This window comes from Magnolia sinica, chromosome 9 (genome assembly GCF_029962835.1).
Source record: "Magnolia sinica isolate HGM2019 chromosome 9, MsV1, whole genome shotgun sequence".
Classification (NCBI taxonomy): domain Eukaryota; kingdom Viridiplantae; phylum Streptophyta; class Magnoliopsida; order Magnoliales; family Magnoliaceae; genus Magnolia; species Magnolia sinica.
The window spans coordinates 2,904,493-2,976,581 of NC_080581.1; the positions used below are offsets into that span (position 1 = coordinate 2,904,493).

General features: G+C 39.3%; 2 protein-coding genes across 7 annotated transcripts in view; both read left to right on the forward strand.

The window, feature by feature from the left end:
- Positions 1–21,840: 21,840 nt before the first annotated feature.
- LOC131256666 (GATA transcription factor 24-like) lies at positions 21,841–52,787 on the forward strand. Of its 2 annotated transcripts, none has more exons than XM_058257632.1 (7): positions 21,841–22,570; positions 40,697–40,774; positions 40,886–40,998; positions 45,658–45,804; positions 50,816–50,921; positions 52,146–52,217; positions 52,364–52,787. In XM_058257632.1, exons 1-7 carry the CDS (start codon positions 22,193–22,195, stop codon positions 52,430–52,432), a joined length of 963 nt encoding a protein of 320 aa, XP_058113615.1. In that variant the 5' UTR covers positions 21,841–22,192; the 3' UTR covers positions 52,433–52,787. The 2 variants fall into 2 exon arrangements, with proteins under 2 accessions (XP_058113615.1, XP_058113616.1); XM_058257633.1 differs by having other exon boundaries at positions 40,904–40,998.
- Positions 52,788–54,753: 1,966 nt separating this feature from the next.
- Positions 54,754–72,089, forward strand: part of LOC131256667 (mannosyl-oligosaccharide 1,2-alpha-mannosidase MNS1-like) — a 21,385-nt gene continuing 4,049 nt past the window's right edge. For 2 of the 5 annotated variants that reach the window (XM_058257634.1, XM_058257637.1), the window contains exons 1-10: positions 54,754–55,031; positions 62,640–62,826; positions 62,912–63,062; positions 63,584–63,649; positions 63,821–63,992; positions 65,881–65,970; positions 67,002–67,126; positions 71,297–71,362; positions 71,780–71,888; positions 71,982–72,080. In XM_058257634.1, the coding sequence (XP_058113617.1) occupies positions 54,879–55,031; positions 62,640–62,826; positions 62,912–63,062; positions 63,584–63,649; positions 63,821–63,992; positions 65,881–65,970; positions 67,002–67,126; positions 71,297–71,362; positions 71,780–71,888; positions 71,982–72,080 (1,218 nt within the window). In that variant the 5' untranslated portion in view covers positions 54,754–54,878. Of the gene's footprint in view, positions 55,032–56,817; positions 56,866–62,367; positions 62,527–62,639; positions 62,827–62,911; positions 63,063–63,583; positions 63,650–63,820; positions 63,993–65,880; positions 65,971–67,001; positions 67,127–71,296; positions 71,363–71,779; positions 71,889–71,981; positions 72,081–72,089 lie in introns of those variants that run through there. The other 3 variants (XM_058257638.1, XM_058257635.1, XM_058257636.1) reach the window with 3 other exon arrangements.

Sequence of the window (72,089 nt, forward strand, 5' to 3'; positions counted from 1 at the left end):
ATGCATGGGGTGGGGGAAAGAGAGCGTGTGTACATGTCTATCTATGCATGTATATATGTATGTATTTACGTATTAAGGAATACCAATTGATAAAAGGGAAAAACCTCTAAATTCACTTGGTAGGAACTCCTTTCCTCTTCTTTTGTTTTTATGTATGAATTTAGGAGCTCTTGTCATTATCTTTGCTAAAATGAGATCAACTGGGAATGAACCTATGTTCACATATATAGGATTTCACACCTTTGTGCCTGGCTGGCACATGTGGTGGCATTTAGATGGGCTAGGTTATACATGTGTATGCTCAACACACCTCTAAACTCTATATGTGAGCCTCCTTTTTAGATTTTTGTGTTTCTTATTGATGTTGCATAACTTCTGCAGGCATGCAATGCTCATGGGATTTATTGTACTCCATTATATGATACCCTTGGTATGCATATCACAACTTCTCACTGGATTCACTTGTGCATGGACTGATTTTTAGTAATCATAAATGAAGTTCAATTGGTGCAGGATGTTGCATCATAAATGCTCGACGTGTTTATGTTTTTTTTTTTTAAATTATTATTTTAAATTTCTCTCCATAAATATTTTGACATATGTTTATTTGCTTGAAGTGTCATCCATTATCATTTTTAATTTTGTAAACTTTGCAGATTATATTGCACTATATGCTGATTTTTTATTTTTTATTTTTTACCTTTTTTTCTTTTTCTTTATTTGGTCTCTTTTCCAGGTGTTGAAAGCATTTCCTAATGCAACCAAATTCTTGAAAAGCAAGAAACATTTTTCATTTTTTATATTCTTGGTGCAGGCTTTGTATTATATATATTGAAATCTGCATTTGTTGATGCAGCAATTGTGAGCTTCGGAAGTAACTTCTCTATGAATTTGTTATTGCAACGATTGTTCCCATACTTCTTCTATATGAAGGTTGGTAATTTCAATAAGTAACTTCTCTATGAATTTGTTTTGTTCCTGTCCTAATGATGATTGTTGTGAAATTTACTGTTTAGTGAAGAACTCTATCAGCATGGTGACACTAAATGGTTAGAAAATGCAGGAAGTGAGAGGGTGGATAAATCAGAAAGTAACAGGAGATAGGCTAAAATAAGCACAGCATATCAATCAGTCCCTTTCCTGTTTGGGAGATGTGATTGTAGCCTTGGCTCAGAAAAATACCTACGTACCTTACAGAAACAGCAAACTTACGCAACTCCCGCAAGATTCCTTAGGTTGAAATCTATTGCCTTTATTCTATGTAAATGGTGTGAGGTTTAGATTGGAAGGGCCTTAATGTTTTCCATAAATTGTTCTATTAAAAGGAACAATTGCAAAAATTGAAGGATAATCAATGATGAAGTTTGGACAGTTTGCTGCCTCACAAATTGTAATGGTGGTAATCTAGGAGAGCAATTGATTTATAGGGTTTGATTTGTGCCCAATTGATAGGAAAGGACTATAGGGTTTGATTTGTGCCCAGTGGAATTCTACTAGCCACCCAATGGAATTCTTGATCACTACAGGGTTTGATTTGTGCCCAATTGATTTACATTACAATGAATTCATTTATTTGGAAGTAAAGATGCAATATCCAATGAAGTAAAGTCAATCCTGGCTTAAAGCCTGTTGAAACTTGGTGGCTTATATACTTCATTAATGATATAGTTTTAATCCAAAACTCATGGTCAATATGAAACACTCTTGTAGAAAGAGGAAGAAAGAAAAATTCTTACATGTAGATCTTATCATAATTCTTTGTAGTTCGGTGGTGCAATCTATCGCTAAGATAAAGGAATCGCAATTGTTGCTTATCTGCTCACTGAAGGAAGATTGAGTTTGTCATGTCTTCGAGGTTTTCTTTATTGGAGCTCTCCTAAACTTTTAAGAACTTCTGTTCTCAGTAATGTTAACAACCTTATGAAGTTTTGCTGTTGTGAAAAAAAAGCACTTATGTTATATACTTCATTAATGATATGGTTTCTAGTAACTACAGTATATCTTTTAAATTCCATTGGCTCCCATATCTCTTGATCATGTTGATAGTACCACATTTATATCAGAGTTTCTCATAGTCTCAACTTAAAAACAAAAGTTATTTCTATTGTAGAATGTTTGTATTGAACTTTTGCAGTGCAGGCATGTTGTTAATACAACTGACATTACCACCAAATATTGTAGAAGAACTTGTGTTTCATTGCTTTCATGTTCTATATTTTGAATGATATTCAATGGTTTTTTCTTTTCATTCAAGGAACATAAGTGTTGGAACTATGATGATCTCTATTTGCATATAGATTAACATTCAATTTCTTCAACTAAAAGTGAATTCCAAAGTTAATATGTATGGATAGTTTGAGGACAGCTCAAGGTGAGAGTATATGCAAGGCTATGGTTGTGTGTGGACATGCTATCATCTAGAAATGCAATAATCATTTCAGTGAAGCTGAAATGACCAATTTGAAACTATCATAGTATTTGTATTGTGTGATCATTACTCCAAGTTCAACTAGAAAGGAATGTAATTGCAATTTGTATTCCATTATGAATAACACTAACCGTCGATACAGTTCAATCATTGCCACCTAATTGAACTGAACAATTGCAATCCAACTCAGGTGTGTTTCAAATTGCAGCGTAAAAGATGCATTTAGATCAATGGATTATTTCTAGCCTGGTGAACCTGTGATTAGCTCTGTTTTGAGCTTGTAGATTATCTTTGCATTAAGTCGATGAAACTCAATCAGGCCTTGAAAGATTTGAATTTTATTTTGTATTGTGACTTGAATAAAAGATATGATGTCATTGAGAAAACCAAAAAGCTACAACTCAGTTTTTCATTTTTTCTTTTTGCAGTGGCTATAAGTACATGCCTTATCAACTTTTGGCTTGCCACGTCACGATGGAGGTAAGTTTCTTGGCTGTTAACTAGTAGCTCTTTGTTGGAAAGTATTCTTCTTCATCATGGTTATCAAACAATTCCTGTTACAACAAAAGTGGCTGATGTGCCAGTCCATGTTGGCATTGAGTTGTAGTTTGACCACCAAGTGTGTCAGGTTTTTGGGTATCACTCTGTGATTAGAGTTCATAGAGAACCCATAGACATGTTATGGAGTCACAAATCATATGCCTGTTTCCAGTGACTAGTAGAAATGATGTCACATGATTTTCAGTTCAATTGGCAGGTGTATTACAGTGCAGAAACACTCAGTGTGCCAGTGGAGATGATAGAAGGGAAGTGTGAAGCTAGAAAGAAGCATGATCTTCCATCTGTGGATGACCCTACAATCTTTGAGCATATCTTCTTCAGTGAATACATGTATGATCCTTCCAAATGTTGGGTGGTGTAGATAAAAGAGAAAGATGGCGATGATGTTAAGATGCAAGGACAAGGAAACAAGTGTACATGGCTATGGAACTTGACTAGAAAGTAGGTGGTAAGGAAGTTGTCGAAATAGGAAGAAGACGATGATTTTTTTTTATATTTGTTTATTATGTTAAACATATATGTATTTATGCGTGAATGAGTGTGATGTGGATAAGATTGTTTGTGTTTGGATGAATGTACTTTTATGTTTGGATGGATTTTCTTGTTTGGGTTTAGATGGATGTGAATGTGAATAGGATGAAATATATTATATAACAGGCGTATATCAGGATGAATATGATGAAATATATTGTTAACATGTGTATATCAGAAATTTTGTGCGGAATTTTGAGCTAGAATAATTTTTTAAAAAGAGACTTTTAGCGACGAAAATTTTCGTAGCTAAAAGGTTTGTAATTTATTTTTTAGCTGCGAAAATTTTCGCTGCTAAAAGTCTTGTACAAATTTTTAGCGACGAAAATTTTCGTCCCTAAAAGTAGAACAATATTTTTAGTAGCGAAAGTTTTCGCTGCTAAAAGTCTTGTACAGTTTTTTTAGCGACGAAAACTTTTGTCGATAAAAATGGAACGATTTTTTAGGAGCGAAAATTTTCGCTGCTAAAAGTCTTGTACAGTTTTTTTACCGACAAAAATTTTCGTCGTAAAAAAGCTTTTCGTCGTAAAAAAGCTTGCATTTAGCGACGATTCGAATTTTTCGCTGATAAAACGCTTCGACATCGGTCTTTTAGCGATGAAAACTTTCGTTGCTAAAACTTTTTAGCTACAAAAATTTGACTTTTAGCTACGAAATTTTCGCTGCTAAAAGTCTTGTACAATTTTTTAGCAACAAACGTTTTCGTCGCTAAAAGTAGAACAATATTTTTAGTAGCAAAAATTTTCGCTGCTAAAAGTCTTGTACAGTTTTTGTAGCGACGAAAACTTTCGTTGATAAAAGTGGAAAGATTTTTTAGGAGCAAAAATTTTCGCTGCTAAAGGTCTTGTACAGTTTTTTCATGACGAAAATTTTCGTCGCTAAAAATGGAACGATTTTTTTAGTAGCAAAAATTTTCGCTGCTAAAAGTCTTGTACAGTTTTTTAGCGATGATAATTTTCGTCACCAAAAGTTTTGTAATTCATTTTTAGCAGCGAAAATGTTCGCTGCTAAAAGTCTTGTACAGTTTTTTTAGCGACGAAAATTTTCGTCGCCAAAAAGCTTGCATTTAGCGACGGTTTGAATTCTTCGTTGATAAAATGCTTTGACATCGGTCTTTTAGCGACGAAAAATTTCGTTGCTAAAAGATTTTAGCTACGAAAATTTGGCTTTTAGCTACGAAAATTTTCGTCGCTAAAAGTGAGATTTCTTCTGTTGTCAGTACGTGGGGCACACGTGTACATTTGGTGTGGACGTGATGAATGGCCTGGATCTGTCACGCACGTTCCAATCGTGGATCTTTGCAGTTGGGGGAATTGAATGGCTACGATTCAACGAACCTTCCATCTTGTGCGCAATTGGGGGAATGGTGATTCGACTGTCCATAACGGCCCGTGTGCTAAATGGTTCGCAACGAAAGACCCAAGTTGATAAGATAATCCTAGCCATCCAATCATCATTGGGCCTAGAAAGGTTAAACTAAAGAGTTGGGCCCATCTGATCAGGCCCATTCAAAACGTGTCATTTACTCGGCCCATTCTCGAGCTGTTGCCAGCCCCAGCTAACAGTACTGACGGTTAGGATTGTCTGTTGGTGTGATTTTTATTGTGAGCTATACATGATAGAGGTCACTAAATGGATGGTCCTGATTCACCGTCCGCCTTGCCACGTCATTCCCATTTTACCTATCAAGGAATCATGTGATCCTTGGCATGAGGACATGCTGCCTTCATGCCTGATGTTTATGCAAGTGGGTCCCACACGTCGTGATTCGCAATGCAGTTTTAGTGGGCCCCCGACATGGACGGATGTGCACGAATTGACTATTTTGGAAGATCCTAACCCTTCCTGTTGGTGGGCTGGTTGGGGGAAAAGAAACATAGGCACATGTCCGAATATGAACGGCTAGGATCTTCCCATCTGATAGATAATTGGAGGATGATCCATCTAAGGTGGGGATCATCAATCCACCGTCCCAATCTGGCTACACACCTCTCTGCATGCACCTCCACACCACACGTTCCAATCTAGCACACATCCAGGACATCTGAACCGTCTATCATGTGGGACCCATTAGACATCCGAGCCGTCTATCATGTGGGACCCACTATGTACCTCGAGCGAAAAATCAAGTCCATTGTAAGAGCTTGCAACTTTTTGACTGGGCGCTCCACCGTTGCTATAAATTGGGGCCTACCGGACGGTCCAAAAGCCTGAATTTTTGCCACGTGTGGATGGCTGCACACGTAGCAGGTGGCTGTGCATAAAGGTAGCAACTGGCTGGTGGCCCGTCGAACCTGGCTTTGGCTTGAGATAGGATGTACTAGCTTGGCCCGTGGGCTGAGCTGGGCTGGAACTCACATGCAAGGCCTGCAACGGTCAGGTTAGACTCAAGTCATTTTAGCCCAGCCCAGCCCAACTCAACCCCAGCATAGCACATACTCTATAAATATGTTATTCTAATCCTAAGTCAAGTAGCTATCTATTTTAAATGGTAGTCCTTTGAAATGTTTATTTTTGTGTGCATGTTTGGCCCACTTGATCAATAAATAGATTACGAAAATTCAAGTTACAAATAAAATTTTTATCAATTTTCAAGTCAAGTCAAGCCAGGTCCAGGCCTCGTAAAAAAAAAAAACATCAAGTGGGCTTTAGCCTGCTATCTAGGCCTATGATGGGCGTTGGCTTGGCTGGGGCTTTGGGTCTTAACTATAGGGTTGGGCCCAGGCTTAGCCTGACCTTGCAGAGACCCCACCCACTGCTGCTCTTAGTTGTGCAGGGGGTTGGTGTGCCTTTCAAACCTTAAGTAGACAAAGAATATTTTAAGCCCGACCCATCACGACTTAATTAAAAGTTTATTGGGCTTGTGATAGCCTAACATACATTTATTGGTACCATCGAGTATTATGGCTTCAACCAGGCCCTGCTCAAATCGAGTCGAGTAATGAGTAACCCTAACTTGAGCCCATCTTGACTAGTACTTGGGTTGTAGGGGTAACATTGGCCCACTTGGCTTGTGGATGTATGCCCCACTCTAGCCTGTTATTTAAGCATATTATTTGGATGAGAAATGATCACATGCATGCTAATTTAACAGGAGTACCACAATTAAGCGAAGGGGATTCGACGTTAATGTGGCATGTGTCCTAATACATTTAATGCGAGCAAAATACTTTCATGGTATGTACAATAAAAACAAAATTGTGCAATAGGGTTTGGGCCTAACCTGACCTTGCCCAGACCTCACCCATTGTTGCCCTTAGCTGTGCAGGGTGCTGGTGTGCCTTTCAAACCTTCAGTAGACTGATATTATTTTAAGCCTCAACCCACCATGGATTAATTAAAAGTTTATTGGGCCTATGATAGCCTGACATCCAATCCTAAATGCATGCATTGGTACCATCAAGTATCATGGCTGCAATCGGACCCTGCTCAAATCTGGTCGAGTAATAAGTAACCCTGACTTGAGCCCATCTTGATTAGTACTTGGGCCATAGGGGTAACATTGGCCTACTTTGGCCTACAGATGTAGGCCTACTATAACCCATTATCTAAGCATATTCTTTGGGTGAGAAATGATCACATACATGCTAATTTAACACAAGTACCACGATTAAGTGGAGGGGATTCAATAATACTGTGGCATGTGTCATGATACATTTAATGCGAGCGAAATACTTCCATAGTGTGTATAACAAAAACAAAATTGTGCAATAGGGTTCAGGCCTAACCTGACCTTGCCCAGACCTCACCCATTGCTGCCCTTAGCTGTACAGGGTGTTGGTGTGCCTTTCAAACCTTAAGTGGACAGATAATATTTTATTCCTCAACCCATCACGGATTAATTAAAAGTTTATTGGGCCTGTGATGGACTGACAATCAATTCTAATATTGGTACCATCAAGTATCATGGTTTCGACCGGGCCCTGCTTAAATCGGGTTGGGTAATGAGTAACCTTGACTTGAGTCCAACTTGATTAGTACTTGGGCCATAGGGGTAACATTGGCCCACTTTGGCCTACAGATGTAGGCCCACTATATCCCATTATATAAGCATATTCTTTGGGTAAGAAATGATCACATGCATGCTAATTTAACGTGAGTACCACGATTAAGCGGAGGAGATTCAACGGTAACGTGGCATGTGTCCTAATACATTTAATGCGAGCAAAATACTTCCATGGTGTGTGCAACAAAAAAACAAAATTATGCAATAGAGTCCAAGCCTAACCTAACCTTGCCCAGACTCCACCCATTGCTGCCCTTAGCTGTGCAGGGTGCTGGTGTGCCTTTCAAATCTTAAGTAGACAGAAAGTATTTTAAGCCCAAGCCCATCGCGGATTAATTAAAAGTTTATTAGGCTTGTGATCGCCTGACATCCAATTCTACATGCATGAATTGGTACCATCAAGTACAATGGCTTCAATCGGGCCTTGCTTAAATCGGGCCGAGTAATGAGTAAGCCTTACTTGAGCCCATCTTAATTACTACTTGGGCTATATGGGTAACATTGGTCCACTTGGCCTGAGGATGTAGGCCCACTATAGCCCGTTATCTAAGCATATTCTTTAGGTGAGAAATGATCACTTGCATGCTAACTTAACACGAGTACCACGATTAAGTAGAGGGGATTCAATAGAAATGTGGCATGTGTCCTAATACATTTAATGCGAGCGAAATACTTTCATGGAATATGCAACATAAATAAAATTGTGCAATAGGGTCCGGGCCTAACTTGACCTTGCCTAGACTCCACTCATTGCCACCCTTAGTTGTACAGGGTGCTGGTGTGCCTTTCAAACCTTAAATAGACAGAGAATATTTTAAGCCTGAGCCCATCACAACTTAATTAAAAGTTTATTGGGGCTGTGATAGCTTGACGTCCAATTCTACATACATGTATTGGTACCATTTGGTATCATGGCTTCAACCGGGCCCTGCTCAAATTAGGCCGAGTAATGAGTAACCCTGACTTGAACCCATGTTGAATAGTACTTGGACTATATGAGTAACATTGGCCCACTTTGGCATGCAGATGTAGGCCCACTCTAGCCCATTATCTAAGCATATTATTTGGGTGAGAAATGATCACATGTATGCTAACTTAACACAAATATCACGATTAAGTGGAGGGTATTCAATAGTAATGTTGTACATGCCCTAATTAGGGGTGTAGCTCAACTCGGCCTCAACTTGACTCAGCTCGGCCACCAGTTGACCTCAGCTTGAACTCAGCTCGGCTCAGTCCTCGAGCCTGATTGGCCAGCTCAGCTCGGTTCGGTCAGCAGCTCGGACCAGTTCGAGCTGTCGAGCCAACATCGAGCTGAGTTTGCCTGTGCAGCATTTCCACAAACACCTAGACTACACCTTCAAAATCCCACTGTATGGGAAATAACGGTAATGGTTTTCAAGGTATTTTATCAAACACCTTCTAAGCAACATAAAAACCAAGAAAAATGAGTATTTATTTCACGTACATACCTTCCTTCCCACCAGCCACACTTCGTTAAGTCATTTCATCATACATTTGGTGAGCAACATCAATATTAAAGTAACCGAGTCACCGAACTAGTTCGATCTGAGTTCGATTCGAGCTAGATTCGATCCGAGTAAAGTCGAGCTGGGGCCAGCTTGAACTCGACTCAAACTCATTTTCGAGCTTAAAAAATCAGCTTGACTCGTCTCAAATCAGCTTCGAACTAAGTCGAATCAAGCCTTTTTCGAGTTGAGTCGAGCAAGCTAACCGAGCTAACTTAGTTCGTGTACACCCCTAGTCATAATATATTTAATGCAAGTGAACCACTTCCATGGTGTGTGCAACAAAAGCAATTTTGTGCAACTGGGCTCGCTATGATGTCTTTATAAAAAGCATTCATCCATCAGTCTATCCATTTCATGTTAGGTCATAGGTTGAAAATTTAGGCCCATCAAATACTCAAGTGGGCAAGTGAGGGATTAGTTTGAAAAGTGATGCCCACCATTGAGACATTACTAGCCCGCCATGATGTTTATATGGAATCGAATTCATTCATAAGGTCAGTCCTCTCAGTGGCCCGCAATGATGTTTATATGGAATCAAATTCATTCACAAGGTAAGGCCCACTAGGTTGATGGGAAATTCGAAATTAGATCATGATCCACAACTTTGTTTCACCATGTGGTTTTACCCGCTTAGGATTTTTAAGCTCATGTCCTAAAATGATATGTTGAATTGTATGGATTTTATATAGATATCGTGATGAGCAGGTACACTTTCTTTTATTACAAGCCTCATTGGAAAGGATTTTGGGTTGCATTAGATGTTAAATAATGTGTGTTCGTATCATTGCTCTACTTAACATATAGTTTTTTCATCTCCGTCTATTAGTCACTTTAATGAAAACCTAACCAATGCAAAGGGTGGACTGCACTATGAACAGGAGTAAAAATAGGAACAATCTACTCATCAGGTGACCACACGAAGGTTGAGTTAGACCCTTGATTATAGATTGACTTCAACAACGACGCTTTTCTGATTATAAACCCTTATTTTATACTATATTTCTAGTGGCACTAGCCATTTTATTGGCTCAAAATCCTGCAATTAATAATCAATAGAAAATAAAAATTTACAAATTCATATAACCATTTTGATCGATCAAGTTTAACGAGATAAAACAAAATTGATATAAAAAATAAATAATTGTGCGTTGCAAATGGAGCACTATAATTTTTATACATGCATAAGTGGAATCAAACTTACTCAATTGATTCTGATTAGAGCAAAGGTCAGGATAAGTGGCTTGATTAGGATGAATTGTTTATGATTCACTCATTCATTTAGTACAATGTCATCCCCATGAGAGAATTATAGTCTTATAGGTCTCACACTGGATTTACACGATTGAATGTTGTACATTAATTTTTATTTATTATGAGAGAGCATAGTAATTCATTACACATCATTAACACCAGTCAAGTATTATTATTTACTAGATACTGTTGGTTCCCGTGCCTTGATGACTTGTTTTTTAAAGGTTACGCATGGTAAGTAGTGTTTTAAATAGTGGTAGCATGTCACATGGCGTTCAACACTCTACATTGTATAGTGTAGGCTACAAGATACTTACAATTTTCAATTTAAAAATATAAAAGTATGATAAATTATAAGAAGGAAATAAAAATATAAAAACGTCTATAAAAAATTTTCCAATTACAAATATGTTTAAACAAGTTATTAATTGTCATTTATCCAAAGCCAATCCATATATATAAATTAAATAAAATCATTATCACATTAACAGCTTGCTAAGAGGCACTAAAAAAATCATCATTGCAGAGTGGTGGCCCATATGATGGACTACATATGTTAAATTTATAGCACACATACACCACAGTGGGCCACGCCATATAAAACAATGTACAGCTACCCAAACACTTTCAAAGAAGCACATGTTGCATATATATGCCATGCACACACCACATCATGCCACCTAAAGAAGAAAAAAAAATTACATAGCAACTCCCATCCCACAACATTACATACTAACATGTTATCCATACACCACAACAAACCCTAAAGAAAAGAAGATGACGAAACAAAAGGATAGTAGCCTCCTCTTATAACATTGCACTATAAGCACCATCTTGAAATGGGAAAAAATCCAAATGAAATAATTAATCTTTATTTAAAATGAAAATGAAATTATCAATAAATATTAAGGGGCAAGAACATGCTTTTATCACATTTGAGAAGAGATTCAATTAATTAAAAAAGTGAAGTTTTTAAATTTCACGGTAGCACAAATGTGACAAGTGTATATTTTTTTCTCATTTATTTGAGTTCTAGTGACATTAAAAATACAATAAATGAACATTATTTTATAATCCATTCATCAGCCAAAATCTCTCATTGAATAGTTTTATATATCGAGAGAATCGAAGAAAATTTTGGGATGGAAGAGCGCTTAAATTGCAACTTATAATTTTAAAAGAGGAATTTTTAAAAGGCCTCTATAAGAAGCTTTTGTTTTAAAATTAAGACCGCGTGTAATCTATTTCCAAAGTTAATTTATTTTGCAACTATTTTATTTATACTTCTTTTTTATATTTATTTTATCTTCTACATTTTACAAATTATAGTTTTTTGCGTATCATTCATATAAACCATTTGAAAATCCTAATATGGGACCAACAAAGGCAAAACAAAATAACGAAGTTCAAATTTATGGAAAAAAAGCCATGGCGGGAAACCTTGAAATAAAAATAATTCAAAACTTTTTTTAAATTACAAACAATCAACTAAAATTAAGAGTCATACACATGGAGCATTGGTAAGTCAAATTAGACCATAAACCACACAAAAGATTGTTCCTATATTAAATGTATTAAAAAAATCACACTTATTTGATTATTACAATATTGAAATAATGAAAAAAATAATAATAAATCTAAAATGATACTATTTCATAATCCAAGTGTAGCCAAATGAGAGGTTGTCATTCAAACAGCATGGATGTACTAATGTAACTAAGTTACAGTAGTTTAACAATATAGGCGGTTTAAACTAGAGTTCATGTATGCCACGTGTTCAACTTTCACTTACCAAGCATTAACTAATTCCCTTTTAAAAGGCAGCCGTTTAAGTGCAGAATTACATAAGATAGTTCGGCACTTCCCACGAGACTTACCCCATGATACATACATACATACATGCGTATACATATATTACCCCGTGATACACACACACACACACACACACACACACACCCGTTTGCAAGGAACTCATGCAATCTTCTCTTAAAACTTATCATACACCATGTGACTCCAAATTCCAAACGAGCCCACATAAAGCAGCACCTCATGAAACTCCTTAGGCTTAATTTTTACTTTGATCCAAAACTTTGGTGGGCTATAAAAATGAAAACAATTTCCTCCATTGATTTGCACTTCTCTTTTCTATATAGCTCACTAGAATTTTAGATCATGGTGATAATTTACCCCTTAGGGTATGATGAGATTCTGCATCATATGGACAGTTCGGATTAAACACCCATGACACATGTGTAAATGTGCACATGTGCATAAGTAAGCATGACTATATATATTGCTTATTCATTCTATCCATTTGCCAATAACAACCATTTTAAACCATGAGCCCAAAAATAAAGAAGATCCAAATTTCAAGTGAGCAATAAGATTGGAATAACAATGACTGAAAACTTCGGCATTAAAAACTTCATAATGCTTATCATAATGTTTATTTACCATATATGATATTGATAAAGTCATGTAAATCTAGACTAATGGAAAAAACAAATATCATGTTTATCCAAACCCATGTGACCCATTAATGGTTACTCATCACTCCTTCCTATGGTATAGTCTACCTGAGAATTGATGTCACGCCCCAAACTCGGAAACCGGGCTCACAAAATTTTCGATCGCCAAATCCGGCGTCGACAGCTTCCGTAGTGCCCCATTTTTGGATTCCGACACTCATATGCCAGATTCCGATCCTGGGATCCTATAAGGAGGATTTTCAGTATGATTTTTTTTTTAATGGAGCATAACCAAGTCACAAAACAACATCACCACATATCCACTATATCAAAAACTTTAAGTACAGTGCAAAAAGAGAAATACAAGGTGATCAAAAACTCTAAAATAATCCAATGTACGCTCCTTCCTCAGCGCTGCTGCGATCCAATGTCACCTGCACACAACAGTCGTGTATAAGCTTACAAAAGCTTAGAGGGTGGTGTAAGTGTATGTGCAAGGCAAGCGCTGAGTGTACAATATCAAAGTAATGCAGAAATATGTGGTAAGTCCATGAATGCTATCAGTTGTACCAAAGCTATATGATACAAGGCATGAATGCTATCAACCATATCAAGGTCATGCGATGGAAGGCCTATGTAGTCAAATGTCATATGCGAGATGCAAAGCAAGCATGCATGTACTCATCAAGTATACATATCCTTACAGTTCTTCTTTGAGATATCACCGAAGTTTAGTACACTCTACATTGACTGCCGCCTCCCTAGCCGCACAACCCAGCGAGCGGAATAGACCTTACTATCCGCCTGACTAGTAGTCTGCTAATACCTACTCGGCTCGTCGATAGCGGACTCATTTATGAGCTGGTCAAACTCAACCTAGCTTATAGCCCCCTCACTCGGACAGATAAGGTCATACCCCCTTCCAACTGACCACGACACAGTGGGAGACGCGGCCTACTGGTATTTGACACTCGGGCACTCGTGTATCCACTCGGTTTAGACGTTGGAGCAGATCTTGGTACCAAAAAGGTTTTGAGATTTTTACCCAGGGACATCCTAAGTACCCACAGTATTAGAACCAAGTATTTTCGGTATCCGATACGACCATTCACGATGTACCTGTGGAGCCACGGCCCTGATATCGTTAGGGCGTACAATGATTAAGTTACACATATGCGAGATGCATGAGTCACACCGTCAAATCATGTAGCAATCCCGCGCATACCGCGCGCTCATGTGGGGCCCTCCGTCTCATAAGGAGTCCCGTAATGTCTCAGCCCAATAGCTTATTCTATGATCAAACATTCCACGTATCAAGCATACATATGATGCATATGAGTATAAATCATGAAATTGTACTAAACATGTTATAAAGTAATGAACTATCTTTACAACGCAGATGGGCCTAGACGGCCTACACACAACAAGTACGGGCCTATTAATGGGCCCTAGGGAGAGTTATAATGCAGACATTTAACCAACATTATTCTTATAATGTGGACGTCAAACCATCATTGTTCCCAAGGCAGGGCCCGCCATAAACATCATTATATATATACCATGGTGAAATCACACATTACAATGGACCTACATACACCTCATTGGGCCTTAACCCATGGGCCTCAGATACATCAAATGGGCCGCATCAATGGGCCTTATGTACATTGCAATGGGAATTTTAATGGTGGGAATCATTATCACCACTTATCTTTGGGTATGGCCCATTTGATATACATATGGCCCATGTGATGTGGCCCATTTGTCATAAGGTCACAGTGACCTGAAGGGGCTTTAATGGTGGACGGTCAAACCCACTAATTTCTATAGTGTGGTCCACTTAATCCTAGATCTGTCTTAATTTTGGTCTCAAGCCCTAAAATAAGCTTTCAAAATGGTTGGACAGATTAGATGCAACACATGCATCATGGTGGGTCCCACCGTCCACACCACTGGACGGTGGTGTGAATAAAACACATACATCATTGGGGGTCCCACCGTCCACACCTGTAAGCCCCGTATCCTAGACCGTACCGTTCCATAGACTTCCGCGGTCAAATTTCGGTAACCTTCGACCCTTAATCGGTATTTGCGCGCGACCTTGATTCACATGCCGTCAACCCGAGTCGACTCAACGCATGACCTTTACCATAGCGACTGCGTCGTCGCCGCGACTCGCGTGCCGAAGAGATACCCTAGTCGAGAGATGTGGGCCAGCGTTCTGTGCGAAAAAAACGCCACGCTTGCGAATTCCGAGAGAATCTCTACAACATGTCACCTCAATCCATCCAATCATGTCAAGTACACATCACCTTTTACCCTTTCCCAAGCAAGCCCCAAAAGTCAAAAAGTTCCTACACAAGCCCATACCTTTCTTGCACCATTAGCCACAAAAGTAAAAAAAGGGGCTCTTACACCCATCACTCACCACATCAACACATCCATCACCCATCCCTCTCCCTTTTCAAGTCTCTCTCTCTCATTCATTTTCAAACTCATTCCCAAGTAAGAGAGCACCATCCGTCCAAGCCTCTTCCATTCCTCCCAAGCTTCAAGTGTGGCTCATTTCCTACCCTTTCATCTCCCATCTCAACCATTCAAACCTCATCTCCTCCGTTGGAATCAAAGCTAAGGAGCTAAGGAAGCCAATGGAGCAAAAAGATCGAGCGGTGGGTGCTTTGATAGGGTAGTTTTAATGTTTTTAAGATGGGCCAAGTGAGGCCAACCGATCAATGGTTTGGATCTCACTTTGGACCCTAAGATGTGGCCGATGGCCCACTTGGATCATCATGATCATTCCATGATGGGGCCATTCTCCATGGACCCCATCATGATGTTTATTTTCCTTGCATATTTAGGGTCATCTAGACCGTCTAATTTAGTGGAGAAGGGATCTCCACCATTGGATTTTGATTTAATGGGCCTATGTGTAATGAGACCCACTTGATGTATGATTTAGTGCAAGGGAGGGCCCATAGTGCCGGGGTCCCTCCATCACACGTGTCCCACTCTCTATCTCTCTCTCTCCCTTTCTATTTTCATTTTTTTTTGTGATCATAACATGGTTGTATGGCCCACTTGAATGGACCTCACCATGAAGCATGTATTTGATCCAAGCCATTTGTAGGTGGGGGCCCATTTTTCATATATGTTGTGACCACACCATCCATCATTTGGTGGCCCACCTGAATAGGGCCCACCTTAAAGTGCTATGCAACACTATCCAGCGTCCAGGGACGCTGGATGTGTAAGGGAAACAAAAATATTAGCTTGATTCACAAGCTTTTTGGGTGGACCACTTGTTCAAGCCCCACCTTGATGTACGTGTTCAATCCAAGCTGTCCAACCATTTCCTCAGACTATTTTAGGCGTTGAGCCGAGAAATGAGGTTGATCCGAGTATCTAGTGGGTCATAGTATTAAAAACGGTGATTTTCACCTTTCAAATGTGCTTAAAATTTCTTAGGCGGCAAGACATGTCCAATATTGGGCTCGATGGACTTGTCATAGTCTGAAGAGACCAATGGCTAGGATGAATTTGCATGATGTGGGCCGCACACCTGAAAAACCACAAGAAAATGCATTTAAAAAAATATATATATACATGTATGCAGCAGCTGTTGCTGTTGTCAGAATGGTAGCAGGCACTGCCTGCGCATGTCCGGGCTGACGGGCGGGCGGACAGGATCCACGGCTCTAGCCGTGGGCCCCACCTTGATGTTTATTTGTCATCCAATCCATTCATATGGTGGGCCCTCGGGCCAGTGGACCACCCTCCAAAATTCGGGTCCATCCAAGACTCAGGTGGTCCACATTATAGGAAACGGTGTGAATTGAACTCTACCATTGAAACCCCTTTTGGGTCCACAGAAGTTTAGGATCAATATGAAATTTGTTTTTCCACTTCAATCCAGATCTGCGTGACCTTCTCAACAGGTTGGATGGAAAGCAAACGTATGGTGGGCCCCACATGGAGCCCACAGTGATATATGTGTTTCCTTCCCACCGTCCAGCGGACGGTGGAGCCCCCTGTAATATACGTGTGTGTGCGCGTGTGCGTGTGTGTGGGCATGTGTGTGTGTGTATATATATATAATATTATATTATATATAATATTGTATATACTATATATAAGTTATATATTATATTATATATAATATACAGGGTGGTGAGCCTTCATGTGGGTCCCACCATTCAAAGTAGTGGTCAATGACGCCCACCGTTCAAAATTCCAAGGGGCCATAGTAGTTTCCCATCAAGTTGATATTAAACATATTTCATGGTGGGCCTTAGGAATTTTAAGGGTAGAAATCATCGCCACCACTTTTGTTGGGTGTGGCCCATTGGTTGTGCATGGGGCCTAATTGGTGCGGCTCATTTGATACACATAAGGCCCATAAAATTAGGCTCATTTGATGCATTCTAAGGCCCACGGGTTATGGCCCATTGCAATGCACACAAGGCCCATTGGTGCGGCCCATTAATGTGGCCCACTTGATGAATATGAGGCCCATATGATATGGCCTATTTGATGTATTGAAGGCCCAATGGGATATACCTACGGTCTATTACAATGTACAATCCCAACATGATTTATGTAATGATATTTACGACGGACTATACCTTGGGAGCAATGGCGGTTTGACGTCCCCATTGCAAGTATAGTGTTGGTTAAATGTCCGCATTATGACTTCTCCTAGGGCTCATACGTGTAATGTGTAGGCCGTCTAGGCCCATCTTCGTTATGAACATCATCCATCCCATATAATACATTTAGTTCCATGATTCATGATCATATGCATCATACGTATGCTTGATATGAGAAATGACTGATCATAGCATATGCCTTCGGGCAGATTGTTTAGGGGTTCTCGTACAGGGGGTGTTGCCTTACATGAGCGCACGATACGCGCAGGATTGCTGTATGACTGGATAGTGTGATTCATGCATTTGCATTGTGTGATATGGTTACTGTACGCCCTAGCGACATCAGGGTCATGGCCTTCACAGACGTATCGTGGTTGGCAAGATTGGATACCGGAAATACAGTTCTACATGGGGTGCTATAGATATCCCTGGGTGAAAGTCTCTAAACCCTTATGGTACCAAGAGGTTACTCCAACGTCTAAACCGAGTGGGTGCATGAGCGCCGAGTGCCGATTATCAGACGGTTGTGCTTTCCACTGTGTTGTGGTCGGTTGGGAGGGAGTGCGGCCTTACCCGCCCGAGAGAAGGGGGCAATGATAGGCTGAGTCTGACCAGCTCGAGGAATGGGTCCGCTATTGATGAGCCGAGCCCGATATTGGCACGCGGATAGTGAGGTCTTTTCCACTCACCTTATTGCGCGCGATGAGGCGGCAATCTGGCTTGGAGTGTACTAGACCCCGGTGATATTCCAGATTTTGAGCCGTATTGACATGTGGACTTAGATGAGGATTTGTATGCTTGAGTTGCATTTTGCATTGCATGGCCTTGGTATGGCTGACATCATTCATGCTTTGCACCGCATGGCCTTGGTATGACTAATGGTATTCTTGGCTTCCATCAGCATGTTCCGCATTACTCTGATACTGCATAACTACATTACCACCTTGAGCACACACTTTCACCACCCTCTGAGCTTTCTATAAGCTTATGCACGACCGTTGCGTGCAGGTAACGTTGGATCGTAGCAGCGCTGAGGCTTGAGCTCGTGGCAGATTATTTTAGAGTTTCGTTCATCATCATTGTATTTCCCTTTATGCTCATTGTTCTTGTAAAGTTTTTGATCATAGTGGAAATGTGATGGAGTTTTTGGTTGTTGTTTGTGGGTTATGCCTTTGGTTATGCTTATTACGAATCAAATTGATGTTGAAAAAAAAAATCCTCCTTGTAGCATCCCAGGATCGGAACCTAGCGAATGGGCGCTGGGAGCTGAGAATGGGGTTCTACGGAGGCTGTCGGCGCCGGATTCGGCGATCGAAAATTTTGTAAGCCCGGTTTCCGAGTTTGGGGCGTGACAACACCACTGGACGGTGGTGTGAATAAAACACATATCATTGTGGGTCCCATGTGGGGCCCACCATAACATTTATTTTCCATCCAATCTGTTGATAAGGTCACACAGACCTAGATGAAAAGGAAAAACAAATTTTATATTAATCCAAATCTCAAGTGACACCCAAAAAGGGTTTCAATGGCAGATGCCCAATCCCACTGTTTTCTATGACGTGGGCCACCTGAGCTTCGTATGTGGCTGATTTTTGTGGGGCCCACTGTCCCAAAGGGGACCCAATAAATGCACGGTGGGGATTTGGCCATACATCATGTTGGGGCCCACAGCTTGGACCGTGGGTCCCTACCTATCCGTCTGCCAAAATGCAACAGCGTGACGCTGCATCAGGCGCTGCCTGGTTTTCTTTTTTTTTTTTTGAAATTTATTTTTTTTGAGGTTTTTCATGTGGGGCCCGCATCAGGCAGATCCACTCCAGCCGTTGGATTCCAGGGCTCAAGACAGACCCATCAAGCCCAATATTCAGTATATTTTTGCGTACAGAAACAACAAGGTGGTTTTCAACGATAGAAAACCACTGTTTTCTATGCTATGGCCTGCCAGAAAATCAGATTGATTTCATTTTTCGGCTCAACGCCTAAAATGGGCTGAAGAATGAAATGAACAACGTGGATTGAATACATACATCAAGGTAGGGCCTGCATGAGCGGCCCACTCAAAAAGCATAAAATTAAGTACGTTTTTTTTTCCTTGCAGTCTGTTTAACTCCATGGAGCACGTCCAGCGTCCCTAGACGCTGGACGGACGGTGTTTATATACCATTCATCAAGGTGGGTCCCACGTGGACATGACCCCCTTGATCTAGATCAATCTGGTATTTGTGTTTTCCCATTGCCAAAAGGTATGGCCTACATGGTTTGGACGGCCATATGGTCTGTTTGATGGACGGTTAGATATCACTTACACTCACCATGTGGGCCACAAAATAAAGGAAGGGGAGAGAGAGAGAGAGAGAGAGAGAGAGAGAGAGAGAGAGAGAGAGAGAGAGAGAGAGAGAGAGAGAGAGATGATGATGGAGGGACCCCAGCACTATGGGCCCTCCCTTGCATGATTTACAACATACATCAAGTCCCATTTCATATGGGCCCACCGATCGAAATCAACGGTGAAGATCATTTCCCCACCAAAATGCAAGGTCTAGATGACCCTATTTATGAAACGAAAGTAAACATCATGATGGGGTCCATAGAGAATGACCCCATCATCGGCCACACCTTGGGTCCAAAGTGAGATCTATACCATCAATCGGTAGGTCTCACTTGATCTATCATAAAAATATGAGAATTTAGGCCTATGAAGTACCTACTGTTTGATCTTCTTAGTCCGATGGAATGTCGGTCTCCCTGTGCTTCACTTTGATGGAAGGTGATGAGAGTTGAATGGCTAGGATGCATGATTTTTGGGGTGGGAAGTGGACCATACAAAACTCTTTTTCTCCTTAGAAATGCATGGACGTGTGGTTTTTTTTTTTTGTTGCTTGGAAATGTGTCGAGAAAAGAGAGAGAGAGGGTTGTAAAGAGAGAGAGTGATGGGTGATAAATGTGAAGTGAGTGATGGGTGAGGTGAGAGACTTGTTGACTTTTGAGGTTTGCTTGACTTGTGAAGAAAAAAAGCATAAGTTACTCTTGTACTTGACATGAGGTGATTGATTAATTGATTTTAGTGATTGATTGATGAGACATGATGTAGAGATTCTATTAGGATTGCAAACGCGCAGCGTTTTCTTCGAAATAAACGTTAGCGCACATCTTCCTGCCAGGATATCAGATCGGTATGTAAGACGCGACGTTAGAACCGCGGCGACGGTGCGGTCGCAATGGTACAAGTCTCAGATTAAGCCGACTCAAATCTAAAGAATACGACTCAAGGTCGTGTACAAATATCGATTATAAGTCGTAGGTTGTCAGAATTCGACTGAAAAAATCGCAGGAGTCGACGGAACAGTACGGACTAAGATACAAGTCTTACAAATGAATGTACTTCGTTTTCTGACTCATGACTTAAAATGATTGGAAAACAAGATGGACGGCATGGATATAGAATACATGCATCAAGGTAGGCCCCACCGTGAGGTCCACAGGCCCCCGGTGGCAAGTAATCCGCTCCCCTTTTCAAAATCCAAAAGGCTAAGGTTACTTTCGTAATTATACTCTAGAGCAGTGTCAGTGTCTTTCTTTCCTATATCAGACTGCATGGAGAAACGTGGCATACAACAGTGTGCGTTTGTAACGCACCACTTAGCTGTGGCAACCAAGCAACCGTACACGTGGCAGATATGTACCCAATCAAGACTGATCGATGGTACGCCGCATTTATCACACGCCTGAATTTTTCGGCTGATATTGGACTACTGAACATCTCCTCTTTTAGCCGTCCGTGCGATAGGCGACTATTCGACGGTTGACATGCTCCGTTGTGTTTCTGGGGATATGTCCTATCCACAACGTAGATCAAAGTTTTAACGGTTCAGATCTGAGTTTACATGCTACATGCAGGGGATGGTTACCCACAGGGCCCACTGACAATGAGTTGTTACAAACGCACATCCAATTTTCGCTGACACCAGAAAACGTACTATAAGTCTCAAGTTCGAAAGTCCGTACCAACCCTTACAACACTCTCCTTGACACGCATCACACGTGCCAAATTTCCACGCGAGATGAAGGCACGTGCGTAAGGTGGGGCCCACCGTGCAGCTGAACTATCGCTCAAATCGGGCCCGTCCACTAGTGACACGAGCTTCAACGGTATGAAAGCAAGGATGGCCTAAGAAAACCTTCCCACGGTCCACATTCAACAAACGTGTGGGCCACATTATCAAGCGTTCGGCATACATTTTGGACAGGCCAGATGGACGGTGGTACCTACCCTTTCCGCGCCTCGGGCTTCCCACGGGCGTACCAGGTTGGCACGTGTGCGGCGCGAGAAGATGCGTGTGAGGAGCGTGCGAGTGGGCGTAGCTAATCCGTTCCTCATTTCTCTCGCCTCCTATAAAAGCCCGAAAAGGAACTCTCGCTCGCGGACTCTCTTCTCCTCACACCCTCCTTCAAACCCCCAAAACCCCTACCTTTCAAAACCCTAGAAAAAAAATCCCGACCGTCCGTTCCCCAGAAATCCCTCTCCATCCAATCTCACCGTAGATCTAGGGCCCCCATCACATCCCGGGCCATGATCTCTCTTCCATAGACCTAGGGTTTTGTTTCTCTTTATCCCTTCGGCAATTGCAATGTCTTCAGATTCCAATTGGTGCTATCCGATTTGAAATCTTTAAGGGCCCGCGTTTTTTTACCAATTTCTTTAGTTATTCGTCTTCATTATCGATCTCATCCGTCCGATCTACCGTCCGGCTTTCGATTCAGAGCGAGAGATGGGGGAAAACAATAGCAACGTTGATGTGAAGGTTCAAGAGGGCCATGGCAACGCTGGGAGCGGCGATCACGTCCACATGTTGGCGGCTGCAGCCGCCATGAGCCTCCCTGGCCAGATCGATGATCAGGCAGGCAGTGGAAGTAATCCACAGCCAATCCAGGTCGTGGGCTTGCAGCCGGTCCAAGTGCATTACATGCAGGAACATGGCGACGGTGATCATGATGGCGGCGATGGCAGCGAGGGCATGGAAACGGAAGCCCCCCCTGAGCAGCAGCAGCAACACCAGCATGGAGCCATGATATCGAGGACTGCTAGCCAGCTGACACTCTCATTTCAGGGCGAGGTCTACGTGTTCGACTCTGTTTCTGCTGAGAAGGTATCTTTCTTGCAAATATGCTTTCCTGAATGCATAGCACTCAAGTACTTTTACAGAAATTTTGTCATTTGGGTTCAATACTTAGAAGATTTCAAAGGCCTAAATTTGGAAGCGAACCATGAACTTATTCTTTGTTTTACTTGGTTGGTTAGGATCATTAGCCTTTTTATGTGTAGAGAGGATTCAGGGTTACGAGTATGGTTAATGGGAGGTCTTGTCTCTTGATGCGATTTTGATAGCAAACCATATTTGGGAAATCTAATTTTAGGGCTAGTTTCTTGATATCTGTAGAGAATGGGTTAGCAGCATATAAGGAGTTAAGAGGCATACTTCTCTGCGTTCTCCTTACGTGCTCCTTTTCCATAATGTTCCATGGAAACTCAATGTTTCCATTGTTTTCCATAATGTGGAAAATGTGGAAGGCGTTACTTATCCTGCGTCAAAATTTCGATGCATGCATCCTTATAGGATGTCGGTCATGTTAGTTGACATAATTAGAGCTTTATGACATAGTCTAGCTTGTGAATAAGTCATCATGGATATCTTCGTCAAACCTTGTCTATCCTAGTCACTGAATTATCTATAGTCCACACTAGTATTGGTGCATTGTGTATACATACCAGTAGGAAACAGTATTAATCCCCCGTACATACAACAAGTCAACAATACATAGTGCATGCTTAACAGTACGATGTCATTTATGTAAAGTGCATGCTTATTAGTACGATGCCATTTATGTAACGACAGGTCATTAGATTGCTCTGTCTTTGTTGTCTCCACTTGTTGAGACAATGATGTCTGAGAAGGGAAACTTGTGGTACATCCTTGTAGCTGACATGCTGTTATTGAAGAAGATGCCATATCCTTTATGCTTCACTAATCATGGTGATATTGGGGCGTGGAAGCTGTAGTGAGGTAAGTTGGGGTCTTAAAAGATATGTGGAAGTAAAGCTTCTTTCATCACACGTGATGGGCGTAGTTGATGAAGGTTTTCATATCAATTTATGAAGCTTTCTTTTCTTTTTTTTGAGAAGAAAATGAAAATAGTATAAAGCAAAAACTTTAAGCTGATGGGACAGAATTGCTAACACACAGGGCCGAGTGGTCAGTTGCAATGTTTGAACAGATAGATTGCAGAGAAAGAAAAAAAAGAGCCTTAGAACTCAGATCGGAAAGCTGCAAGCTGACATGACTGATTTGATTGCTGGCTCGCATCCCGTTCGGAGTTCGAGGCCCAGCCTCTTTGCCATCCTTTCAGCTACAAAGTTGTGGGTGGCCCCTGTGTCAATCAAGGCCACCGCTAACCTCTTAGCAATAGAATTAACCTCTCCCCACATTAGTAAATGATGTGTCTAGCTAGACTACTATGTCCAGCTCCTTGTGTGAGAGATGCTCTTATGGGCTTTTATAGTTCGATTTATTGAAAAGAAATTTTCTGGAGACCTAAGTTGTTGGATCTTGGAGGGCCATCCTTTCCGGAAAGTTTTGGATTCAGAAGTCATTCGGCTTAAGAGGGACTTTCCTAAGGAGGAGATTTAGAAGGTGGTGTGGAGTTTGTATAGAGATAAGGCCCCTGGGCTGGATGGCTTTTCCTTTGCTTTTTCCCAAGAATGGCTGGAGGTTACCAAAGAAATCTCATGTGCTTTACAAGGGAATTTATGATTGGGCTATCTTGAGTAATTGCCTTAATATCACTTTAATATCCTTGATACACAAAATTGAGGATGCTTCCAACATCAAGGATCATAGACCCATAAGTTTGGTTGGGGGAGTTTACAAGATCCTTGCCAAGACCAAGTTATTCCATAACAATAATGGTGGTTTGTTATTGTTATGATATGGGCCGTGACAGTTTTGTATAATTTCCTATAAGAACACATCTTTTATAAGGTAGAAGCTTTGTATAATTTCAATGAACGTGTATACATAGACGACGTTCGTATTGTGATTCAATTTGCGATAATCAATTGCCATTCTCATTTTTCCTCTGATTTGCTTAGCATGGTTATTTACGAAGAAAGCTGGGCTATTGTGAGGGCTTTGTGAATCTCTAATTAGATTCATACCTTTGAGTTCTACTCAGACACGTATAAGATTCCAAACAAAGATAATCTTATCTAACTCATAGAAGACAGAACATGGTTTAGCAAATTTAATTGCAAATCAGGATTCTGGCAGGTCAAAATGGAAGAAAAATCCGTTCCTTGGACTGCATTCAGTGTGCCACAAGGCAAATACGAGTGGTTAGTAATGTCGTTCCGTTTAAAGAATGCCCCACAAGTATTCCAGAGAAGAATGGACAATATATTCCGAAAGCACCTGGAATGTTGTTTAGTCTGCATGGACGATGTTCCTGTAACATCTAAATCAGAGTAAGAATATTTAGATCACGTATCTAAAGTTCTAGAAGAATTCGCTATTCACGGAATAGTGATATTAGAGAGCAAGATGAACTTGCACAAAAAGAAACCGAGTTCCTTGGTCTAACCATTAACGATGGTAAAATCAAGCCTTAAGAGCATATTGTTAAGAAAATCTTAGAATTCCCAGCTAAGATTGCCTCCCGAAAACAACTACAAAGCTATCTAGGGATACTTAACTGCGCCGAGGATTACCTTAAAGGAATAGCCACATGGAAAAGTGGCTTAAGCGCCAAGCTTAGAAAGACAGAGCTATCAAAATGAGTAAGCAGAGCACTAGAGGAAGAGGAAGAAGAAGAAGACTTCTATCTCGAGAAGAAATAGAAAACCAGATAGACTTCGAGCTTACAACAGAAGAAGAAGTCACCAGAGCTCAGAACTTCTTGAATCTTCAAGCCAAGAGAGCCGGAGAAGCAGCAAAGCTTAAGAAGCAGATGAATCTTAACTTTGCAGAACAGTTCTTCAGAACAAAAGGCGATGAAATTGTTTTTATGATTTAGCTTTGTATAAAAGATGAAGCTTTGTATAATTTGAATGAACACATCTTTTATAAGGTAGAACAAATCTTTCATAACAGTAATGAAAATGTTACAAGATAGAAGAACCCAACTCTCTATTTGACGGCTTTTTGCTAAAAATGAAGGAAGCAAACTGTATATATAGATTTTATCAATGTGAAGAAAGTAAATTATGGAGTAGTCATATGATGCCATGCATTTATGGAAACTACAAGTTACTCCAGTAGCTATCTAGTCGTTGGCTCCACTGATGATATGAGAGGCGTGTCTTGCATCACATGCCAGTAGAAGTTTTGGTCATTGCAGCACCATATAGTAGTACCAAAACAAGGTAAACCACTTCTTTGACATCTGATCCACTCAGTCTGAATTGTTGGAAGATACTTTAAAGGAACTCTGGAGGGTCGTCATCTTGGCTATAATTGTCTTTGAACTTCTGAAATAAGCCTGTCAATTGGGATGACATGTATATAAATATCATAATAGCATGTGGCTCTTTATACTGCATTCACGATATTTGTGATTATAATTACATTTATTTGTTGCAACAATATGTTTGTGATATCGTGTGCATGATATCTGTGTTGTAATGACAGTTATCTATAATAATAATTTGTTTATTATAGTGCATTCACAATAGTTATCATTGAGGTTACAGTTATTCAGATTTTGGTAATTCATGTAATGTTCAGTCTACATATGTAACAAAGTACAATTTTGATTTGTTGATCGATTGAGAAATTTAGAGGGCTCAGTTTTCAGTTGGTCCAGCTGACAGATAACATTCTTACCAAAGAGTGGACCAATTTGTCATTGAATACATCTCAATGAATGTGTAAAATAAATGATTGAATTCTTGTGTTTCCCATGTTTTCCTTTTCCTCTTTTTTTTTTTTTTGGGCATTTTCTGGTGAGCAAATCTCGGCTATTCAGTTCTATGGGTCTTGCATCATATTTGTTTTCTACATTCAGAACCTTTTTAAGATTTCCTACACTATAGCTAGTTGCAAAGAATGTAGTGAGCAGAGGGTGGGGAAGAAGAGGTTCTTAAAATTTTTGGTAAGTCTAAATGCCTAGGAAGTGGGATTTTCAAGCCGATGCAGTAGTTTTGCCTCCAGCAGAAGGTTCTTTCTAATTAGCTTCAGAGAAAACTGCATGATATCTTCTTAGCAACAAAGTCTAGAATCGTATAAGTGGACACAAAATAAATTAGTAGGTTGATGGTCCTCTAACACCATAATTTTACTTTTATTATTAATGTTGTCCTTTACACTTCTCAATGGGTGCTTGGACCTATCAATCTTACAGTTCTAATCATATTTGTGGATGGAACTTCTCATTAGAGGGAGTAAGGTGTTTGAGGGTCACAAAATCCTAATCCAGTCAAAGAAGCAATATACTAGCTCTTACTGCTGATGTTGTAGACGAGCCTCTTCTTATGATTAGTATGTTGGTTGCAACCTCCTAGTCATAGAAGATAGAATCAAATACTTGCTCCATTGGATGCTGCACTGAAGGTAGTGTGTATTGGAGAATTTAAGCAGTTTTGCTCCTGTTTTATTATTCCAACACTTGTCGAAGTTTGTAACTTGAAGGGGCCGTTGGCCTCCTTCACATACTTTCTCTAGATTTAGGGGCTGTTTGATAAAACTCATTTTCAGCACTTATCACTGAAATTTGATATTTTCAGCGATTTTTGCTGATTCAGACCGTTTGGCAAATCCAACTTATTAAGTGCTTGAATTAATTTTCACTGAAAATGCGTCTTTTTTAAGCTCCCCTCCCTTCACGTAATGCTGAAAGTGGGGGTGCATTAAAATTTCTTATCACTTTTGATGCAGGACAATTAACCACTTGCTTTAAAAGCTCAAACTGTTAGAGTATGGCGAATTAATCCCTTTATCTCATAGCCTAGGCCCCAAATCCATGGGTTAGGTCCTTGGCCGAACCCTCATCGCGAGTCCCAAATCCATGGGTTCCGCCCCCTTGTGGGCCTCAAATCCATGGGCTCCGCCTCACACGGGCCCCAAATACATGGGTTATACGGGCCACCCACCTCGAGTGTGCCCCTGCATCCCACAGGTCACCCCACTCGAGCCAGGCGTGAAAATGCCCCCGCATTAATCACCCCCGGTGAGGAGTCTTGAACACGAGACCTCCCTATCTGATACCAATTTGATGTAGGACAATTAAAAGCTCGAACTGTTAGAGCATGGCGAATTAGTCCCCATATCTTATAGCCTAGGCCCCAAATCTATGGGTTAGGTCCTTGGCCGAACCCTCCTCGTGAGCTCCAAATCTATGGGTTCTGCCCCCTCGTGGGCTCCAAATCCATGGGCTCCGCCTCACATGAGTTACCCGCCTCACCCAGGCCCCAAATCCATGGGTTATGCGGGCCACCCATCCCGACTGTGCCCCTGCATCCCACAGGCCACCCCACTCGAGCCTGTGTGAAAATGCCCCCGCATTTACTTTTGAATAAAATATTCCTAAAACTATTTCAAAATTCCAATTAAGAACTTTTAAGTTTTCAGCACTTAAATTAGTTATTAGTGCTTATTTTTCAGTTTATCAAACAACACCTTGCTTTCTAGATTTATCTTGAGAACCATACTTTGACAATCAGTTTTTTAGTTTACGTTAATAACAATGTTTCATCTTGATACCATCAAGATGCAATTACTTATGAGGCATGAGCTTGCTTTATTAGAGCAATTAGAATGATTGCCAATCCCTTGGGAGCCTTTTGGATGCAATATGAGTATCTTATTTGTAAGTAAGGTATTTCGTAATAGTAATGGTGGCCATAATGGCCACCATCATTACCTCTTACTATACGGGCTATAACGGCCACCACCGTCACCTTCATGATATGGGCAGTAACCGCTGTTATGCATTTTTTTTTTTTTTGTTGATTTTTTTCCCTAAAAAACGGAGTTTCTTGACAATGGGATCCAATCTTAATAAATTTTTTGTTCTCTCTCAAAGAAAAGAAAAGAAAAAAAAAAGAACAAAAAAAAAGATAATGGGATCCAATCAAAACATTTTGTATTAGCATCGGAGAGTATTTATTACCATAATTAATAATCATGTTATGTTCGACATGAATACAATTCACTGTTGATATACCTGGGTATCACAGATCTATGGTACTTGAATGTTGTACATATCACCTTGGCTTTTATGGCATACTACATGTTTTTTAATATGATGAGTTGCATCATCAGTATCTTCATCATCAATCATGTTACTCATCAACCGTTCCACCTGAAGAGCTTGATTTATGATTTTGAGAGACTCAATTCTTGTTGTCCCTTGATTAGTTAGTTTGCATACTTTATTCCATAAATTATTTTTTTTAAAAATTTTTTCCATTTCTTGCATTCCTCTCTACTCTCTTTGCATTTTTCCAGCCTGTCCACTCTCTTTGCATTTTTCCAACTTGTTAAGTCACTCTAGCAGCTTCCAAACCATAACAACACTCTAGCAACTTCCGAGCCATAACAATTTATTGAAACGAGAGAGAGAGAGAGAGAGAGAGAGAGAGAGAGAGAGAGAGAGAGAGAGAGAGAGAGAGAGAGAATATTACCGCATAAAAAGAGCGGTTGTAATGACCCCAAATTTTTAGATAGACACTGGAATGGATCAAAGATAATTGAAGACGAGAAATATATCGTGAGCACGTATTTTAAATTTCAAGAATAGCAAAAACGATTTCCTCTCGCTTGCTAAATCCAACGGCAAAGCATTTTGGATGTTCTTATCGTGTACCGCATCGTTAGGCGGATGTTGATGGGAAAAGTTAAAAGGATTGAAAATTTTGCAAGTCATTCCCCTAGTTAAAGTCCTCTGATCATTCCATGGAAAAGAGGAAGCGATATGGGAAAGTGAGGATGATATGAGAGAGAAATATACCTTCAGCTTCTTGACATCACACCTCAAGCAAACTCTGGGGACAGTTTGTTTTTAAGAGGTTGGATTGTAACATCTCGGATGTTACTGTTTTAGCCTATTCATGTATATCATAGTAACATCATGTAGTTAGGGTTTAAACCTATTCATAGTTCAATTCTCCATCAAACCACATCCAAACATGGATTTATTCAATCATCATCAATTTTACAGCAATAAAACATAGAATTAACAAGGTTTTTATGAATCAAAACAACAATCACACAGTCAAGGAAAGCAATCCTTAGGTTTTTACTTTTAAGAGAAAACTAGCGAGAATTGTTAATAAGCCTAAAGGGATTCCTCATGTTAGTCTTAGACGAAAACCCTAGGTTGATCTCGATGGAATAGGGCGAACCACGATGAACAGGAGTCACACGAGCAAGGTGGAGAATGTCCACATGTTTGGAAAGGATGGGGAGATGGATGGGGACGTCCTTTCTCTCTCTCTCTCTCTCTCTCTCTCTCTCTTCTAGATGTGTGAGGGGTGTGTACACAAAGGGGATGAAATAGGGAGTGGGGGGCGTGAGCCTCCTTATATACATGTGGTGGGTGTCCACACTTCCCACTCTTATTGGGTTTCTCCAAAAATGGCCCATGGGTTGATCTTTATTGATTTCTAAACCGTTCATCATGCTTAACTTGAAGAATAGAGTCGGTATACGTTATTTTCTTGGTGATCCATAACCTAGATTGCCCAATCTTGAAAACGGCTTGATGGACGGTCGCGATACATTGATCGGGTCCATTCTCTTCACCAAAACTCGTAGTCTCACTAGATCTTCCATCGTACAAAATTTCATCATGATTGGACGGTGGCAACATATGTAACTTGGGTCTCATTAACTGAAATTAACTGAAATTTAATTAATTAGTAATTCAATGTGAGTTTAATGTGAATTTGGGATTTAGTTTCTTATTGTGCAAAAATCACTATTGGATGATGAATTATCTGAATTTGACTAAGATCTTCGGGATCTAAGACATTCACTAGATGTGGATCAAGTGACTACAGATACTGGTCACGTTTTCCTTCACGATGGCCACCAAAATCAAGAGTTAAGGGGCTGATTTGACCATTGGGCCAATTTTACTATGATCTAAGGGCTGAAATTTGATGTTCACTGTTCATTTATGTTAGATAGGCATGGGATAAAATTTCACATCAAACAGATCATGAGAACCATAAGATCTAGAATCAAGGGTCTAGGTTAAGATCAAGGGTCTAGGTTAAGGGTGTCTTACTAAATATTTATGATCTAAGTGTTTTACAAAATCCAATGCTTCTATGTGATTCTAGGCATGTTTCTAAGCAATTCTTACAAAAGAACCCTTATCTAAATCATCATGGATAAAGAGTTATTTACAAAATAAGTTAAAATTCACGTTAACTAAGGGAAAATACACATGACAAGTAAAATGCTGAACTTAGGCTAAAATGGTAACATCCGGGATGTTACACAACCCCTCACATGTAACAAATGTAAAGAGTTGTGGTAATCAACCCTACCCAAGTAACAAGGACAACAATTTTTGGAAAATGTGCTGTGTGTGTAACACTTGTGACTTGATTAAATAAAATTTAATTTTTTATGCTTGATTATTATTTCATTTCACTGTTGGGGTATTTTTTTTTAATGTATAAATAATTGATTTTTAAGTCCGTCATTATTCTTTATTTAGGGATTATTTTTACATACAAGTAATATCAATTCTACCAAGATGTCATATTTTACTATTGTAAATAATTACATGGGTGTGTTAGAAAATCTAACTTTTGAAAGCCATCGGATATATCACCCTTTATCCAACATCGATATTTGTGCCCATCCATACTTATGCCGACCTCCTTTCTATACAACTCATTTTGGGACACCAACATTTGCCTAATGGAGCAAAGTTATATGGGCTCCATGGTGATGTATTCATTGCAAATCTCAAACGTACCACGCCAAAAATAGCGGCGAGAGATAATGATTTTCACAATTGAATGAGGTTTGTACCCATATCATCCATCCATTTTGCCACGTCATTTTAAGTCGGTATCAAAAATTAATAATATCCAAATCTCGTGGACCACACCATAGCTCTCACCATTAAAAATTACTTAAAGTCCTTTGTAATGTTTATTTTCAATAATCTCATTGAGCGTCACACATGTCAGATCTAAAACTTTTCTAGCCCCCATAAATTTTTAACGGTGAACGTTTAATTATTGTTGTTTCTTATGGTGCATCTACCCGAGCTTTGGATGTGCCTCATTTTTGGGCTCATGCCCTATTATTTGGCAAAATAGATGGATGGTGTAGATATAACACATTCATCACGTTAGGCCCACCATGTCCCTCATAATTCAAGCTTTAACAAATTGTACACGAGACATCTGTTGTCCCATAGACTTGTGAATAGTTTTTATTTTTAAAATAGGGCCTTTTGATTTTTATTTTTTTTATGATTCACAACCAATTTATAAGTGGGATAATCACAATAAATGTCATGAGTAAAATTACCATTAAAAAATTTCATTTTTTAAAGAACTATTGGGAGAAATGATATCAAGTTGTTAAAATAAATTACATATTTAAAAATTAAATATATGTAAAATTCAAATTACCTGGTTAAAAAATTAATCGTTCTACTTTATAAATGAATGCATATTTGGAATGCATAGAATATTATTTTAGAGCATATAGGCAAAAAAAAAAATTGCACCGTTATTCGATATTTGTGCCCATCCATACTTATGCCGACCTCCTTTCTATACAACTCATTTTAAGGTCTTGAATTTCATCGACCGTACATGTAGATCCATGGTACTAATCTCTTTCTGAGGCCCATTTTGTTGCAACGTGCAAATCCCTTCTTATAAGGCATCTGTCCCATAGACTTGTGAATAGTTTTGTACCATCAAGAAGTGAAGTCCTTTACCCAAGGTGTCCCGTATCTCCAAAAAAATATGAAAAAATATGGATTACATCTGGACTCTCCGAAGCATTCCTAAGAGGCAGTCATTTATAAATTGGAACATGTTTATGGTGTTGTATCGGTCCACTCTTTAGTGAGAAGTTGTATCAGACTGTACCAGATAACCTGAATTTGACTACAAAATTCATATATTTAATTTTCTAACTATCTACTATCAATGATAGATATATTAGAATGAATGTAATATGAAAATATCTTACATTTAGGTGTTTGCAATTATTTTTGAGGGCCAAAATTCATGCGTAGAAAAAAATATAAAATGTAAATAAAATGCAAATTAACATGTTCTACTATGATTAACACATCATGGCATCATTAAAAGAGCAAAAGAATCATTAAAAATGATTTTTCGAATTTTCAAAAAAGGGCGAAATAAATGCGTAAATAGAAAAAATAAAAAATATATATAAAATGGCACCCCAAATATGTAAAATGCACATGTTCTACTACGATCATAAAAACAGCAAAAGAATCATTAAAAATGATTTTTCGAATTTTCAAAAAAAGGGCGAGATAAATGCGTAAATAGAAAAAATATAAAATGGCACCCCAGATAACATAAACATGTTCTACTATGATTAACACATCATATGGCATCATTAAAACAGCAAAAGAATCATTAAAAATGATTTTTCGAATTTTCAAAAAAGGGCCAAAATAAATGCGTAAATAGAAAAAAATATAAAAATATATAAAATGGAACCCCAAATCTGTAAAATGCACATTAACATGTTCTACTATGATTAACACATCATATGACATCATTAAAACTGCAAAAGAATCATTTAAAGGCCCAAAATAAATGCGTAAATAGAAAAAATATTAAAAAATATAAAATGGCACCCCAAATCTGTAAAATGACATTAACATGTTCTACTATGATTAATACCTCATGATTAAAACAACAAAACAACCATTAAAAACTGATTTTCTCGAATTTAAAAAAGGGGCCAAAATTCATGCGTAAATAGAAACAAATATTAAAAATTATTAAATGGCACTCCAAATCTGTAAAATGCACATTAACATGAATGATTAACACATCATATGACATCAGCAAAATATATTAAAAAAGTATAAATACCTATTTTTGACGAATTTCTGAAAAATGGCCCACCGAGCTTTGATTCAAAAAAATCTATAATATAATGTGTTTTACTATCAAATACCTAGCTAAGGTTGGTCGAAATTAGTAGTAGAAGGAGTTAGAAACAGTTTGGAAGCAAGATGTTTCAAAAAAACAGCAAAAACAGAGCTAAAAAAAAAGTTACCGTTGTATCTCAACATAATAATCATACATTGATTTTTTAAAATAGAATTCCATAGGCCAAAAGAACAAAAACCAAGAATCTAAACTTGAACAACAGGCTCAAACTCAAAATTAACACCTGCCAACAATTCAAATGTCATTTTTTTTTTCCCTCAAGACTTCTTTTATATGCCTCTGTATCTATACAACAAACAAATTGAAGATCATATAGGAAAGACAATTTCAACCACAACGATGTATCTCAACATAATAATCATACATTGATTTTTTAAAATAGAATTCCATAGGCCAAAAGAACAAAAACAAAGAACAACTCAACTGAAAAGGCAGGAACCCCCCCCCCCAAAAAAAAAAAAAAAGAAGAAGAAGAAGAAGAAGAAGAAGGAATCCCACTCCTGAAGCAAAGAAAAATCTTTTGAAGTGTAGCCCCCGTAGTTTCTCTACTATTCCTGAAGTATCTAGCATTTCTCTCCATCCAAATGCTCCACGAGACTACCAAAAGAGCTAGGTGCTAGATTCTCCTATCCTTGGGGCTGCCCCCCTTGACCAGAATAACACCTTCAATGAGTTTAACACTACCTAATGCATGCTGAAAGCAGATAGAACAACAGCCCACACCCTTAGTGCATAGGGGCCGCTTATGAAGAGATGAGGCATTGTTTCCTCATCCCTCATGCACAAGAGGTAGACATTGGGAATGGCGATTCTGCGCTTGCGAAGGTTATCAACTATCAGGATTCTATCTTCCTGTGAGCCAAGCAAAGGCTGCAAATTTTAGGGGAGCATTGTAACTCCAAATAACATCCGTATGAGAGCAATTGACCGCATGGCCCAGAGAATAAATAACATTTAGAAGATAACGAACTGTAAACCCACCTTTTTTGCCCTTCAACCAGAATGGTGCGTCCAGAATCACTGCCTGATACTATGAGAGAGAGAGAGAGAGAGAGAGAGAGAGAGAGAGCAGCCCTGACATCTCAATCTCATTGTCAGTTGGGGTTTGACGACAAGGGAAAGACATTGATCTTTCCGTTTGAAATGATTAATTTCTTGATAAATATTGTAAATTTGGGCCATATTATTTTAATTAAGATACAATTCATTAGCAGTTAACCAAATCTCACGTTCAATGGACGACATAAAAGCCCACTAATTCTTGGTTCCATAGAACTCAGGAGTCACGACATAACTAACAAGTTATTTGATTTCCACACTCTATATGAAGGATTGGTTATATGAAGTTTTAATATACAGATACACGTGTGTGTGTGTGTGTGTGTGTGTGTGTGTGTGTGTGCGTGTGTGTGTGTCCCAACTTTTGTTTTCCTCCAACAAACATCTCAATAATTTTTTGACCATTGAAGACATTGCTGGACTTATGATTGAGTTGTAATTTGCAATCTAGGATTCATAGAATGAACAATCAATCAACCTTTCCATCTTGGAGGTGATGGGATCAACTGTCTCGGTTATTGATAGTGAAGCCATATTTAATCCCAAACGATTAAAAGTGTACTAAATATCTCAAAGATGGATAATTTTTTGACCATGGAAGATATTGCTGGACTTATGATTGAGTTGTAATTTGCAATATAGGATTCTTAGAATGAGCAATAAACCTTTCCATCTTGGAGGTGATGGGATCAATAGTCTTAGATATTGATAGTGAAGCCATTTTTAATCCCAAACAATTAAAAGTGTACTAAATATCTCGACTCCACACAATCAATACAAAAAACTGCTATAACAAAAAATTCAAAATGGCACCATTTCTCGTAGCTCCAATTCAAACCACCAAAAGGAGAAGGGGATCTTATGGCTAAATTTACCACATTAACAAATTCTGATAATGTTCAAAAAGATAAACAAATCTCAAATCCTTTTATTGCTGGCCACAAGAATCGTTGTAAATTGGGATGAGAAGAACCCAAAAAACATATCAAAACTGAATGTCCAACAACCCTTCAAAGAAATTAGAATTTGCCGCAAGATACCTCCTCAATAATCACATTCAATCGCTTATTAGGCTTCAACAGCTCTCAAACAAAGAGAAAATTTTGAGAAGAAGAAAGAAAAGTAGAGAAAAGAAGAAAAAAGAAAGAAGCGAAAGGGAGATCAAGAAAGGAGGACGAGGAGAAAACCCCATGATCTTTTTTGTTGATATAATGTTAGTGAGAAAAAAGCCTTTGGGAGGGAAAAAAAACTCTACTAGGGCTGGATGTCCAGCCTCTTTATTTATATTGTGTGATATCCCAAATTACATTAAATACCCTTGGAACCAAGGGAAAAAGAGGAAAAACAAAGAATGAAAAATAATAAGGGGGTAAGAGGAGAAAAAGAGACGATGCATGGTCCAGAGAGAGGGCCTACAGTCCAGAAGTATCTACAAATCAAATTTCAAATTTCCAAAGCAAGTTTATCCTTCTGTATTTGTAAGTCAAAAGAAAGAAAGTGGTGTTGTAGGCTCTATGGCCAGCTAAGTTGCCGTAGGTCCTTTGGTGACCTGTCCATTTTGGATTGGGTCGAGCTCGTAGCTGGATCTTGGTGTGGAATCTACATAAAATCATAACCAGAAATTTTGTGGTTGAGCTGTAAAGCCTGTAATTTTGATAATGTCAACTCACTTGTTTGACTTCCTATTTGCGCTGTTTTGTTAATACTTGTTTGTTTAATAATTTTCTTTCTATTCACAATGAGAGGGATTTCTTGGTTCACATGCACTCTTTAAGTAAAATTATGTAGGGATGTTACCATGTGTAGCATTGTTGGGCTGTGTCCTATGTTTCCACTTATTTTTAAGCTGTCGGTCTCGGGTAAGGCATCCGTTACTGGCTTTCTGTGCACCGGAGGATGTAGGGGGCAACGCTCTACCTACCCTCAACCCTCATGCTGATGCACAGTGGAGATGTTTTGAGGGGCCCTGGTTGTGGCATGGGTTTTGAGGACAACACGCTACCAAACATCTTGCTTATAGAAGAATAAGAAGAAATTGCAAAAGCTACACCATGGCATGACATACCATGCTTAGATCCATAGCTACATTAGTTCCCTTAGAACTGTAAAATGTGCATTCTTAAGCGTAGAGTGTTGAACACATTAACACCAAGTTACAGTTGGAAAACCTATATCAACTGAACATTCTGATCCCTATAAAGCCTCTAGGAGAAGATACATCAAATACAATGCTAGTACAATATGTGCCACCATGCTTCCAATTAGACCCTATATTTCTTCATTTTCTTCACATATATTCTCTTCACTAATTTTTTTAGTTGATATAGGACATGATGGCTTTGAAGTGCCATGTGTGAATGTTTGGTGTCATTTTATGCGTAGGACATTTGGCTTTTATCTCTTCTATTACATCACTGGTCTATTTGTTTCCTGTTGTCTACACAATTTTTATTTATTTATTATTATTATTTTTTTTGAAAGATAACGATTGATATATAAAAGGAAAAGAAGAACAAAAGAGGAGAGAGAGCCCGCTGAGAATGCAGACTCAGCTATACTCCTAAAAAGCGAAGGTCAAAAGTCCTTCAAAACAGATACAATAACAGCCCATTCAATAATAAAACCCTTAGCCTTGGAAGAAACAGACTCCGCTGAATTTGAGATGTTCCTGCAACATCTACTGTTTCTTTCTTCCTAAACAGACCACTAGATGGCGAGAATGGCCACTCTCCATAAACGCTTTATTTTCTTTCCTAAACTGATCCCGTGCCAAGCAGGAAGGAGAGAATCTACCGAACCAGGGGAACACCAATTGATGTTGAAACGAGAACAAAAATCTAACCAGATTTTAACGATGAAAGGGTAGTGGATGAGTAAATGATCAACCGATTATTCGTTCTTCATGCAGCATAAGCAGATATTGACTACCTGCATTCCTCTTTTTTTTTTAGATTGTCCACCGTAAGAATCTTTTTCTTTCCTACCAACCATCCGAAGCAAATTATCTTTGGAGGGGCCGAATATTTCCAGATGTAAGGGGTCAGAGTACTATTTGAAGCTACTGATTTGTTGTGAAGATGAAAATAGAACGATCTAACTGAAAATCTGCTGGACTTATCCAGTCTCCAGATAAGATTGTCATCGATTTGTTGATTAGGCATTGCCTTATAGATGCAGAGAATAAGGTCGACGTACTCGTCGATTTCCCTGTCTTGGAGGTTCCTTCTGCAATTAACAGTCCATTCCACCTTGCCGAACGACACAGAAACATTCAACGATTGAAGTGGTCTTGTTTGGAGCTAGAAGAAAGATATTAGAAAAGGGATTTTTTAAAAGATTGTCGCCCACCCAAAGATCTTCCCAAAATTGGATATCGTTGCCCTTTCCTAACTTGTAGCCAATACCTGTAAGAACTTTATTTTTCATACGAAGGATGCCTTTCCAAACATAAGAAGCTCTATAATAGGAGTCTCGTCCACCACCCACCTGTAGAGGATCCATATATGCTTTTGATGATGATGTTTCAAAGGGAACCTTTTTCAGACCCTAATCTCCAAATCCACTTGCCAAGAAGGGCTTGATTCATAATCCTAAGGTTCTTGACCCCAGCACCACCTTCTTGGAAGTGGGTACAAACCTCATTCCAGTTGAGGAGGTGGAAATTCTTCTTGTCTTCTTTGCCATACCACAGGAAATCGCGTCTTGACTTGTCGATAGATGTCAAAACAGAAATTGAACATCTAAATAAAGACATAAAATATAAAGGTAAGTTGGATAGCGCCGCCTTGATAAGAGTGAGGCGGCCTCCCAGAGAAAGATACCGACACTTCCACTTGGCAACGTGTTTCTCGAACATGTTAGAGATCTTGTTCCATAGAGACTTCGGCGGCAGTCCTAGGCATAAAGGGAGGCCCACAAATGTGGTTGGGAAGGAAGCCGAGGAGCAATGAAAGGACGTCGCATAGCTGGATAGTTCTTCTCAGTGTTTCAAATAGCGCCCGTAGCGTACGCTAAGTAGCGTAGCGTGGCCGTAGCACTACATAGCGTCCCAAATAGCGTAAATCCCCTGTTTAACCTATGGGATTTTTATTTCTTTTCATAATTGTGACTTGTGGTTTCAATTAGACATTATTAATTAAAGTGGTTTGCTTAGGAAGTTGTTGATGTGATAATTATTTGATTTAGCTTATATATGTGGATTGGCCTTTGATAAATGATAACTAATGAACATGCTTATAATTGATAAAATGAATCATCTTTTAGGCATTTTTATATTTTTTTCCCTTTTTTTTTCACTATTTATTATATTTATCGTATTTTTAAATTAAAAAATAGAAATGTCGTGTAGCTTCCGCTACACGCTACGTATTTACGCTACACGCTATAGAGGGTTGAGCGCTACGCATCACGCTACCGCTATTTAAAACACTGGTTCTTCTTCTTCTAGATTAACCCCACACATCTTTGATTTGGCCAGATTTACTCTTAGCCCAGATATGGCTTCAAAACACCGAATAGTAGTGCAGAGATTTTCAATCTTGTCTGGAGACACTTCCGAAAAAATCAAAATGTCATCAGCAAACTGAATATGACAGATTGGGTTGGGCATACTTGGGATAGAGATGCCACGAAGAATACCCTCTTGTTGGCCTTTATGCAACATTCTAGATAAAACCTCCCTCATGATGAGAAAAAGGAAAGGGGATAAGGGGTCACCCTGACGCAAACCTCTAGAGTTTTTGAAGAAGCCTTTTGGAGTTCCATTGAGAAGAATAGAGAAGTGGGCAGAACCAATGCATTCTCCCATCCATCCTCTCCACTTTGGACCGAAACCCATCCGCTGAAGCATATATTGGAGAAAGTTCCAATCGATATGGCCGTAGGCTTTTTCGATGTCGAGATTGCAGAATATACTTTTCAGGCCCGATTGTGGCTAGAGTGGAGACATTCATTAGCAATGAGTGCACAGTCCACAATTTGTCTCCTCAGAATAAATGCACTTTGATTTGCCAAAATTATCTTTTCGATGACTTTCTTCAACCGAGAGGTTAGAACTTTGGCTAAGATCTTGTATGCGTCCCCTATTAGGCTGATTGGTCTGAAGTCTTTGAAAGAAGCTGCACCCGCCACTTCTAGGACGAGGGCAATGAAGGTCGTACCGAGACCAGGAGAGAGTCTCCCTCTATTATGAAATTCTTGAACGAAAGCCATGACGTCGGATTTCATAACGTCCCAAAAGGTTTGGAAGAATGAGATAGGAAAACCGTCGGGACCAGGGGATTTGTTACCTCCGAGCGAATCTATGGCCATCTTCACTTCCTCCTCTGAGAATTGGGATTCGAGGGATGAGGCTTCTGCTTCATTGATTCTGTCCACTTGGAGATTATCTAATCGCGGTCTTTCCCATTCTTTAGACGAGAGAAGAGAACTAAAGTATTGGATCGCCTGGGCTGCTATCTGATCTTTATCTTCAATGCGCTCCTCATTAACTATGATGCTACTGATTTTATTGGATCTGGCGTGCATGCTAGCAATACTATGAAAGTACCCGGTTATTTTGTCTCCCTCCCTGATCCACTTGGCTCTAGATTTTTGCGTCCAAGAGATTTCGTTTTCCAGAGCTCTAGCAGAAATGGATTGGATAAGCTGAATTCTTCGGCCCAACACTTCTGAGGACATAGGCGAATTTTCTGAATCTGCATCGATCTTTTGAAGCTCTGATAATATAGAGTCCATTTCATTTTCTCTTTTGCGGAGAACTGACTTCTTCCACTGTTTGAGGTTGTTTTTGAGAAGCTTGAGTTTGACAAGGAGTCTGTAATTATATTTTCATAAGGCTTATAAAATTGTTGTTGTTTTGTTTTTCTATGATTATATTTTCATAAGGCTTATTCATTCTTATTTTACCTCTAGTTTTCAAATGATCTTCACATTGTTTTACTCCTTTATACTTGAACTTTTCTTCTCCCTTGGTACTAAAGTCTTTTGAGAAGATGAATGGTAATCATGTTTAGATCATATTCTACAGGTTCAAGCAGTGCTCTTATTATTGGGTGGCCGTGAAGTATCTGCTCCCATGGTTACTATCACCCATCAAAACAATAAGGTATGTATTGCATTTTAACACTTAATGCATTCTTTGTCTGAATGAGCTATGTTTTGATATCTTCTAGCTTCCTGTGCATTTAGTAGTCAATCAGTAATCTAATTTCTGCAGGGTATGAACATGCCCCAGAGAGCTGCTTCACTGATGAGGTTCCGCGAGAAGCGAAAAGAGCGGAATTTTGGAAGGAAAGTTCGTTACAATGTTCGTAAAGAGGTAGCCCTTAGGTACGAGGTGCATGACTCATTATCACTTTATATTTATCTTAGGAATCATTTTATTGCCTGAGACATGAGCCAATTTACAAGGAAACTGTTGATGCTGGGCGTCTGATGGTCTGGTTACAGTTATATTGATAGTTTCCATAACCTAAAGCTATTCTTCAAAAAATGTTATTCATTCACTAAAGGCCTATTTGTCTAAAAAGGAAATGATTCTGACGAACTGTCTCATTGGGTCCCATGTCTAGATGTTGCCAATGTAGCGGTCATTTTGCAGGAATTGGAAATCCTGCTGCAAAATGATGGTCAAATTGATATTGGGTAGCTGTGGGCTCCATGTTGTCAATTTTTGTTGGAATTCGAAACTATTTTGGATTATTCTAGACTGATTTTTTTTTTTTTTGGGAATTATTCTACACAATCTAAGGCCCTGTTTGGTAGATGTCTAAAAATGCATTTTTTAAGTGGCAATCGAAGAGGGCCTAATGATGCAAGACGCTAATCTAATACGATGCCATGAAAGTAAAAGACAGATTTACTAGAGCAATAGAACGATAAAATAAAGCTAATTTACCATAAATTCAGAAATTTCAGATTCATGACATGTCCAAATCAAAGCCTACAACAGTCCCGCAACACGATTCTCATAAACTACTGATTAACTGGGACCTATGGGAGATAGATATTAACCGGGACCTATGGGAGATAGAACCCCCATCATAGCATAGGGTTAAATTTGAATTCAATGCAAATCATGTCTTGTAAGAGTTTTGATGTGTTAGGGCTGTTTAAAGGCTAGGGAATGTGGGAAATGGGTTTGGGGTATCTAGGCTTTTAGAGGAATTAGGGTTGAAGTTTTGGAAGGTTTTGGGTTGGGATTTCAGATTTCGAGTTTTAAGGGATTTATGATTTAGGGTTTCTAGAATTGTGAATATGGGTTTCAGGTTATGGGAGTTAGGGATTTATGATTTGGTCAAGGGATTTTCAGATTTTGGGGATTTGGGTTTGGAAAAATTGGAGATTTTGGAATTTTGGAATTTGTGAATTTTAGGATTAGGGTTTGGTAAAATTAGTTTAGGGGTTTTAAAGAGGGAAGCTAAGGGTAGGGAAAGAGCCTTTGTGATGAAACAAAAGGGCTATTGTACAAGGTTGTCCGTATGGACAACCATACGTACGTGCATTAGTACGTCTATACGGACAACAAAGGATGGTGGATTGTGGCCGGTTTAGGCTTGGGATGTGTCAATTTAGGTTTTGAATGGTAACAAAGAAGAAAAGAAAGGAGGAGATGAAGGAAGAAAAGAAGATGAGAAAAGATGATACCTTGTTGAGAAGAGAGAAAAGTCAAAAGGATAACTAGAGAATCGCTCCCAGTGGTTTCGCACCACCAATCCAATCACATCATGAAATTTTGCTCAATCTCAAAGCAAAAGGAGAGAAATCTCTTTCATTCATAACATGCATATCGGCTTGGGTGGAGGCGTCCAACCCTTTATAGTCTGAGAAAAGACCTTTTATAAAAATGCGCTCTCAGATGAGATTCTCAACATAAAGACGCCTAATAAATTAAAGCTGTTCCTAACTCCCTAATCACAACACAAATATGAGCCATACCAATAATAACGAAACATGTAAACAAACTAAACAACTAAACAATTTCATGGCCCTTGGGGGTCTACCATCAAGATATCCGATGATGATCAAATGGTCCAATCATTGTGTCCACTCGATCCAACGGTTCGATGTGTCCATCAAGCTCCTATATGCAGCCCACATGCATCTTCCCAATGGATAACTAGATGAGAAAAAATGATACCTTGTTGAGAAGAGAAAAAAGTAGAAAGGATAACTAGAGAATCGCTCCCAATGGTTTCGCACCACCAATCCAATCACATCATGAAATTTTGCTCAATCTCAAAGCAAAAGGAGAGAAATCTCTTTCATTCATAACATGCATATCGGCTTGGGTGGGGGTGTCCAACCCTTTATAGTCTTAGAAAAGACCTTTTATAAAAATGTGCTCTCCGATGATATTCTCAACATAAAGACGCCTAATAAATTAAAGTTGTTTCTAACTCCCAAATCTCAACACAAATATGAGCCATACCAACAATAACGAAACATGTAAACAAACTAAACAACTAAACAATTTCATGGCTCTTGGGGGTCCACCATCAAGATATCCGATGATGATCAAATGGTCCAATCATTGTGTCCACTCGATCCAATGGTCCGATGTGTCCATCAAGCTCCTATATGCAGCCCACATGCATCTTCCCAATGTCGGGTCTTCAAAGATGCACGAACATGCACGTGGGGTCTTCAATGTGGCTAGGAATGTGAATTGGGCCAAGTGGGCCCCATGTATTGGTCCTCTAGCTATAAGGAGACTGGCTCATCCCTCCTTTGATATGTTGCTCGGATGTTCTCATCACCTAAAGGTTTCGACTTTTGTTACAATGTTTCCTGGAGAGCTTTGCTATGGCCACACATGTTTCAAGGCAGCTCATGTAAATGCTTCATATGTGCTCCAGTGCATCCATCAGGGCCTCTCGCTATGTAGATTCCCTGAACCCCAGGAATCAGGTCAGTTAACTAATCAGATAGGCCACGGTTTACAAAAAAAAATGTATGGCTGAATAAAACTTGGGTTGAAGTTTCTGAAGCCATCTACCTGTTTCTAACATTGTGGCATACCTGATGAGTGGAATGGCCTGATTTACGGATGAGAACATCTTCAAGGTTGGACCATCCTGGTGGATATGGCCTGCTTATTGCACCCGTTTGCCATGATGGCATGTGTGGCGGAACATTTTGCTTATATACCTTTAGATGCATGTGGACTTAGCAAACCTCTTTACTCGATCAAAACAAAGTTTAAGCTATACTAGTAGCAATCTGTTTCCCTGTCGTTGTCTGTCCAAAGAAAGGGTGAATATCATAAGGATAAGAACTGTTATTGGCAGCCTATTCCTTCCATTAGATTAGTAATTGAGAGTTTCATGCAAGGATTGGTTTGTTTGTCACTCTATTGGATGATAAACAACGGATATATCAATTATTGCTGGTAATTGCTGAAGGAGACTCCAAGAATATCATCTCATGCGCCAGGAATAGCCATGCCGATCTTGGATGATAAACAAATATATTGTTGATTGTTGATCATTCCTGAAGGGGACTCCAAGGATATAATTTTGTGGGCCAGGAGTGGTCACATCGATCCTCGGGTGGCTTGGCTTCATGTTCAATGGAGTCTTAGCATCTAGGTTAAACTTTTGTTTGTCCATTTAGGTAGAGGCCAGTGATCTGGTGTACTCCTTTGCTAAAGGAGGGTTAGGCTGATGTGTGTACGTACACACATGTCATTTGTTGCTCAGCCTTTACCTGCTTGGTAAAGTGTAGGGAAATTCTCTTACTGTGATCAAATGATGTGAGAGTAGAAAGCCCCTTTGTGGGCCTTTTTCTTACCCCATTAATGAAATTGTAGGACTCCTTTCCATGTTTGTAGGAAAGCAGAGCCTTCACTCCTTTCCAGTGCTACTTTAGCTATAGATTCTCAGGCCCATATTCTTGTTAGCCATCTTGATTGAACCTGTCTTGTATTCTCTGAATGTGGGCCAAATCTCACATGTTTATTGGAGAGAGGCTGGGAAAGTATGTCTGCAATAATGCAAACAATATGATTGCTCTTAGGTCATGTTTGCATTGTTACTAGCAATTGCAGAATTGGTTCTCAGTAAACAATCCTCTGGAATTGGTTCTTGAGAATTGCTTATCTGAAAAAAACACGTTTGGTAAACATGCATGAGAAAAACAATTTCCCCATGAAGGTTGGAATGGTGAGCATTGAATCCCCACTGTTTACTGTGGCATGGCCCACTTTCCTCATTTACCTCAATTTTGGAGTCACATGATATGGTGAAACGGATGGATGGAGTGGATGTTGCACGGTCATCACGGTGGGCCCCATAGCTGCAGGCAGGGGTTATAGGAAAGTCGTGTACATCCAGCTTCTCCACAGATAAGATTTTCTAAGCCTACATGCGTGGGCAACACAACTCATGTATACGCCACACTTTTGCCGTCCTGGCATGTAGGTCCGGGATCCTATCCATCCATTAGAAGGGCACCACTTTATTGATGCCCTAGCCCAGGAATTAGGTTGATCCACTGGTCAGGTGGGCCACGATTTACAAAATAAATGTATAGCTCTAAAACACCCTGTTCACCTGTGTTCCAATATTGGGGCCTACCTTCTGAGAGGACCAGATTAATGTTAGGGAAAACATGGTCGGACCAATCGGTGGATGGATTTGATCTCGGACCTAGGTGCCATGCAATCACGTGTGGTGTACGGCTCTAAACTGTTGTGCAACTACCAAACCTTCCATTGGGAGAGAGCTTTGATTTTATGAGTGCTTTTCGCAAGTTTGTAGAATTGGAAACGGTTGTAGGAAAGAGGGTGCTAGGTGCTGCAGAAAAGAGTGCAAATTTGGAAAATTATTTTTCTAAATTGATTAATAAAGTGGCTAACAATAAACCATTAAAGCATAAAAAAGTTATTTTCATAATCAAAATCATGAAAAGCTTACAAAAACACATTTTTTAAATGCAAAGCCAAACAGGCCCTTGGTAATTATATATGCACTGTCATGTTTTTTGCAGGATGCATCGATACAAGGGTCAATTCGCATCAAAGGCAACTATAGAAGAAGCTGAAAGAGCCGCTGCCGTCGCCGCTGCAACAGCAGCTTCTGGATCAAGTTGGGGTTCTGCTCCACGTACTGATACACCGCCGCGAAAAGCACCTGCGTAAGTATGAGTTCCTTATTATTCATACTAATTCTTTTCTGTTATCGGTTTCTGTTGCTTGATCAGATTTTTCTTCAAATGACAGACAGGCTTCTCAGATGGTCCGGCCTCATTTCTAAGTTCTAAAATTGAGTAATCTGATAAGATACTTGGTTAAAGGATCTTGTGATTGGTCTGCTCATAATTGGTCTTGTGGACACCAGTTTCTTACTTTGTATTATTGCCTTGACAGACTTGAATGTGGTAGAACTTTATGAATGATTTTCTTGCAGTTTTTGATTCCCACTGTAGTCCATGATGAATTTTGCTTGATGCATTAAATATTACGCTACCAAATATTTTGACTTTTGTCATAGTATATGGTCAGGTTGGATGTCATTGTAACCTCATTCATATGATTCATCCATGAACACTTCAGTTTTCTGGTTTTACAAACGTGGCATAAAAATGTGGAGTACTTGATATTAATAAATGCTGGCAAGTACTCGGCCAATAATGCCATCACATCAAGGTTTTGAATCTGATTTCCAGGGGCCATATCAGACCCGAATTAGTAAAAAGTTTTAACCAAAATTGTGAAAAATATCAGATGAAATGGGAAACACAAGAATATATATATACATATATATTTGGGACGTGTTCAATGGTTTATTGGACCATTCTTTGGTATGTTAGGATGACATGTTGTAGGTAGAGTGTGGTCAAGTCCTTGACCTCTAAATTTTTATGATTCTTATAAATTGATACAATATATCAACTGTCATCTTCACCAGTTAATGTATAAAATATTGACTATATTGTATGGCTTATAGACTGGGATGCTAGAATGATATCACCAATTAGGCAAGTACTATCATGATCTAGCAATTGGCATCTTTATGCAGTACAAAGATTCGGCATTGTCGCTATACACTCACTGCTTTAATAAACATGCATATATCATCATCATCATCATCTAAGCCCCATCTCAATTAATTAGGGTTGGATAAATGAATCCTATTTTGCTATTCCACTCTACCAAGGGCCATACATTCAATTAGCCCAAGGCCATCAAATTTTTTCTTGCTACCTCCATCCGTGTCCTTTTGGGTTGTCCCCATGCATTTTTAGAGCCTTGTACTTGTATCAACTCACTCCTTCAACTTGCCCTTATAATACACATGCACATATATTCAGAAAATATAGCCAAAATACTCCCTAAAATGGCCCACTTTGCTTCAATTTGTTGAGCTGGGTCAAATTTTCTGTTTTGATATCCAAAATTGGTTTACATGAAGTAAAAAACTCGTTCTAAGCTTCGTCTAAGGTTAGAAGGAATAAAGGAGAGAAAAAAAAAGGGAAATTGAGCCTTTACATTCTCATTGGCTCGCACCTGATGTGGGATGGGTGTATCAATATTTCATTATATGGCTTGTATTAGCCGACAAGGCTGATTCGACTATCGATATTTGGATCGGACCGTTTTAACCCCATTTTGGGTCTCGACATTGGCTGATATGGATACGATACACTTGTATTGGCCAATATTTGTTTGCACTCGCAGAAGCACATAAAGAGGAATCAAACAAGATAATCACAATTGCATAAGCAAATCCAGCCAGAGAACAATTCAAATTTACGTGGAAAAACCCTTGCGGGAAAAATCCACAACACAGAGCGAGAATGCACTATGAAAAATGAAGTTACAAGAGATCAAAACCTTATTGATCAAAGGCCAAAGAGGAAAGGCCCTAGCCTTTGCCCTTTGCACGTCTTAGAGAACCGTAATCCCGATTACACCCGATATATATTCTATCGCAATCGGAATAGGAAACAAATCGCACACTTACATAGTTCTGTGTGCGCCTTTGATGGGACCTTTGATTCCATCGACAACTATTGAGAATCAGTCGATGACATCGAAGAACCTTCGATGACATCAAGTAGCAACCTCCAAAACCGTCCAGCAATCAACAAGGATTTTTTTTGGATTTTCTCAATGGGATCGAACATCTGTCGATGGCATCAGCAGCTGCTCGATGAAATCGGGTGGTCTGTCGATGACATTGACAGACTCTATTACAGACAAATTTAAGATATTAGACAACAATCTCCACCATGTCTTCAATCGTCACACTCCATTGCTCTTTTACTGTACTTGATTCTCCATCTCTACTTCATCTCCATCATAGCTCCACAATTATCGCTTCTCGTGCACATTCCGTCTTCACTCTATTTTTGCTAGACCCAGATAAGTCGCACAGAACTTGAACTTCTTTGCATAAACCACTTTCGTAAGCATGTCAGCCATATATTGACGCTTGTGTGGATCTTCTCTAGAGTCACACCTCTTTTCTCAAGCACCTGTCAATATTAATATGTTTAGTACGTGAGTGATAAACATAGTTTGCCAAATTAATCGCGCTTTGACTGTCACAAGTAACTGATAAGACCTCTTGTTAAAGCCCCAACTGATTTATCATCCCTCTCAACCAAACAAATTTTTTTTTTGAATGCTATCATCGCCATATACTCAGCTTCGGTTATGGAAAGAGCTACCACGGACTGAAGCTTTGACATCCAAACGATTGCTCTACCCGCTAACACAAACGAGTAACCGGAAGTCGACCTTCTATTATCTATACTACCTGCTTGATCTAAATCCACAACCTACTAACTTGTCCCATGATTTTCCGAATGTCAAGGCGTAGTTCTGCCTGCCTCAAATGTATCGAAGTAGCTATTTCACTGCCTCCCAGTGTTGCTTGTTGGGTTTAGCCATGTATTTGTTAACAACACCCACCGCATGTGAAATATTCAGTATCGTACAGACCATGGCATGCATCAAGCAGCCAACCACACTCGAATAAGGCACACGAGACATAATCGGCTTTTCTTCATCCGTTTCAGGACATTGTTCAGTAGAAAGTCGAAAATGAGCCGTGTGGGGAATGCTTGATCGGCTTTGCCTTATCCATCCCATACTTCATCAATACCTTCTCAAGGTATGTAGCCTGAGATAACCATAGCTTGTTCCTCTTCTTGTCTTTGTGTATGTCAATGCCAAGAACCCTTTTTGCAGTCCTCAAATCTTTCATCTCAAATGTCCCCGATAGCTGAGCCTTCAGTACGTCGTTCTTAGAAATACTATGACTGGCGATAAGCATGTTATCAACATACAATACCAAGATAATAAACTTTCCATCACTCAACGTCTTGAAATAGACACAATGATCATACTCACTCCTGGTAAACCTTTAACTCATCATGAAAGGATCAAATTTCTTGTACCACTGCCTAGGCGACTGTTTTAGGCCGTAAAATGATCTCTTTAACCTGCAGACCTTGTTCTCTGCCTCTTGTTCTTTACGTGGAAAAACCCTTGCAGGAAAAACCCACAGCACAAAGCGAGAATGCACTATGAAAAATGAAGTTACAATAGATGAAACCTTACTGATCAAAGCCCAAAGAGGAAAAGCCCCAGCCTTTGCCCTTCAAAACCCTCTCAAACCCTTAATAACGTCTTAGAGAACCCTAATCATGATTACACCCGATATATATACTACCACAATCGGAATAGGAAACAAATCACGCACTTATGCAGTTTTGTGCGCACCTTCGATGGCATTGATAGCCATCGAGGACCAGTCGATGACAACGAGTAGCAACCTCCAAAACCGTCCAGCAATAAACAAGGATTTTTCCGGATTTTCTCGATCGGATCAAGCATCTGTCAATGGCATCGAAAGGCTTTCTGCGTTCAATCAATCTACGCAGAGTGAATAGGTCCCTAAGGAACCCCCAAAAGGTTTGCTGTCCGATGGGTACACGAAAGTGACGAAGTTGCTTTGACTACTGAACCATGCCTGTCTCTTGGAGCGAATTGGATGATCGGGCCGAGGGCTGCCCCCTCTTCCCCTTGCTCTCCTTTCCCTAATATTCACCGTCGAGTCATCAAAGCCTGCTCGATGAAATCGAGTGGTCTGTCGATGACATTGACAGACTCTATTACAGATAGACTTAAGACATTAGATAACAATATGGATATCCAGAACCATGCTGCTCATGCAACTGCGTAAGTAAACCTTGTCCTTTTCCTGATCCATGTTAAAATGGAATGTGCTGCAACATGCAATGTCTGAACTACACTCCATACTTCTAATAATAATGCTGAAACAGGTGTGTAGATCAGGTGATGTTGACGTAGTTGGAAATAACTGCCTTTTTTGTTGTTTGGGTAGTATTCTTTCCTCACGTCTTGTGAGTTTTCTAATAAAATTTTCTATCACATCTAAAAAAATTTATTATCATTATTATGATGATGATGGCGGCGGCAGCGGTTTATACTCTTTTTTAGTTATGTAGGTGAAGTTTTTTATTCCATTTGTTGTTTCCTTCTATGACTTTGGATTTAATTATACATCAGCGTCTCTTTTTTCAGTCATATAACTTCATGTACATTTCAATGTGTTGGGTTTTCTTGTACTCAAGTGCCGTACTATAAATTCCTCATTTGCAAGCATTATTTTGCTTCTCTGTTTACAAGAGGCGATCTTAAATAAGTGGCTAGAATTTCTCTCAATTCTATCGTATGCATCTTTAGAGCCGAAGCTTGTTGGATTTGAGAATCAAAGTCAAGATCACCTCAAAGATCGATTCTCTTTATCTTCATATCTCCCTTGTGTGTGTGTGTGTGTGTGCGTCTCTCTCTCTCTGACACACATATTATGGTTAATGCAATCTTTCTTTTCTTAACATTTATAAATTGGCAGCCTGACCTCAAATTGCTGGGACAAGAATATGAGATGATGATTTAGAACTTACTCAATTCTTTTCTTTCGAACTTACTCAATTCTTTTCTTTCATCTTAATTTTGCAGTAAAAATGAACTCCATTGCATTATTATTTCATTTTATTCTCCGATATTATCTTGCCTTTTATATTACAGAATTTCTTTCCATCTCAGAGTAAGATGATGCTTACTATGGTTCAAGGCTTGTTTAATAGTGTTTCTTTGGATATGTTTTTTCAGATGTCATCACTGTGGCATTAGCCAGAAGTCGACTCCAATGATGCGCCGTGGACCCGATGGACCAAGAACTTTATGTAACGCATGTGGGCTAATGTGGTCAAACAAGGTAGGTATTCAGAACGTGCTGCAACTTGTTTGCAATGTCTCAACTTTCTGTTGCTTATGAAAACCTGGCAGATTCTGAGGACAATCAACACCTCCTTTCCATGATTTTGAAGGTGTTCACAATTTCTTTCTTCGTATTTTATGTTTTAGAATAACAATGCCAGGATTATAGGTGTTTTGATGTTTCCCGGGTTACATGGTTTCTTCTAGCGAATTACATTTCCCTACTTAGGTAGGGTATCCTCGTGGTATAATCACAACAAAACCCTTTTCTGAACATATCCTTGTGATATTCAAGGAACCCTTGTATGTCAATAAATTGGATGGTCCTGCATTAAGAGTCTCTAGCCTGGATATGTATTGTGTTAGACACAACACCATATGGATACTGTATCTGCAGGGTATTTTAACTGAACCTCTATCCTGGATTCTTGAGAAATGGATAGTAATCCTGTTCCTGTATCCATGCACATATCAATATCCAGATATGGGTATCATGGGTGCTGAACTTGGGTGCTGCGGCCGTTCAGCCCTTCTTAGGGCAGGTTTGGCTGTGCAGCTGAGTTGGACTGCGAATGCTCAAGTTGAATCTAGAGTCAAAAGATGATTTTGCAATGACTATCATTTGTAATGAGGAAAGGTGGGCCTCAAATTTGCATTATTGTCCCTTCAACTAGGCACCTTATACGCCTGCCTTCCTCAGCCACGGAAAAGTAGGGTAATTTCCATTTTTTTTTTTCTTTCTACTATCAAAATTTTGCAATTTGATCTATGGGTGCATCCAAACGCAAGCATTGTCTGCATTTGAGATACCTATAGCTGCCCTTTATCTTCCCTACTGGACAATCCTCTTCTTCTCGTGAGGAAGGGATGTGGAAGCTCAACCTATTTGCCAACCTCCATCATTTGAGGGGATGGGCACTCAATGTCACCACAGCAGTGTTTGATTTGGCTCCTGCCTTCTGGTGGGAACAACCACACATGGGCAGAGGCCTCTTGCTTGAGTTGCTTGAGGGTTTATTGGACCACTGACCGGCACTTGGCATCCATATCATGGTTTCCGCACAGCATGTGGACCAGCACATTCATTTTCATGCCTAGTGTTTGAATTGCACTTGAATTGTTGATTGGGGGGAATTCCATCTGAACTAAAAGTCTGGTCCACAATGAAATTTATTTTCCACTGCCATCTTATGTGCTGTCTTATGCTTTTGCTCGACTGCAGGGGACACTGAGGGACCTGACAAGGAGCCTACCGGCACTGACGCAGCATCCTACAGCAAACCTTAATGAGGCGGTAAGCTACCTATTCTAACGGCTTATTTTCAACGGATCTGCTCCACTCAGACAGCATCTTCGTCCGGTCTTCTTTCCTGCTTTCTTCTATCAAACCGCCTTCTTGTCTGGTCTTCTTTTCTATCAAATTGCCTTTCCTTGCCGCAGTTTGAAGATGTCGAGGGCGACATGCATCATGGTGACATGGGAAGTGCAAATGGCCACAGGGCTTCTTGACTGGTTTCGTGCTCTCTACACAGCTGTTTGCGGGTGTCTGTGGAAGAATGGGGAGTGAATGGAGAAGAGTTCTGTTAGTCTCTCCAAATCTCATCACCATATATATGTAACTCTTGTGATTCCTGACATTATTCAATAGCAGTCTTAACAACCCTTGCTCATAACTATCCGTAGCTGCGGCCCGCTCGATCGGCGCTTGGAACATGATTTTAGGCCTGACATGATTAGAAGGATTTTTATCTCGTAGGGACCTTTTGTTATTGTATCTGTGATTGGTGTCTTGTGGGATAAATATTTCGTTTGTGCTTGTACTCTGATTGCTGTAGATGGAAATATGCTCAGGCGGGTTTGATCCCATTGCTGGGTGGTGGACAAGCGTACATTTCAACATTGCAGTCTTGTATTCGAGTCTGGCTAACCCATGGAAATATGCTCAAATGAATTGGATTGCCATAATTCAATTCAGGCTACTGCTGCAGGCAATGCAATTAATACCATCTCAATCATAAATTGGAAAATGCATGGTAGAGAGAATCGTGGAGAATCCAAATGCACCCCGAGCCAGTATGTGAAGGCCTTTTTTTTTTCTTTTTTTTATTGGTTGCATATTGTGCCAGTTTGATGCGTTGTAGTTTCTGGGTTATGGAAAGCACCAACATATGCTTTTGGGTTATGAACGGTTTTGATTACGAAAGGTAGGGCCGCATGCTTATTTAGTTGGGATTCTAGAGCCAGAGTTTTTTGGTGCTTTTTTTTTTTTCGTGTGTGGTTTCAATGGAATGTTGCGGTTGCTGATACTGATACTGATACTGTTGTTGAAGTGAGGGGCCCACCATGATTGGATGGTTAGGATAGTCTGTCTGGAATGCATGGCGACATAGTGATTGAATGGTTAGGATAGTCTGTCTCGCTTTCTGTGGATGCTCAGTGATCCAGTGGAAGAAAAAAATGACGTGGATGGCTAGGATCTTCAAATAAAGCTGGACATTGTACCATGGTCCATTTGGAAGATCGGTTTGGCGCGGATGCTATCTCTAAATGGTTATATAGTGTTTAGTGTAAGGAATGATATCTCGAAAAAAAAAAAAACAAAGGTTTTCGTTTGGATGGTTATGATAATCCGAATAGCACGTGTCGTGATCTGTGTACGGTGGACATCAGTTTGTGGAGTTGGATATAGAGAGCTATTCGGTAATTTGATAGTTTATTCACTGATGGCCACTTATATCAAGCCGTCCAAATCATGGACCCCATATCAGATTTTTGATAGGCAAAAATTCCAAATCTGATTGATCCAACGATCATAACTCTGGTCAATGCACGTACCTGTTGAATTTGGACCGTTTGGTAGTTCCACTTTCGTCTAGCACTTGTCATTTTAACCGTCCATTGAAGCTGCCAATCGGTTGCTTTTTGGTGAATGCTAATCATTTAAACCGTCCATTCATCACCAATTGTTTACGTTCTGCATCATTTTAGTGTGTTATATATCTACTTTACAACCCATCTAAAGAGGGGCACACTGATGGATGGTCTAGTTTGAGCCACTTGTATGCCACGTGTTTAGTTTTTTAGTCCACGAAGACGATGGCGTCTTCTCTCTGAAATATGTCCCCAGCCATGGGTTCAAGACTCAAAGTAGGGTTGGCGGATGATCCTGTGGGGCCCACCGCGTCAGTTGTAAAGAGGGGCCCACGACGGCGTTGCGCTGTGTCTGTCCCGCGTTTGGATGTGTTTATGTTCGAGTAGCTCATCTCGTGCAATTGGCGCGAGGAGAAACGTGGGAAAGATGCATAGAAACACGCGCGAGAGATGTGGCCAACCCACTTTATCAAGTGGGCCATAGGGGGGTAAGAAGCAAGTCACTGATGGCATATGGTCGACCTGACGGGAGAAGCTGGCTGGATTTTGGGCGCTGTGCATGTTGATATGGAGCCCCACCTGTTACATGGCCTGTTCTTGCACATGTGCTCCACGTGGCAATTTCCCCGCGAATCACTTCTCCAACATCCCCGCGAAGCTATAGCTTCTCTTTATCGGTTTTATACCTGCCGTCTAACCTTTCTTTCGCGCCTCCACCCATCAACTACCAACGAAAAGGAGGGGGAAAGGGAGACATCTCTTCAAAGGGACTCAAACTCTCTTCAGCATTTCTTCAAACACACTGCCTTGCAGTCTCTCTCTTTGTACAGATCCCCTCCAAACACCCGTAGAGAGAGAGAGAGAGAGAGAGAGAGAGAGAGAGAGAGAGAGAGACCTACCGTGCAAACTCTCTCTCTTCAGAGAGAGAGAGAGAGAGAGAGAGAGAGAGAGAGACACCTACCGTGCAAACTTTCTCTCTTCAGCATTTCTTCAAACTCCTACCGCGCAATCTCTCTCTGTATAGATCCCCTCCAAACACTTGGAGAAAGAGAAGGAGATTCTTGGAAAACCTCATCTAAAATCAATGGCTCGGAGCCGATCCTCCACGAATCAATTTCGGTACCTCCAGCTATCGTATTATTTGAAGCGGCCCAAACGCTTGGCGCTCCTCTTATTCTCCTTTGTTGTAGTGACATTCGTTGTCTGGGATCGCCAGACTCTAGCTAGAGAGCATGAGGTCCGGCAATCTTTTCTGTCCTCTCTCTCATACCTTTTATCTTTTACTCCATTCTTGGAAGGGTTTCAATGGAAAAAAGATGAAAATTTTAAACCGCATTGGATACGATTCTTTGATTTTCTTTCTTCTTTTTTAATCTTTTGGAATATATGGTTGGATTTCTTTTCTCTTTTTTAACTTTCTGGTGATTGGATATTTATTGTTTTAGGTAGATTTGAATAGTTTCATTTGGATTTGCCGACTGAAAGGTGGTAATAGTCGCTCACATCGGGTGTAAAAGTTCTCAGTTTCGAATTAGATTTCAGAAAATTTAGTTAGAGGAAGTCTTACAAGCTAGTGAAATTACACGATCAATCCTGGGGTGGACCATGCGGTAGGACGCCCTTGCTTTATCATGTGCGGCTGTGATAGGTTGTTTGTAATATGGGCCCACAACCGCCCCCAGTAACGATTTATTAAAGAGAAAAACAAACAAAAAGGTTCTGCTGAGATGGCAGAACCAGCATTAGGCGTCCTAGAAACAAAAGATTACAGCCCTTAAGACTAGAAACATTAGCCACCCACAAGCCCATTTTTGAGTTGCCTGATGCGGAAGTAGGAGTGTAGAAAAGGTGTAATGGCAGTTCTAAGAATATCAGTTATTGGGAGTGTTAATATCAATACTATGACCTATGATTGAATGCACACCTCAATGGATGGTTAACTTACCGTCCACCATGCACATGGGACAACTTATCATATACACGATGCTCTGGCACATGGGACCAACATGTCATTTGCATACGACATCTGAGCCATTGAAAAGGTTGTCCTCACCTCACAGATCATTGGATGAAAGAATCAGGTCAATGAATCATCAGGTGGGCCCATGCAATAGAAAACAATGTATGGACAATGGATTAACTCAATGTTTAAGCGTGTCCCACCTGATGACTAGGGTGACTTGATTTTGCATCGTAAAGATGGGAAGAATTTTTGAAGGCTTGGCTGTCATATACACATGGCACATTGAGCATATGTGCAAGATGGATGATAACATCTGTATCTGATCCGCTCATATGATATCAAGTCACAAATTTAAAATGTGTGTTTTTATTTAATTAGGTGGGAGTGTTATGTGTACCCATTGGCTATGCCAAGTGGTTGTCTTCCCAAATTTCCCACCTTCCCCATGATGGTAGACGGTGTTCCCTATCAACATGAAAATGAGTTTTTGAGAAGATCGTATTTGAAAACGGAGAGGATTATCTTTCATAAGAATATGCGAGTATGGATTCCAATTCATTTTCATTGGATCGTGGGACATTTAGGAACATAAAAGTGGGCTCTTAATAAAATATGGAAAGTTGATTTAAATATGATCTTAGAAGAATCAAGGTAGTGGTAGTTAGTGGTTGGAGCACAATAGGCATGATGGATCAAAATATCAGCCAATACGTATCCTATCAGCTAGTATGTGTCGGTATTTTAAAATGATATAAATGTATTTCTTTTGTATGTATCGGCGATGGAATGCTTCATTGGTCAAAATTCAAATGGGTATGGCCAATAAGTAGTGTGCATGAGCTGATAGATTGTGACATGCATCATTTTTGGTGCTGGCCGGCACGTGCTCTGGTATCTATTTTGTACCTTACAAAGGGGACCAAAAGCATGAGGAGTTGAGAGAGATTCCGAAGTGTGGTCAGCAGTAGCACCTTGTTTAGAACGTTTCTATCACTGAGTATCTGATAATTTGGGCATTTTTGCCTTTTATTCTGTATATTAACTTCTTATCAATTGACAGGTAGAGATATCCAAACTAAATGAAGAATTAAGTCAACTGCAGAATCAGGCAAGCTCTGTGACATTCCTGTTACGTATTTGAGACCACACTTTTCTATTTTCTTTCTTTGTTTTTTGGTTATTTTTTTTTTTTTATTATTTTTTTTTTTTTTGGGGATAAATTGCAAACTTTTTAAAACCAAAAAGTCTGTATCAAGAAAATGAGTCTAATAAAATTAGAACATCTAGAAACAACTTTGCAAGACTGTCCCTTGACTTGTTAGCCTCAAGAAAAGTTCAAGAAACGGAAACAAATCAATCTCTAGCAAGGTCCCAATCTTCTCAATATCACGGTTTTCCAAGAACCGGCATTCTTTCATGTCAGGCAGGAAATCATGCTATAACTTCCTTCCACAATAAACTCGCCTTGCATTGGAGAGGTAACAATCCATAGACCTTGAATGAGAGCCATAGCTTTGCTTTCATTCCAGTATTTTTTCATAACAAGACTAGAGAACACCAACTTAATATTGCTCCAATAATCAAACACGCCACCCATATTAGATTACCAGAAGAGCCACATTTGAGGTAACTGTAAATTCGTAATTACTCTAATGGAAGCTCCCTCTAGCTATCGTAACTTTATTTGAAGATTTGACTTTCAGCAACTAACATCAAGAATCAAATTAACATATTGAAAAGAGACATCCCCAAGTCCCTTTATTGCTAAACCTAGTCAATGAAAACCACCTTGACTCTTTCTTTGACTTCATAAATCAAAGCTGCTTCGTATCTAAAATTCCTGTTATATCTTCTTCTTCTTCTTCTTCTTCTTCTTCTTTTATTTATTTATTTATTTATTTATTTAATATAGCAAAACATTAAAAAAAAAAAAAGAGCGTCTGGAGGGATTCCTGTATCTTTCTAACTGCTATTTTCTAACATAGCAAAACATTAAAAAAAGAGAGCGTCTGAAGGATGTGACCCATCCTTCTCACCAAGCATTATTGACGGTCCTTAGTTTCCATATGGGAAACTCAACTAATCCTTAAGAGGTTAAGAAAAAAATTAAATTGCATACCTCTAACCACTTCACAATGGATACGAAGATGGTTAGTTTTGTTAGTTTCTAAACAAAAAACACACTTCAAGAGCTCTGATTTCCCAGTTTTCAATTGATAGTAGGTGAACTTTTTTTTTTTTTTTGTCCAACAAAAGATGTCTACACTTGGCAGCATGTGGGCACCCCGCATGTTGGCAATATGAGAAGGAGATTGCACAAGGGAACCTGTTTTAAAAGGGTTTACAAGAAATAAGCCACGAGATCGTACACCGGTACTCTTTCATGTGCACCCACCCCAAGAATGTAACCTCATCTAACCTACCCAATAGCTCAACTATGGTGCCTCCCATCATTTAAAATTATCCTAATGATGACATTCCGCACCATCTTCCTACCCAATTTGTCATAACACTCACCTACTGATCTACCATAACAACCACCTCCATGCTAACTGGCATATAGAGGTCCAAGTATATAGACTGAAGACAAGTGATATTTTGTCACAATATCTTACTCTACACATGCTCATTCCAGGTACATCTACAATGTTCGTGGAATTGGTTCAGAACTTACAAACGGATTTCCATGCAACCCGAGCCTCTATCGAGATATTCACTGTTTAGCTCCTTCCCTCACAACAATGATGTTTCCTTGAAAAGTATTATTTTCCTTACCAAATCTCCATAATCACTTACAAGTAAAGCCTTTTTTTTTTCATTTGCTAAACTTGTGCCATTGGCTTACAAAATTCCTTCCACTCTATAAGATGATATGCATGCTTCTGCTCTTTATCCTCCCTCCCCCCCCCTGAATATTCCAAGCGTATTTTTTTTTTTTTTTTTTTTGAAATCTTTCCTGCCACAGACAGAGGTACCTTGCAAGTGGCCAGCAAGGGTTACTTTGGTAAGAAGGGATTCTATTCCCAATGGAGACAGATAGCCTCTTCTATATGGCATTCCCTTCTCCATTCTCTCAGTAGTTAGATACCATGGATTCTTCATAGGAACCACCAAAACCAATAGAAGACCATGGTAAGATGTAGGAAATTCTTCCACCTTATGAAAGATTCAAACATATATTCATGTAATTCATTCTCTTCCATTCTTATACCTTCCACTAAGATTTTAGAGTTCTCTTTGAGGCCCAAAGCCACCAAGGACACCTCTTAGACTCACTGCATGCTTGCTCCATTGTATCCCCACAAACCACAAGGGCATCATTCACAATTTGAAGAGTAGATATGGATGCAATACTCATGACCATACAGTGTATGCTGCAACTGCAGATTACCTATTATGCATACTTGCTAGAGCCTTTATTGTTAAATATGAATGTTCTAAAAAGTTTTTGAAGTGATGCAATTTTGATTGAATGTTATTTAATAAACAGGAAGCCTTCATCAGACTTAGGTGTGAAATCTCCTTTTTTCTTTCATATATTCCCAACATCAACCTTTTTCTATTCCTCTTAAAGTTTTGTGGGCGTGTGAGCTATGTGCATCAGTTTGTTCATGTTTTTGATAAATTCAAACCCAATGCCGTAAAATGTGTTTTCTTTTTATTTTGGGTTACTCTTATACTTAGTGAGGTTGTAAGTGTTACAATCTAGTCACTTGTAGGCGGCATGTGTCAGCTGATGTTACGTTTTTTTGAGAGTACTCCATATTTTTCCGAGGGAAGAAAATCTTTGCAACTTAAAGAAGGCTCTATCACTCTTCCTTTGTTGCTAGACACAACTTCATCCGTTAAGCAAGTTCCTGTGCAATGTTTAGATCCTCCTCCACTGCAGGTCTATTCTCGGCTTTCCAAGAAGGGTAATGGAGAGCATGCCAGCATGTCCTTTATCAATCAGGCCATCCCATATGAAGATCCTTCCCTTGAGTCTTCACCAGTACCGCCCAATGAGGAAGATCTGCCCATTATACGTTCCTTTAAAACCATCCAATCTCTAATTTTATTTCTTTTGATGGCTTATCTCCTTTTCGATAGTATGCTTTGTTTTGCCCTTTTTTCTATTTCTCGTTCTTTCTAAGAGACTCTTTACAGTGATGGGTGGAAGAAATGGCTGCTCTTCATCAAAATCAAACTTGGGTGTTAGCCGAGTTACCTGCAAGGAAACGTGCAGTAGGGTGCAAATGGGTATATACCGTCAAGTATAATCCTGATGACTCAGTGGATCATTTAAAGGCTTGATTGGTTGCAAAGGGATACAATTAGACGTTACGGGTTGACTACCCTGAGACATTTTCTTCTGTGGCCAAGCTTCATTCTGTTCATGTAGTGATCTCTGTTGCTACTAGTTTAAATTGGCCTCTGCATCAACTTGAGTTGAAGAAAGCCTTCATAGTGATTTGCTTGAAAGGGTGTATACAGAGCAATTGCTTGGCTTTGTTGTTTAGGGGGAGTCTGATAATGTTTGTCATCTAAAGAAGTCAATGTTTGGGTTAAAACAATCTACTCGTGCGTGATTCGAGAAATTTAGTAAGGTGGTGCTTCAGTTTGGGATGAAACACAGTCAGGCAGACTATTCTGTTCTTGTTCGTCGAAGCATGACTGGCACTCTCATTTTAGTTGTCTATGTGGACGAGATTATTGTTATTGGTAATGACAATACAAGTATCTCCAAGTTAAAGTTCTTGCAGAAAAACTATTGCACGAAGGATTTAGGCTATTTTTGATACTTTTTGGGTATTGAGGTCACAAGGTCGAAGATGGGGATCAACTTGTCATAGAAAAAGTATGTGATGGATTTGTTAGAAGAGACATGTCTGTTGGGGCTAAGCTAGTTGAAACTCCCATGGGTACTAATGTGAAGCTGAGTATGGATGAAGGGGAACCGTTTGATATTCTAGGGAGATATTGTTGACTCGTTGAAAAATTGATCTATTTGGCGATTACATGACTGGATATCACTTATCTAGTCAATATAGTGAGGCAGTTTATGCACGCTCCTTGAGTGTCTCGTATGGAGGTAGTGTTTCTCATACTCTGATACTTAAAGGGAGTCCCCTTGGTCACGGAATTCTTTACAAGCGGAATGGATATCTTCGAATAAAAGGATATTCTGATGTAAATTGGGCTGATTTTCCTTCTAACAGGCGTTCAACCATAGGTTATTTTACGTTTGTGGGAGGCAACTTAGTTACGTGAAAAAGCAAGAAGAAAAGTGTTGTTTCTCGATCAAGTGCATAAGCAAAGTACCGGGCTATGGCTCATGGAACATATAGACTCATTTGGTTGAAGACACTAATGTGCGAGCTCGAGTTCGTGATGGATATACTGATGAGGTTGTACTATGATAACCGAGTTGAGTCTCGCATTGCCAACAATCTAGTTATCATGAGAGAACCGGACACATTGAAGTTGACTGTCACTTTGTTTGGGAAAAGGTAGTTAACAAGGAAATATGCACATTGTATGTCAAGTCCCAAGATCAAGTGGTAGACATGTTTACAGAAGGTCTTGGTCGTGCTCATCTAGATCGGTTCTTTGTCAAGCTGTGCATTCATGATATATTTACTCTAGGATGAGGGGGAGTGTTATTTGTCCTTATCTTGAGCATGTGTGGACCTCATGTAGGGTCCACATTTGTAATGATGAGTAGTCTCCTTTGGGTGGTCTACTTCTTATGCTTGGGGTCCATATTTTGGGTTAAATTTTAGGCTCATGGGACTTAGTTTTGTAAGGGATTATGTAAGAGGGGCAATTTTATAATTAAACATTATTAGTGTTAACCCTAATCTAATAATACAAGGTGTGGGGGTGTGAGAGCTCTTTAGTTGCTCTCTCCCTCTCTTTTCCTTCTCTCATCTCTCCTCTTCTCCAATGTTCTCCCTACAATTCTACAATATTTATGATGGGCATTCATGTTATTTTATAATATGCTTAGTTCTATTTAAAACATGAAAGTCACAAGGGTCATCACATGTTTCCAAATTCCAACGTGTCCTTCTCTTATGGTTCCATTGGTTTACCATTCATCTTTTTCCATTATCTTAACCTTTCATCATCTCTTGTGATAAAACCCTATTATTGGAAGGTAAGATTATTATTATTATTATTATTATTTCCATTTTTTTTGAATCCATTCAAGAGACCCACTTCTTCAAACTCCAATAAATAGTCAAAAGTCTAATAACAAGTCTACTGGGGGCTTTCCTCACAATCATAGAAAGAATCAACCAAAGAGGTTACCTTGACAAGGACTACAAGAGCTTTTAAAGAAATAAAAAGGAGTTCCATTTAATAAAGAAGGGAAGTGTACCTTAAAGATGCATATTTAGGTCCACCTATACCATAGTCTACTCTTCCAAGCAATAAACCACAAACTCCAATTTAAAACATAGTAATAGCTTTCTTCATTTAAATCTTGCAAAGCACACCCAGAATCTCATTTCTTCTTCTAGACTTAATACATTAATCTGCTATTAAACCCTTTGAAGGACTCACATGCCCTTAGTAAAAGGAGCTTGAGAGAGAGAGAGAGAGAGAGAGAGAGAGAGAGAGAGGTTTGCATTCATGGCCTTACTAGTCCAATCCCTCCTATGCAGATTTTTAGAAACCTCCACCACTTTGTACAGGATTAACTGCCTATTCTCTTCATAGAAAGCAATTGAGAGTTGAGACTCATGCTTTATCACTTCTATTGCATGATCTTGTGCTTTTAATGGTAAGTACAGTGACCTTTTGGTCTTGTTGGTACATTATAAAATGTTCGGACTTGTATTTTCTTGTTATATGCTGGTTAAGCCATATTGACTGAATTTCATAAAATACATGTAGTTGCATAAGTTAAAGAACTATTTGGGTGATGCGAGTGAAGACATCCACTTCAGTGAGCCCACCAAGAAAAATCTTGTTGCTGATGATCCTATTGACATCGAACGGAGAGACAAAGTAAAAGAAGCTATGCTTCATGCATGGACCTCTTATGAGAGATATGCGTGGGGTCAAGATGAACTTCAGGTTTGTTTATTCCATCTTCAGCAATTGCGGGTTTCATGAATTGTTCAAAAGGTGGTATTCATAATGTTTTTTACCATTTTTCGTGTTAGTTCGCCACAACAAATATGTTCCATATTTTTCTTGCCAGCCACAAACAAAGAATGGAATTGACAGCTTCGGGGGTCTTGGAGCAACCATAGTAGATTCTCTTGACACTTTATATATAATGGGTCTAGACGATCAGTTCCAAAAAGCTAAAGAGTGAGTTCCAGCTTTCAATTCTGTTGTCTACTTCTCTCTAAGATCTCTTGTTCTGAACTGCAGTAACAAAGTTCTCTAACTAACCACAAAATCTCCATTTTTTGCAAATGGTCAAGAACATATTTTGCCCTAATTATTCAAGAACTATTTAGTCACTGAAAAAATACAAAGAGAACTCCAAAGAAAGTTTCTTTTAACTTTCTTATATACAATAAAATTTTGAGGCACTTACAGGGAAGAAAGAAAGTATGGAAGGATTTCTTTTGTTTTTTTTAATTTGTTTTCCCATAATTGCATTGCTGAAATTCTCCTCAACCAAACTTTATAACTATGTTAATGGGTATCTTCTATGATCCTTTCCAGCCAAGGCCATTGAAAAATTGAAATAGCAAATTTTCCATGTAAAAATTCTCTGAAAATTGCCTTGTTGCTAACAAATTTAGAATTGGTCTTTAAATCACTGGATCATTTTTTCCCTAGCCTATTAGTTGATTGTAATTGCTATTATTTCTTCATAATAGGTGGGTTGCAAAGTCATTGGATTTCAACAAGGATTATGAAGCTAGCGTTTTTGAGACAACCATAAGGTTTCGTTATAAGGTTTAATTTTATGGTCATTCTCTAATTTGTCCGCTTTCCTGGTGGAAAGAAGTCTTGTAGTGGTTATGAGAGTTTTTATGCTATTAACGGTAGGCGTGAGACGGCTAATATGTTGCCTGTTGCTTCTGCTTATTGTATCTATGCTCAATGTACTCCAGAGTTGCTGGCGGGCTTCTAAGTGCATATGATCTCTCGGAGGATAAAGTATTTCTTGAGAAGGCTAAAGAAATTGTGGATAGATTGCTGCCCGCATGGGATTCACCTTCAGGCATTCCTTATAATAGGATTAACTTGGCACATGGCAATCCACATAATCCTTCATGGACAGGGGTAGTTTACAAACTTCTTTTATTTACTAACTGTTCAATTTGTAATAATTTCTGTGACTCTTATCTAATTTAAACATGGTTACATGCTACATCCATGCATAAACTATACTTGTATGTGTGTGTATGTAAAGGGAAATGATCATACGTAGTTGACTATTACATTGTAAGTTACCATATAGTTGAGCTCACCGGGAATCTTGGACAGTCTTATCGGCAATCTAGACTGTCCATTAGGTGCAGCATACATTTCCCGTGCTGCCTTTGAAAAATCGTGTTGAACAGATAATCTGATCCATCCCTAAGTTGGCCCTTTTTTTTTTGGTCTGACTAAAGTGATTCTTTAGTAACATAAGAGATTCATGATCGCCCCAACAAACAAGTGGCTCAAATTGTTTAGTCGACCGATTTTTATACAAATTGATCTGGACTGTGCATTTTATAAGTCTATTGATTGGATGGTTGGAATGGTCTGATTGGCATGATTGTGGTACACCATGAAAGTATGCTGGACCCAGTGGATAGTCCGGACAGGTTAATTGGATTGTTCAAGTTTCCAGCAAGCTTGACTACATGTAACTTATCTTGTAGTCAACTACTCACTGTCATTTCTGCCATTTACACTATGCGACTGCTTTTCTTTCGTTTTATTATTATTATTATTATTTTTTGTGGGTTTTCAATATTGCGCACCCAACGGCTGCGTTTGCTACACCTCTTTGGTGGGACTGATTGTTCTTTAAAGTATTAACTGCAAACCCAGAGATTTGTGTTCCTATAGGCTTGCTTTTGGAATGTAATTACCAGGGTGCTTGTTAATGTTTCTGTCAAATTCCATGTTGAATCACTGCTCTTGATAGACCTTCTGAGTTCTTTGTAACTTCCAATCTACAATGCTTATGAAATGTGTAGGATTGCATCTGTTAGCCAAGGAGCATCTAATACTTCAAAACATTTTATTATCCTTCCAAAAAAAAAAAAGAAAAAAAGAAAAAAAACTAGTAGCACCTCACCACTAATTTTAGGGAGTTGTAAATTGTTTTCCTCTGTTTTTGGTTACTAAGGATGTTTTTAGCAGGTTTCTGAAAACCACTTTTGGAGGGTGTCTTGGACTGATCTGAAAATGATTTGGTACTGGGCATGTTGAGCCACATAACCCCGCATCAGACAGATCATATTGGTGTGATTTTTTTGGGCCCAAAAATGCGAAAAATATCAGAAAATGGAGAAATGGGAAACATAAGAATATATCATTTATTTGTGCTTTTGTCATGTAGTGAATGGTGTATCAGACCATTCTTTGGCGAGAATGTTGTTTGTCGGCTAGATATGCTGAAAGCTGAATTTTTCAGTCTTTGAGATCTAAATTTGGTGTTAAATCTTATGCGAAGTAGAAATTCTTTGGTCGATCATTGGTTTTAATTGATGGGTTCCACTGCACGTTTTAACCAAATATTACAGCAATCATCACCAAATGCTGCAGAATCAGAATAGTTGTGATTATAATCACAAATATCACGAGTGCAATATAGTTAGCTATCACAAGTAATTATATGCTTTTTATCCCAACTTAATTGAAGACCGTGGAAGAGGGCGACTGTGTTGTCTTGTGTGCATTGTCAATGTGAGCCTCATCTATAGCTGGTATCAAACATGGCTAAAAGAGGAAGGTTCATGTCTGGTGGCCAGCTGATCATAAAACTTCTTCTATTCTAACATTTAAGAACCCACCCCAAATTGCTAGGAGACAGGCCAAGATGATGATATTCATTCAACTTAAAAACCTTTACATGATGATTTTAACATTTTGTGTTAAAAGTTCCATGTCATTCATTTTCACTAATCCTTTTATTTATATATTTATTTCTAATCAAAGTTTATATTGTTATCAGAGGAACAGCATCCTAGCAGATTCTGGCACTGAGCAGCTGGAATTTATTGCTCTATCTCAAAGGACAGGAGACTCCAAGTATCAGCAGAAGGTTTCTTTTTCTAACTACACTCAAAATGTGTTCTTCTTTTTCAGGGATCACAAAATTTTACTTTTTGTCATCACCTTAGCAATCATAGCTGCCAAGGGTTAACCTCTCTCAGTACAAGCCTAAAGGCATGTTCATTGCATGAGTCGTGATCTAATTGATCATGAAACTACTCCAAGGAGGGTTACAACACCCAAAGACCCAAGCTATGACACACAATGTTCTATAACTGTTTGTTTCTTCCTTTCTTGATTGATGTTGAAGGTGCACAAAATTTTCACACGTGGGCATGCTTTTGCATAGCATGTCTTACACATGAAGAATTTATTGCTTGTGTTGATTCGCTTCCAGTTCAGCAAACAGATCAGAAAGTGTGCTGAGGAAATTATGATGTGCGCGCATGTCTGTGTATCGGTTTTTCTAACCTTCATGGGGATGTTAGCAACGTCTCCAAAGCTTTTGAATGACACATGGGATGCCCAACCATTAATTGGGACGGTTCATTCGTAGTACCATTAGGAGCAAGCCATGGTGCAAAAAATCACGCCAATCAGATGATTCCCAATGGATGAGCTTATTTTTTTTCAACAGTCTGTTTTTTTTATGAGCCATAGATTGCATGGTTGTAATCATCAAACCAAAGTGCTACTTTGGAATCATGAGCAGTACAAAGTGGGATCTATCACATGGATGGTTCAAGATTATGATTGGACCTATTCTGTTTATTTGCTCAATCTTGACTGTCCATTTCCCATGCTATTGATCAGATGCTTAGGATCATCCAATTGGCGTGATTTTCACACTATCCCTTGTCTCTGTTGTATGAAAGGATGGATGGTTCAAATTGAAGATTGGGTGTCCCACATGTCATTCAAAAGCTTTGGGGACCTTGGTAATGTAAGGTGGGGATGACAAAACCACACACATACACATAATCATAATTTGCTAGCATAGACTGATCAGTGGTCATTCTCACTGACTGATCAATTTTGCTAGTATTTGAGATGAATGGTTTGTATATCTTTCTGTTTCAGGCAGAGAATGTCATCACACAACTTCAAAAAACCTTCCCTAGTGATGGTTTGCTCCCAATCTATATTAATCCTGACACAGGGGGAAGCTCATACTCAGCAATTACATTTGGTGCCATGGGTGATAGGTATTGACATGCTTTGTTGGTTATATAACTAACCCACTTACTGTGAATTTTGTATATGCTGGATTGATTACTACATTATCTATTGTTGACTTGACATATCTTGAGTTGAGGACTAAATTGAGCACAGACACTTCATTTATCTGCTTTTATTTTGACTTTCCAAATAAAAAAATAAAAAAATGCTGTTCCTGGAATAGAAAATATAGTTCGTTCTTTCCTAACTTGTAATAATTTTCGAGTGATGCTAAAAGTTACAAGTACTTTGGCTGCTACAGACATTCTGATTAGTAGACCGTAGGTAGATGGGCTTATAGTGAAATAGAGGCTGGATGCCCACAGGTGCAATATGGAGAATGTGATGGAGGAATTAGAAATCAATTGGCATGTTGCTCTAGTAATATTATTCATTATTAACAAATAACTTGAAGGTGGAAGTACAAGTAGTTCCACTTTTTATTAACAAGCAAGCTGGCAGCATGGGGATCTGCTTCCTATGTTACATCTGTACATATGTAAGTGGCTATAGGCTACCTCACCGGAGCAGGTGTCACTCCTAGCTCTCTCTCTCACACACAATCAACTTAAAATCATTCTACCTGGCTAAATCACACTCCAATTTCCTAGATCAAAGTTCAGCCTGACTCTCTAATGATGAAGGCGATATTTGACTTTACTTTCTGATAAAAAAAACTATAGCTGAATTGGGTTCTATGATAATTGGATCCTTTGTCCCTTAAAGTTCTTGTCCCAAACATGACACAGCACGGGTATGGGTATGATATCTGTGTTGGATATGCTGCAGCTGCCCCCAAATATATATATATATATATATATATATATTTGAAAGTTACAAAAACATCTTTGATTGGTAACTTTAAATTTTATTGAGGAAAATAATTTTACAACATTGGGAAGATATTCAAAAACATCATGGATAATGTAGAAGCCTGTTCTCTACCAATGAGTGTTGACTTCGCCATTTGCTTCCCTAGGAATAAGAGAGAACAAGATGGTGAAAAAACTACAATTGTTTCTTCAGCCCAGCTCACCAAACTCCAATGGGTACCTTCCTACAGTTGACGCTCATCTCAAATCATTCTTTTTCTCCCTTTTAACTTTTATTGGCCTGTTAAACTCTCAGTCTCAGGATAAATCTTTGATCTCTACGCACAAAGCTTTGGTTTGAGTTGCAGGCGAAAGAAGGACCAGAGAACAAATATCATGTCATCTCCTCATCCCAACTCTGGACCAAGATTTGCAAGTGAACTTTGATCCAGCAAAGTTAAGTTTGAATACCTGCCAGAGGTTGATTGCACACAACTGTTCTTATCCAATCCTACACCTGTCATTCACAACCTCTAACCTGCACCTTTTAAGCTCATCTTGCTGAACCCTACGAACACATTGCAATTTACAGCTCATGAAATTATGCTTTTTCATGCTCTTTCTATAACCTTTGTTGTAGTTTCTGTTTTATTGCATAAGGCTTCATTATGCCAATTTCCAAATAGAGCAAAGCACTGTGAACAGGCTAAGACTCCAAAGAATTCACCCTCCAGGGAATTTGAGCCCAAATCTCCAGGTTTTCACTGGCTTTGCAGTTGACTCAGGCATTGATCAAGTCACCTCAAACAGGTTAACAAATCTCATCCACGCTCAGCATGAAGGACAAATGTGCCAACCATTTCCACACTTGATAGGCACACACACCACAGTGGTCAACAGTAATTCATTATTCGTTGCTAGCAATTTGTTGAATTATAAAAACATTTTCAAGGATTAATAACGTGTTAAATTAATTTAAAAAGTGAGGTTATAAAAGTTAAAATTTCAAGATCATAATGATGAAATTAATATAAAAAGCACTTAAAGAAAAACCCAAAGCCAAAGCCTCCACCGTTTAACTTTGACAATACTGATGCATCATAAGGCTTTTCCTTTCTGACTCCAAGCCTCAAACAGCTGCTAAATGGAGTTCGATTTTGACCACACCCCATCAAATTGATTCAAGCATCAGCTCCTGATAGTAGACACGAATGAACAACGGATAAGGAGGTGATTTATTCTTCCAGTCACTCAAACACAAGCAACACCCATTAACGATTATGAGGTTTCTTTGATGGAGGTGTTTGATCGTTAAAATATGACCACTAGCCCATGAGCTATGCAAATATGATATCCCTTGGGGTTCCCTTCCATTTCTACATCCATCCTCTGGGAGCATGAGGATCTCCGCTAATGGACAGCTTGCAGAATACGGATTTAACCAAGAAATTCTGAGGGTCCCACAACCAATGAAATTTAGATGTGTAACCTTGTTCTCACTTCTCATACCCTGAGATTTGGGGTTAAGCTAGTCCAAGACCTATACCCTTGTCACCTGTGCTTGTACTCATGCAAACATAGCTTCAGATGGTTAGCCAAGTCACTGGATGAAGCATTTGACTTGTCTGGGTACAGTGACTTTAGAGTTCAGAAGAATGAACATGATCAAAGCTGCTCAACTGGCATTTGACATCTATTTTTGGAGAGATGTGTCCTGCCTATAGAAGTCAAATTATCTTACATGCCTTAATTCCTTTGAAATTGTGTGCTATGATAATCCTTCTTTTTTTGGGTATTTCTGGTATCTTGCCATATTCATGTTATCTTTCTATTGATTTATCATTTCTTCTGCTTCCCATTCTTCATATTGTTAATCTTTATTTGAGCACTCTTATCATCCACATATTCAGTCCATCAGTACTTATATTCTTTCCTTGAATCATTCCCATATACTAGTTTGTTGTTACCTTTATGTTATTAGTCTCCATTTTATCTTCACATCTTGTTAGTTCAGTGAGCAACAGAACTAAATGTCAAGTCTGGGCCGACTTTTATTCATCTTTACTCTAGATGATCTTTTCTTAAGGGACTGTTTGGATTGGTTGAAAAAAAGAAGAGGAAAATTGATTTCCTTGGAAACAACATTTCCTAGGAAAATTGGTGGAAATGAAACACAATTTCCCACAAAAATTTCTATTGAAATTAGTCATATTTTCCATTTTTGTTCTTTGGCAACCCAAAATTTTCTCGTCTAAATGTGCCTGCTAGACCAAGCACTATCCAATCTATCCTTGTCAACATGGTCCATTGCACCTTGTGCATGTATCTCTGCATGCTGTCCTTCAGCAGTTTGACCTCAAAACCCATGCAAAACTACATGGATCCATTGAATGGGCTTGTAGGGCAATCTGCGCCCACCTCTTAATAGCTCTTTTGATCTGTGGCAAATCGAGATCAGGGATGGCCTTGCATTTCCAGATATGTTGAACATGCTGTTCTCAAACAATGCAGTCCAGATTTGGGCTGGGCCACGCAGGTCACTATCGATCAAGGTTTGTTAACCTCTGAAATAGGCCCTTCAGTAAAGCCTAGCAGCAAGCTGTCTCCTTCAAGCACTTGACTCCCTCCACAAAAGCCTTCTCAACAGAAAACTCCATTAGTCAGAAACAATGTCAAACTCATACCTCAAAATCCTGGCACCTGGTGGTCCACTGGCATGCTAACAATGGCACCAGATTCTGGCATGACTAGGCAAGTGGTGATGGAGTTTTGCTATGTAGCAAACCCACCTCCTACACACATCTGCCATCCATGGGTGCCCTATGCTGGCCATGGTGACAGGGAGGGCTGAGATTGGCTTCAAGATAGGCTGAGGAGAAGGGCTCGATGTGGAAGGATTCAAAGGGAAAAACCGATTTTCCTGTAATGAGGAAATTGTGCTTCTTAGGTTTTTATAAGGGAAGAAAAGGGCAAATTTCAAGGAAAATCTAAAATGTGGAAACATATTTTCCATTGAAAATTTGAGAGAACGTGAAATGCAAACAGCAGAAATTTCAAGGAAACTTGATTTCCATCCCATAATTTCAACAAATCCAAACAGGCCTTAGCCCTTAGGATGACTCAGTCAGAGCCCATTTTGCCATTGTAGAACTGAGTTGAACTGTTTTCTTAGGTTCTCAAGTGTGAAAATGGATGTGTATAAAGTTCTGGTTGTACTTCTCTTTTCAGTCTGATTTAATAGAAAGATGATCTTGTTTATTATTGGGTATAGAAGTTGCTGTACCAAATGCAACTTCATTTATAAAGCCCATATTATAGCTAATACTGAGCAATTATCCATTTCAGCTTTTATGAATACTTGATTAAAGCATGGATACAAGGAAACAAAACTGAATCTGTGAAGCACTACAGGTTAGAGTCTCATTATCCTTTCAATTTGGGAACGTTTTACTGTAGCATTTAGGATGCTTTTGGATGCAACCCCAATCATAATTGCCAGTGATATTTTCACAGAAGGATTAACCTTTTGTTCTGGAAAAATGTAATGTTGGATATTATTTTTTGCCATTTCCTTCCAAAATCAACATTCGTTGCATTTCAGGTGCAACCTGAAAATTCTAACGATATTGATTTGGCTGGAAATGAATCATGCCCTCCTGTTTCACAAGGGAAATCCATACATAGCCTTTAGAATCCCTTTTGATTTATGATAGTTATTTTTTGCACCCTTTTGATTCTTTTTCTACTACGAGGACTTATTTCTAGCTTCGTGTTTTAAAATCAACAACCTCGATGACCTTGCTATTTAATCAAAGTGTATATAAACAGAGAAATGTGGGAAACATCAATGCAAGGTCTGGTGAGCTTGGTCCGGAAAACCACGCCATCCTCTTTCTCATACATTTGCGAGAAAAATGGTGATTCTCTGTCTCACAAGGTAACTTCTTGCTTGAGTGCTAAGTCTACTGTATCTCTATTAAATTATGTTATTCTGTGGAGTTTTGAGTGCTTCATTTCAAAATATATGCAGATGGATGAATTAGCATGCTTTGTTCCAGGGATGCTGGCTCTAGGATCATTTGGCTATGACTCTGAAAATTCTGAGAAATTCCTATCGCTTGCAAAAGAGGTACTCAGT

Coding starts and splice junctions, on each gene's coding strand:
- LOC131256666 (XM_058257632.1), top strand. CDS start 22,193: ATGGGGGAAAACAATAGCAACGTTGATGTGAAGGTTCAAGAGGGCCAT. Junction 40,999..45,657: donor CGTAAAGAGGTAGCCCTTAG/GTACGAGGTGCA, acceptor TGTTTTTTGCAG/GATGCATCGATACAAGGGTC. Junction 52,218..52,363: donor CAGCAAACCTTAATGAGGCG/GTAAGCTACCTA, acceptor TCCTTGCCGCAG/TTTGAAGATGTCGAGGGCGA.